This window comes from Homalodisca vitripennis, chromosome 6, assembly GCF_021130785.1.
Source record: "Homalodisca vitripennis isolate AUS2020 chromosome 6, UT_GWSS_2.1, whole genome shotgun sequence".
In the NCBI taxonomy this organism is placed as follows: domain Eukaryota; kingdom Metazoa; phylum Arthropoda; class Insecta; order Hemiptera; family Cicadellidae; genus Homalodisca; species Homalodisca vitripennis.
Genome location: NC_060212.1, coordinates 107,024,509 through 107,095,387, shown reverse-complemented (window position 1 = coordinate 107,095,387; position 70,879 = coordinate 107,024,509). Strand labels below are relative to the sequence as shown.

General features: G+C 34.6%; 1 protein-coding gene across 1 annotated transcript; it reads left to right on the top strand.

The window, feature by feature from the left end:
• Positions 1 to 40,928: 40,928 nt before the first annotated feature.
• On the top strand, positions 40,929 to 52,651 carry LOC124364689 (M-phase phosphoprotein 6). The gene is made up of 3 exons (XM_046820357.1): positions 40,929 to 41,210; positions 50,661 to 50,761; positions 52,240 to 52,651. The coding sequence occupies exons 1-3, from the start codon at positions 41,154 to 41,156 to the stop codon at positions 52,568 to 52,570; spliced, it is 489 nt and encodes a 162-aa protein (XP_046676313.1). The 5' UTR covers positions 40,929 to 41,153; the 3' UTR covers positions 52,571 to 52,651.
• The last annotated feature ends 18,228 nt before the right edge of the window (positions 52,652 to 70,879 follow it).

Below are 70,879 nucleotides of genomic sequence, written 5' to 3'. Positions count from 1 at the left end.
TCAACTAAGAATGTAAATGCTGTAAGAAAGTATAAGTAATAAAACCATACACAAAGATTTAATTAATACAATGTAATAAGAAGAATCAATAACTTCGAGCACTACTCAAATATTATTAGGGATCCGGATGTTTTTAATCACATATATACAATAACAAATGGATACAAAACAATGAAAACATGATGATACCTTCTAATTGCTACCATTTATCTTCTATACAAATGATGTGGCAACTTCATCTTTAAAATACATTCTGTAGCTAATCTTAACATACACGGAGTAACTGCACGAAACATCCGGTTTTACAGCTCGTTTTCTTTTAATTCCCTCAGAGTGCAGTTGAGCATGAACAATGACGTAGTCCTCGGAAACAAAGCAATCGTTGCAGCTATCAATAATGGAGTCGTGGGTAAAGATAAACGTGCACAATCACAATACCTTCACTGTGACTCATTCGCTTAATTTTGCACGATGCGTTTTCACTGCTAAAGAGAACTTAAAGTAAATATGACGGAAGATTTGATACAAAAGTAAATAGTAAAGACTCGTGTCATTAACTAACAACTATTGTTAAGCTATTGCACAATTATAATGCCTGTGAGTGCTAGAGCAGGAAGTTCTCCAGAAGTAAAGACACCAGCTTAGGCGCGATTTATACACCATCCTACTGGCAGACAACACCAATCTTTGGCACAATGTATACGCCACCCTACCTACAGACAACGCTGATCTTTGACACAGTGTATACACCACCCTACTGACAGACAACACCGATCTTTAGCACAGTGTATACGCCACTCTACTGACAGACAACACCGATCTTTGGCACAATGTATACGCCACCCTACCGACAGACAACGCTGATCTTTGGCACAATGTATACGCCACCCTACCAACAGACAACACCGATCTTTGGCACAATGTATACGCCACTCTACCGACAGACAACGCTGATCTTTGGCACAATGTATACGCCACCCTACCTACAGACAACGCTGATCTTTGACACAGTGTATACACCACCCTACTGACAGACAACACCGATCTTTAGCACAGTGTATACGCCACTCTACTGACAGACAACACCGATCTTTGGCACAATGTATACGCCACCCTACCGACAGACAACGCTGATCTTTGGCACAATGTATACGCCACCCTACCGACAGACAACGCTGATCTTTGGCACAATGTATACGCCACCCTACCGACAGACAACGCTGATCTTTGGCACAATGTATACGCCACCCTACCGACAGACAACGCTGATCTTTGGCACAATGTATACGCCACCCTACCGACAGACAACACCGATCTTTGGCACAATGTATACGCCACTCTACCGACAGACAACGCTGATCTTTGGCACAATGTATACGCCACCCTACCGACAGACAACGCTGATCTTTGGCACAATGTATACGCCACCCTACCGACAGACAACACCGATCTTTGGCACAATGTATACGCCACTCTACCGACAGACAACGCTGATCTTTGGCACAATGTATACGCCACCCTACCTACAGACAACGCTGATTTTGACACAGTGTATACACCACCCTACCGACAGACAACGCTGATCTTTGGCACAATGTATACGCCACCCTACCGACAGACAACGCTGATCTTTGGCACAATGTATACGCCACCCTACCGACAGACAACACCGATCTTTGGCACAATGTATACGCCACCCTACCGACAGACAACACCGATCTTTGGCACAGTGTATACACCACCCTACCGACAGACAACACCGATCTTTGGCACAGGACGAATGCCATACTATTGATACATAACACCAACTTTAGGCACGGTTGCGATGTTATTTTCGGGGCAAGCGAAAATATTCGCAACTTGCCAGATAGCCAGTCGAGCTGGGTTAGAAATTTCCAGGGTTCGAGAATTTCATACAACTATTATTTATTGTTAGGAGTCGAATCAGAGGGGCCCTGCGGAAGAAATTGATACTTCCAAAATAACGTTGGGCTTACTTCATCACGTCAACTCCAATAAAATTTTGAAGACGTAAAAAAATAAAAAAATAAATATTGCCCAGAAAAATAAAAAATTTCTTGTTCTAGGAAAGTTATTGTTCAAGCGAGTTCGATTTTCGAAAACAACTGTATTGTTTATTAATACGTCGGGTCAGTGAGGAATTACAAGTAAGCTGAGTAGTCTCCACTGATAACTTGGTCGGGAGTCGTATACAGTAATTATTGTAAGAGCCCGGGGTTGGAATAATTAATCGGTTAAATAATGATGGTTAGTAGCAGCAAAAGACAAAAATCAAAGTAAAACATAAATAGCAATGGCAAACAAAAGCAATATTCAAATAACACCAATAGCAAATATACAATCTTATAAATTACAGATTTAGCCATGCACCAATATCACAGTGCAACTACTATATACATAAAGCAAGCACTAACCATTAACAAAAAAATATTTCTACGGGATGCAAAAGCTAGATGAATTTATAATATAAAAATATACTAAGCTGTATTTATTCTGTAGGCAAGTTTATAGCTCCAAAATAAAATATCAAGTTTACTTTCTCAGGCATATAATTTTGGAAAAAAAAAATACAAAGTAATCACTTATAACACATCATGCAGAATTACCCTACCATATGTAAACTAAGATAAGGTAAATGATTTAAACCATGCAATAAGGCTACTAAGCTAAATTACTATAAATATTAGGGCTCTATGAATATCAAAGAAAAATTGAACACCACCCTATCTCCACAGTTCACCAGAAAAATAAAACTAAATAAATATTTTGGTGGAGGTTATCGGGGTGAGGGTGTCAGGACGTTCGCAAAAATAAAAAGAAAGGATTGCGAGTCCCGAAATAGATAAAGGAGAAAAATAAAGATAATCACTTACAAAAATATAAATAATTAATAAAATGAAAATTAGATTGAACTTCAATAAGAAAGAAAAAATATTTCCGAGTAGATTAGAGATTCGCCAAGAAATGTGATAATAATCAGACAACAGAATGATGGTCGAGAAAAACTTTATACCTAATATAAAAATTTACGTCGATTGAACCTAAGATTTAGTTTATGAGGACGGGGTCGGTGGGAAGAAAGTATTTATAAAAGGAAGTCGTGGGTATAGGATGCCAGTACTATCGCCGGAAAGAAAGCAGTGGTGGTAAGGCGAGTCCCGACAGTTTTAATTTTTTTTCCGGTAGGAGATAATTGGTAGGAAAGTTCGTAAAGGAAACTCGGGATGAGGTGTCAGATCGATCGCCAGGAAAAGAAATGCGAGATCTGAAAAAATTTAGAAAGGAAAATTTTAACACAGTAATTAAAATTTTAGTCGAAATGACAAAAAAAATAATCTGAGTAATTGAAATTCTAAATATAAGTTAAATTGAAGAAAAGAATAACTTTAGTAATTCAAGTTGAAAAAGTAATTAAAGTTTCAGTAAATTGAGAAAGTCAAATATATTCTATTTACATTTAATGATACCCTTAAATATCAAATAAATTATTAAGAGTATATTTAAAATCAAAACAATTATCTTATCAAAATAAATCTATAACCATCAAACATTACTAATATATTTCAGATCGATTAATTTTCATAAATGACAAATAAAATATTAAATTCTGTTTCACATAAAAAAAAATTTGGAAGAATTGTTGATGGCGGAGATAAAAACACTTTAGTAAGGAACAGGGTCGTTGTTCCTTACCTGGTGCTGGAATATCGGCGGCGGGCGTCGAGTCGTGATGTACAGTCGTTCAGCGAGCGGGTCGGGGGAAGGGTTGAAGTAGTCCGTGGTGAGCAGCGGTCGTCGGCGGTGTCGCGGTCACTGACTGTCTCTCTCTGTGTCTTCAATCGGCCGTCATTATATAGGTTTCGCGCGATCGCGGGGGTGGGGAAGCCTTCTCCTCTCGCCGTGATCGGAGGGGAAGCGGCGATATCCGTGCGGGCACGGACCTGCCAGATAGCGTCTGACTCATCGTCAGTAAAATAATCATTTCGCTCCTTTTCATGATAATTCTAAAAAACTCAAGTCGTTATTCGTAATATTAAAAAAATTGTCTGTTCTAATTTTTTAAATTTTACTAATGAATATTTTTAATTTAAAATTTAATTTTGTATGCTAAAAAAATAACATGTTACACCCCATCTGTACTTCGGGAAACAAAAAAAGACAAAAAAAAGTTAAATGTGGTACTTGCATATAGATAAACAAAAAAGGTTACAGCAGCTTAATCCCCTCTTGTATCCGTTTTTGAAAGTTTCTGAAATGAAATGAAGCAAACTAAAGACTCCCTTCGTACGAAATTAATGTTTTAATCAACAAATAAAATAAAATGATAACATATTCTGGTAAGAAAATATAACTAAAAACAAATTGCAATCTGCATAAACAAAAAAAATTATTTAACAAAACTAAAATTTACACTAAAATATATTACGGCACAGTCTTTCACAATACATATAATTACTAGAAAACAAAATCAAATACCGCTTTACTAATAAAAATAAACAAAAAATCGAACTCGAAAATATAAAATCTCTAAGGGAAGGATATTAGACACGCCGGGTATAGGGGAGTGGCAGTCTTACAAGGAATAATTTGGGATAGAAAGGTGATTTGTTGTGGGAATACTAAAGTAATTCTTGGCGCCAAAACAATACACATCGGGCAACCAAGAAATCATACAATAAAACAGATTAGTCGAAAGGAAACTATGGGCACACTACGGGGGTAACACAGGGATCTAGTGTGCCTCCCAAGGAAGAGTACGCCTTCAGATCCTTCGTATGGGCTCGGCCTACGTCTTTTCCTTGGAGATCTCGAAGTTCGAATATATTCCATCCTAATTTTTTCTATATAGGATGTATGGTCCTTCAAACTTTGGTGCCAATTTTCCTGCTATATTCTCAGGCCGCTGAGGAAAGTGTATGGCTGCGCCTCAAAACTTGTTGGCCTATTACAAAACTGTTATCTCTTCTTCTGAGATTTATAGTAATGAGCTTGGCGAGTGTGTGCTTTTTCCATGTTTAGCTTACATTTTTCCCTTAATTTTAGCATGAAGTTCATTCGAGATTCATGTATATCGATTTCGCTAGGTTTAACAGCACCTTGAGTGGCATTCTCTAATACCTGACCGTAGATACAGTTTGGAGTTTTAAGTTCTCTGCCAAAATTGAGCATGGCCGGAGTAAATTTTGTTGATTCGCTACAACATGTATTTAACGCAAATCTAAATTCATTTAAATGTTGATCCCAACTACGATGATCATTTCGCACGTACTGAGAAATCATAGTTTTTAATACGCGGTTCGTTCGCTCTGTTGGATTTACTCTGCGGACTATAAGGTGCGGTTGTTTTGTGAAAATTATTCCCCAATCACTTGTAAGTTTTTTGGAAGATTTTCGAGAGGTATTGCGTTCCGTTATCTGTCAGTACTACTTCTGGAGCACCATATCGCATCAATATAAGGTCTTCGAACTTTTCTGCCACCTTCTTAGCAGTTGCTTGATGGTAATGCTACAATTTCTACCCATTTGGTAAAGGTATCTTGGAACACTAGGATAAATCTGTTTTCCTTTACGAGATCGAGGTAAAGGTCCCATCAGATCGCTGGTTACTGTGAACCAAGGTCCTTGGGGGCGTCTGAAATGCATTTTACCCACCGGTTTACATTGTTCCACCTTGTATCTCTGGGCAAGTGTCGCAGTTTTTTTACATATTTTCGAATGTCGTTTCTCCCATCCAGGCCAAAAGTATCTGGCGCTGATTTTCTGAATCGTTTTGTTTACACCTAAATGGCCAGCTGTTGCGCTGTCATGATTTTCTCTCAGTACATCGGATTTTAGAGAATCTTGTACGCAAAGTTTCCAATTGGTTTTTGGGTCGGTACTTGATTTATCGATTTTTCGGTATAGTTTATTTCCTCGAATGGTGTAATCTGCATATTTATTCGGACTTGCAGATACCTTCCGAAGCAATTTTTCGAGTGCCAATCGGGCATAAGTTTCGCCTGAAGCTGTTTCTAGCCTTGGTTCCTTGGTTTTGAGCGATAGTTGCCTCCGAGAGTTATTCGAACTGTCGTTGGCGGTGCTACAACCAACGGTTGAACCGACTACAGGATCACAGCTTGACGTGTCGATCGGATACCGGGAGAGTGCGTCTGCTACTCGGTTCAGGACTCCCTTGCGGTATTGGACTTCGAAGTCATGTTGCTGTAGTTCCAGCATCCAGCGAGCAAGTCTTCCAGATGGTTTCTCCAAACTCATCAACCACTTTAAAGCTTGATGGTAAGTTATCGCCAATAAACTTGTACCCTTCGAGGTACGGACGAAATTTTTTGAACGGCCCATACCAGAGCTAGGCATTCTTTCTCGGTTACAGAAAATTTCTTTTCATTCTCGTGTAAAAGTCGACTCGCATATGCAATAACCTTCTCCCCGCTTGCCAATAGTTTGGGTAAGCGAAGCCCCTAAACCTTCATTGGAGGCATCCACGTGGACCGTAAAAGTTTCCTTGAAGTCAGGGCAGGCTAAGACCGGTGCGGTAGAAAGTTTTGCTTTAAGGGAATTGAATGCTCGTTCTTGAGAATCTGTCCATTCCCATCTATTCCCCTTTCTTAAGAGTTTCGTCAATGGCTTAGATATGTTTGCAAAGTTTTCGATAAATCGTCTGTACCAAGACGCAAGTCCCAAGAAACTCCGTACTTGTTTTACAGTTTTAGGTGCTGGGAAAATCTACAATTGATTTAACCTTTTCTGGATCCGTCTGGATTCCTCTCTCGTTTATTACGTGGCCAAGGTATTTCAACTCCTTTTTACAAAGTTACATTTTCCATATTTGGTAATAATCCTGCATTTCTAAGGCGTTCGAACACTTCTTTGAGAAGTTTTAAATGTTCTTCGAAAGTTCGGGATACCAGCACCAAATCGTCTAAATATGCAAAAGCGTAGGGCTCAAACTCAGGTCCTATCACTTGGTCTAGCAATCTCTGAAAGGTAGCCGGAGCAGAGTGTAAGCCAAATGGCATGACCTTGAATTGGAATAACCCTCTGCCGGGAACGGTGAAAGCCGTAATTGGTCTACTGTTAACTTCGAGAGGTACCTGCCAATAGCCATCCTTTAGGTCGATCGTGGATATATAGCAAGCATTTCTCAGTTTGTCGAGTATCGCACTTATTTGGGGGAAGGGGATATGCATCCTTCTCACTGACCGCATTAACTCGCCTTAAGTTGATGCAACACCTTACTTTTCCATTCGATTTCTTAACCAGCACTAGTGGAGAGCTCCAAGGACTAGATGATGGTTCAATGATGCCTGACTCCAGCATCTTGTCAACTTCTTTGTTAATGATCGCCTGCATTGCCGGGTTGCGATAATAATACCTCTGTTTTATGGGTGTATCAATTTTAAGGTGAATTTTATGTTCCACTAATGTCGTGCGACCAATAAAACCATCGAACAAATTCAACTGATAATCAAGGAATTCTTTCAGTTTTTTACTTTCTACTTCTGTTAGTGTCATAACGGGCATCAGTATGAATAGTCTTTGAATTATCGCATCTAGTCACTGTTTCTGCAGTACTTTCATGAGGAGTGATATCGATCAGTTTTAAAGGCGTTATAACGTCCATACCCAAAATCATCGGCGTAGTTAAGCCTGGTAGAAACAGGGCACGTACCTTAGTTCTAATATCGGCTATTTCGCAGTTAAATTCGAAGGCCTGAGATATCTGGCTATTTGTGCTATCGGCCATATTAACATTAACATTTACGTTCTTAGGCCTAACACCTAACTGTAATAGATGATTAGCTACTCTTTCCCCTATAATAGTCACCATTGATCCCCGTATCAAGCAGTGCACAAAAAGGTAGTTTCTTGAATCTTAATGGATACAAATGGTCTAGGATCGTTCGATTTAACTTCTGCACAGCTGCTTTTGTTCAATTCTTTTATTTGGTTGAGCCATTTGGGCCATTCGATTGAGGTGAATTTGTTGCCCCAGAGTCCCTGTTCGGGCGCCACTTTTGCGATGTTATTTTCGGGGCAAGCGAAAATATTCGCAACTTGCCAGATAGCCAGTCGAGCTGGGTTAGAAATTTCCAGGGTTCGAGAATTTCATACAAAACTATTATTTATTGTTAGGAGTCGAATCAGAGGGCCCTGCGGGAAGAAATTGATACTTCCAAAATAACGTTGGGCTTACTTCATCACGTCAACTCCAATACTTGATATTTTATTTACATTTAATGATACCCTTAAATATCAAATAAATTTATTAAGAGTATATTTAAAATCAAACAATTATCTTATCAAAATAAATCTATAACCATCAAACATTACTAATATATTTCAGATCGATTAATTTTCATAAATGACAAATAAAATATTAAATTCTGTTTCACATAAAAAAAAATTTGGAAGAATTGTTGATGGCGGAGATAAAACACTTTAGTAAAGGAACAGGGTCGTTGTTCCTTACCTGGTGCTGGATATCGGCGGCGGGCGTCGAGTCGTGATGTACAGTCGTTCAGCGAGCGGGGTCGGGGGAAGGGGTTGAAGTAGTCGTGGTGAGCAGCGGTCGTCGGCGGTGTCGCGGTCACTGACTGTTCTCTCTCTGTGTCTTCAATCGGCCGTCATTATATAGGTTCGCGCGATCGCGGGGGTGGGGAAGCCTTCTCCTCTCGCCGTGATCGGAGGGGAAGCGGCGATATCCGTGCGGGCACGGACCTGCCAGATAGCGTCTGACTCATCGTCAGTAAAATAATCATTTCGCTCCTTTTCATGATAATTCTAAAAACTCAAGTCGTTATTCGTAATATTAAAAAAATTGTCTGTTCTAATTTTTTAAATTTTACTAATGAATATTTTTTAATTTAAATTTAATTTTGTATGCTAAAAAAATAACATGTTACACGGTGTACACATCATTCTAATGATAAGAAGATGATTATCATTATTCATCTTCGCGTATACACTGATTATCTATAAGCTGATATTTTACTGAATGTATCTCATGACGAGGCTTTAATTTATCAGTATTTAATGTTTCGGCCTTACAATAAAGGTATGTTTTCTTTTGTATTTCCTTTTATACACTCATATATTATTAAAGAACATCACACTTAACCATTCTTCCAACAAAAACGTTGGAAGCATAACAAAATTATGCTTACTTAGTATCGGTGTAAAAGAAGAGAAGTGCTTACTTAGTGTCGGTATAAAAGAAGAGCAGTGCAAAAGTATCCCTTACTTATTCTGGTCTAATCTTCCTGTAGATATAACCCCCACGCTTACTAACTGACAAAACAAACTATAATCGACCGTTTATCCGCATTAGAAGTCATTAACAAAACCCTAATCGGTCATTTTTACCAGTAAATTGATGACATAGTACACGACCTATTATTATGATTCCCCGTTACGATGTGGTCGTTTCAAAAGTTAATGATCAAAAGCTATACATCAAAACCTGGAAAACAAATATTTTATGCCTCACAACTAAAAAAATATAAAAAAAAAAATAAAATAAAAAAAACTGGATATCGGGTTGTTAGTCGATTTATTAATATCTACCAACGTAATATATTTTGTTCTCTTTACGCTTCGTAGGGTTCCAGTTATTTTGTCGATTTTTGTTTTTACTTTTTAACATTCATGTTAAACAAAATTTTTTACGTAGCTCTTTTTGCTTCATTCCATTCAAGCGTAACACGCTTAAACAAGGTGAAATTCAAGAATTCGTTTCTATGAGCACAAGCAAACAATATGCTACAGATCCAGGTTTATTTTCGACGAAAAATACATTGTAATTCTTAACCTTACTTAAATGTGGATTATTTATATTATATACTCATATACATCATAGCACAACAAAAAGCATGAATTTTGGATCATTTTTATAGGAAAAATAATTAATGTTTTGCCCTAATGTTTTTATCTTGAGATGCCAAATATATATATATATATATATATATATATATATATATATATATATATATATACATTAAGGGAAAATTCGTATAAAAGAATATAAAGCTAGGCTAGTCTCACTGAGGTTAGCAAAAAGGACCTATTAACAGAATTCCCTAGTGTTGTGCAACATTTAGTCAGAGGTAATACTAGGTCTGGCAGTAGGATGGCGCTGTTCACATTTGCATCAGAGAGACTTCTGTTTTCTCTATTTATACATTTAGGCTACGAGACCAAATAAAAATTTAAGCCTAATGTTTTTTCAGATAGCTTACCTATTACCATAACCTATTTTTCAACTCTTAATAGCGCCTCCGAACTCCCTACTTAAAATTCCGGTGATACCTCCAATCTCCCTCCTAGTAGTTCGATTACTGGATTCGTTACCTTATCAGTGAACCCATCTCACCTAATTATTGGTGAGACGGTTAGGTTAACTTTTATAATGTTTTAGTCACGACCTTTCAAGATATCTTCTCAAAAGACGGAAAAACTGAAACTTGTTTATCACTCATTTATTAGGATTATTCTTAATTTAAAGTTTGTTATTGACGATGAAAGGTTTAAAAGGATGCCAGGATTTCGGACATTGATAACACAACGTTTCGAGAATTTAAATCTATCCTCCTCATCAGGTAGGGGAATATATTATACCTCAAACTTTGTGTTATACATTTTGTAACTATGGAAAATGTTATGCTAATAGGAGTATGTTATTATCAGGCCCATAACAAAATGCTGAATATAAGGATACTAAATTTGACAGCGTATCATATAAAATATGACTGAATGGAATGACATGTTCGTAAAAAAGTCATCCTTGACGTCATAATTATTGGTATACATACTGTAAAATATACACATTCTTAACTTAAGCTGTTTTAATTTGTAATAAAAATACCCAAATGCCTATCTTAAACTCATATAGTACGTCATGGAATAGTCAACACAATTGTTCATTGATTTCCTCTTCTTCTGGGACGTTATTCTACCACACTGTAACTATAGAATAAAAAAATAAAAAACATTTTTCAGCTAAAAATATTGCACTATCTTGACGTAGAACACATTCCCCTAGTACTGTGAGTGCGCCTGAAGTCATGCAGGATGTATGTTGACATTGACAGTGAGCACTCACTTTCACCAGCACTTCGCCATATGTGCGAGTGAAATGTCTCACGTTAGTGTCAACAGTTACGACACGAAGAAAAGCGTTTAGCGTAAGAGGCAGCCAGGCTGCACAGCCTCGAACAGTATGAGTCATATACTACATCTGAAACCCACGCAGGTCTAATATCCTTGACACTAAATTACGTATTTGAAAAAGAAATAAAATTCACAATCATGAGTCACGCAACTCCAAATGAATTTCAAGGAATATTAGAAGACAAATGTGGAACTCGCTACCACCATCATTGTAATAACAAATGACCCGGTACAGCGGGTCACCGAAGGATCCGGACAGAACGTAACGAGAAACGTTTAGCTCGGACGGACGGACAGAAGGACAGGCTGTCCTAATTCTTCTCTTGGCCAAGAAAACCCTACGTACCAAGTTTCAATTCTCTAGAACAATTCTATCATGAGTCCCACATGCGGATAGACATTAAGAAGGGCTGTCCTAATTCTTCCCTTGACCAAGAAACCCTACGTACTAATTTTCAATTCTCTAGGACAATTTCTATCATGAGTTATCTCATATACGGACAGACAGAAGGACAGACTGTCCTAATTCTTCCCTGGACCAAGAGCAAGTTCTACGTAGCAAATTGTACGTTTTTAGGACTTTTCTATCATGAGTTATTGCGCACACGTGCAGATGGACAGACAGATTGACAGACGGACTGTCCTTTAACCTTTTTAAATTTAAACCAATAAAGTTCTTCCTTATACCAAGAGGAACCTATGTTCCAAATTCCAAGTCTCTAGGACCTTTCTACCATGAGTTATTGCACAGACAGATGGACGACATGGTTTTATGTATGCCCCGTCGAGTACTAAAGAACAACCACCATGATACGAGTATACCAAAAGTGATTTGCGTAGACTGATTATTAAAATGGTTAGAAGAAGTAATGAGTGCTATTTCATCTATACGTAGGAGTAGTAACGATATCAAATTCGCTGATCTATTTATCGTAACGAAGACTGATAGGTTTGATAGCTTCCGCGTTGTAGTTATGCTGATCTCAGGAATGACTCATGATCCAATTAAAACCAATTCCGAGATACAGAACCAGAATAATTATTAGATAGGAATTACAAGAAATCAATTAATAACATGAACGAACCGATACCGGCTATCATACTGGTATGATAAAGCTACTGAATTTTTTACATGAAAATCTTTGTTCGCGGCATAACTAAAACCTCTTTACAAAATTGCCTCATTCATGCTTTGACATTTCTTGTAATTAAATGATAATTTCTTTAAAGAATAAATTAAGCAGACGATTTAATAAGAAACTCCAAGTGACTAGTTTTCTTTAATGATTGTGTTTTCCTAATTTCATCCAACTCACAGAAAAATCAAGTTCTCAAGATCAACGTTGGGTTGTAATGATATTTATCAAGATTACTGTTTGCCATTCAGCATGACACTGACGTCACAGCCCTGACATATTTGTTTTATTTTGCGTAAAAACTATTCCGACTGATTTCGGAAATATTTTGCCCATGTACATCTATTTTAGAACAGCTTTTCCAACTATCATAGGAACGAACTCAAATCAGACGTAAGATCTTTGTTTAGCAGTTTAGTTGGATATAAAATTAATCAATTTGTTTTTATTTAATTATCTACTAATACTTAAATTTCGTTTCGAGATTAGTAAAATTACTCAATAATTTGTGACATTTCCAATTGTAAATCAAAATTATGAAATTATTTTATATTATTTTTGTATAAATAAAATTTACCAACTTCTCTGCGGCTCTATACTGAGTGATTTTGAATACTGTAACTCTGCCTCTGCACTGAAATGCACCTATCGCAGTCAACGTGTTAAATCTTATTCTGCCCGCCCTCATGGATCTTATTAAACATAATAAAGAGGAGAGTCGATTCATTACAAGGTCGATGGTACTTATACAAATGTCATGGTCACAGACAGGATTTGAATCTGTGCTATTTGAACTATTTTGAACTATTTTGAATCCCTAGTCCCTCCGTCATCTAGAGCCTAATCCAGTTCTCAGAGACAAGATACTTGGAGAATGATGATCTTACTCTACAACCACGGTGTTCTCGTGTTGGCAAATATCCAATTGTCCCCAACCAATGTGGACAATACCAGTGGAATCTGGTGTGCTCACTTGGCAAGGGTACATCACTCGAGCCTCAAACGTGACAAAATTGAGTTGTGATGACGTCATCCTTCAGTCAATACTGCAGACTGTATTAAATAATCACAATACTACTTTAAACTCTGGAAGCTCAATTTTGTCCCTGGATTGTTAATAAGTATTTTTTTACAATTATCCATAGTTAGATATTAAAACTGCACAAATCATGTTACACAATGTTTAAATATCTTCACACAGCAAAACAGCAATAAAAAAGCAAAATGAATAAAATATACAGCTAATTTCTATAATAGTCCAGAAACAGAGAGGCAATTTGCATTGTATCAGCAGACAACCTGTTTTCCCTTAAACTGATAAAGAAACTTTCTTGAGGAGAAAATCGATCGTTAAACGCGCTAATTTTCGTGTAGGTAAAATGGGAGGGTATCAAAAGGATTAAAAAATATCCGATACCGTTTTCTCAGATCAGTTTTTCACAGTCTGGCACCTTTAAATCCAACTGTAAGACCCATAAATAAATGTTGAATCTGCGTCAGCTAAAAATTAGCAACTGAAATTGGTAATCAAGTTGTCTGATGATTATACAACTAATATATTTATTGAAAATACAGTATAAGAGTACTCGTTTAGTGCAAATTGGCTTCTGGACGGTAACATGATATGTGCTAGAATATTAAAAATTAAACTTAAATTTTCAGCTGGTAAAAATGTTTTATGTTACAACCAGTTGGAACCAAATATCGTTCCGCTTTTCAACACAGTCATTCCCATGAGTTCAGATCGGCAAATTTTATATCTCTTTGAAATTTCCAAGGTAACCCTAGAAAAGCACCGAAGGTCCAGAGGTCTGTACGTGTGGGCAGGAAAGTCAGGACAACCTCCAGTTCGGGGAAGGGTGATCTCAGCGCGAGTTCGCGGATAGTCCCGACACCGGGGCTAGTAGCCATTCACCAGCCGTGGGCCCCAGGAATTCCGGAGCAATGACTCAAGGCAGGCTGCGTCAACCGCAACCATAACGGAAACGCGATTAGTACGTCCTCAGTCACTAGTTGTAACAGGCCAATGACTACTGACTGCAGTCGCCTGTGGGCAGGGACACGTCTGCTACGCTCTTGACCACCACAATTGACACATGCTGCGAATTTACGCTGGGGCGTATCACAGGAGTAGGTGATTGAGGCATAATTGTGTACGTAGCTGCTTGGACCTACGTGTAATGCTTTAATAATTTAAATTACAAACACGTTTTCCTCAAAGATACGGCTATTACTACTACAGTGTCTAACGTTACTGTGAATCACCCTTTTATGGCAAAGCTGTGAGTTATCATCCAGGAAAGTCTACGCTGAAATTTGCCATTTTACGCTTAGTATATGTATGAAAACGTTTGTGTAAATCTTCGGACTTCGACGTTTCCGAGACAGTTTTACAGCATTGTCCCAAATATTAAATCCTCTTCTGTTCCAAGAAATAGGTAAAACTACAATTTTAGAGAAGGAGAAGTTCTGGAAGTCAAACCTCAACCCACTGTCTGAGTGTAAAAAGAGTACAGCGAAGTACTAAATTAAATTGAGCATTTCATACTCCGTAAGTATTGAAAACTCGAATAAATTCAAAAATATTGATTTTGTTGGATACTGTGACCTGTGAAAACGACAGATTTCCATTACACAATCTTAAACAGAACAGAAATACCAGGTTCAGTCGCACTTCCAAGGTTATGTTTTAGGGAACCTAAATTTATAATGTCATGAGGGGAGACTAAATTATCCTTGAGAAACGATCCATCACCAACTCGAGGTATGCTGGGAGGTCGAAGTAGAGGATGTCTAAAAGATTAAATATGACAACTATATTTTCACAAATCATAATAGCCAACAAGATAGAGTAACTACTTGGCTGAAGAGGTAAACGGACTGTAGGTCCACGTCATAAAACTGCCGGAAGCATTTCTTACCTACTTCTTAAGGGGTGGACAGTAGGTCCACGGTCCCGGCCTGGGACCCACTGTCCGACTCACGGGTTTCTTTTGACGAGGGGTTGATAAGGGATCGTCGTACTCACACTGCAGCACTTGAATGGATGTTTCGAGGTCTAAACTCTATATCTGCTAAATAATTTTCAGTACACTACATAAGACAGCTGCAAAAAGAATGAAACGAAATTATATACATAAAATAAAGTCAGGTTAGTTACGCCATTTCTAACTTAAGAATGTCTGTAACGATTATAGTGTCTACTGGTATATACAGTATTGTACAAACGATGGTCCAATATAAGGAATAACTAATACAAACTTACTGTAGATGTTTATGATTCATTAGGACAATGCCAACCAAATTAATCAGATAGTAATATAATGTTATATGGAATTCGTTAAGATATAATCCCTATTAGTAATCCACTTCATATGTGATAGCTTGAGTAAACAGTTGTTAATATTTGCTGCTTTAGCAGTACGCTGTGCGAATGTAGTGGAAGCATCACTGACCAAAATAAAGAATAAGTGCAGGTAGAAAAACTAATGCACGGCCAGGTCAGTTTTGAAAAGTAGGACAGTTAGTCCACAGGTATCGGCGTGGACTAACTGTCCTACCCTGCAGAAAAGTGACGTCAGCCACCCTCGTCAAACTAGGCGTGGACCTACAGTCCTACAATCGGCTGAAGATTACAGCCCTAGTCTTTTTGTCCCATTGGCTGACGTTGATTTAGCTTTTACTTATGTACCTGAGGGTTTGGTTTTGAGTGTAGCAAGAGAAAATTATGGCATATTACAAAATTATAGTTTGACTTTTCATGACCTCCCTCTTCGACCCTTCTCAAAACTAATGATGACTAATGATCGTAGATGACTATCGAGTTCTTCCTTAATGGATTGCTTCTATCGATTTTACGAAAATATTGGTTATGTAATTGACCAAATAAGACATACAATGGAAATTGGCTTTTGACTACTGGGTATATAGCCCCACATGCTTGTAAACCTAGAATCAGACGAACATAATGGAGAGGGTAGATAAGAGCATTTCATTCAATAAACATTATGTTTAAGGTCTTTGGGGACATTTCTTCGTACGGTAAGATATAGTGGACAGACGAAAATTTCAGTTTAGTATCAAAATAAGCCTTTGATTTCAGCCTTTTTTATAGATACCGTACCATCCAGGTAAAATTCCCAATGCAGTACTTCTTGTATCTAGTTTTAACAAAAATAAAGCATAAATACATTGGGAAATGTTACATTTCAACGCCTAGATTCAAAAACAACAATGCTAGAGAAACACGTTTTTATAATCTCCAATAATCTATAATGGGTCCAAGTTGACATGACGAAGTAACAAGCGACCTCTTGTTACGGCAGACAGTAACGAGCGCAGAAAGAGCAAAATTGCTCGTTTCGGTCCTGCATTTTTGTAGCGTTGGTCTACTGGCTTATGTAAAGAACAGCTCGCCAGCTATCCGTGCCCCTGCCGCAACAGTCCAAGATCTGTATCCTGTTTATTACGTAAGCTGGGCACGACAAAGTATCACAATGATGCAATCTTCAGTGTTAGTATTAGTAATCTGTAGCTTTTAAAGGGGTTCGGTCAGGGCTATCCAACGCATGTTATTTTATTAAAATTCATGCCCCTTTTATAGAAAAACTATTAAATATAGAAAGCTACAATTTTTAGAAGTTAGTCTTGGGTATTTTGTCATGGGGTTTAACGCAACGATTTCTTTTAGAATTGTATTTATAATTTTTATAATAAAATATACATGTTTTAATAGAATTTCGTAAATAATTTATTTTGCAACTAAGGCTTTATAGTTAATATTATTTTGCTTCTATTTTGCTTGAGACAAAGAGTATAGTTTCAGAATTGTATCTATTCTCTTTTTTAGAAAAAGGTACGTACGTTAATAAATATTTAGGTATCAAGCATGTTAAGTAAATCTACCTGTACACTAGTATATGAAGGACCTGCTTCTGCGTCTTATCAACGTGACATCCAAGTATTAAATATTAAATAAAAGCATTTTATAATTAATAAATATGGTGTTATCATATATCTAAAGTTATTAAGGAATACAAATATATAAAAAAGGCGCTCAAACCCTGTTACTCAAATAATCATACAAGTACTGCATTTGCAAAAAAATTCAAAAGAAAATGATGATTTTGGAATGTCAATTTTGTAAACATAACCCAAAACAATAATAACACTGATGTGGTTCTGAAGTCAGCTGAATGCAGTATGATGCACCACAGCTACCAACACACCAAAATAAAATATCCAGGATTTTACTTATTACTAACCTATTACTATAAACAAAAAATAACAAATGCATCAGTCAGAGAAGTTTACGTCAGAAGTTGGAAATTACCTTTTACCAACGTGACATTCAGGTATAATAGAATAGAATAGAAACATTAAATAAAAGCATTTTATAATTAATAGATGTGGTGTTATCAAATTAATCACAAGTAATTAAAGGAACAAAAATATATTTAAAAAAAGAAATCTGTACCCTGGCCGAACCCCTTAATGTAGAGGGTCGCAAATATAAACAAACAATCTGTTTTGGTCGTTTTGAAACCCCTTTTTAAAATATCAGAATCCTCTCAGAGCGATATACATAATGCCTCGAAACACAAAACGAGACTTAAAATGAGACTATTACTCAGATCTAAGTGAAATAAAACGGCCAAGTGATTGCGTGTTGTCGATCTCAAATTGTTTAGCGTGGTTTTTTTCTTAATAAGTCATAACTTAAACTTTGTAGGAGTATATTATTTTTGTGCGGTTGTTTCTTTCTTTCCACAACCACTTCTAGTGCTAGAAGTACAAACAATTCCAAATAGCAACATTTCACAATTAATTTTTGTTCTTAATCAAAAAATTGTTCCAAAGGCATTTTTTCAAGTTAAGATACAACAATTAAAGCCTTATAAAGGAAACAGAATTTTTTTGTACATTTGACACAAAAGATCAGTAGCACTTCGTTTCGAGATCTGCAATCTGATCTCTTCTTCAGGTATATAACTAGGTTAGTTAACACACAATTATATACTGGTTTAAAATAAACAAATAATATGTGTTAGCTTAGTTCTTTACATGAAGAAGAGATCAGGTTGCAGATCTCGAAACGTAATTATTTTTGTGTCAATTATTTTTGAACGATGGCAAATGTCCGGAAAATCCCGTTTCCTTCACAATCCTTCCATCGTCAAAACAAACTTCAAACAAAGAATTTAAGCCTTCATCCTCCACAAACATACAGGCAGCATAATCTGTGTTTTACTTAGCATTAATAAAATAAATATGTAAGTTTTAGTGAACACTTCTGTGTCAATAACGTTTCGAGTGCTCAAAATTCAATAAACACATTTTGAGCGACAATGTGCTGAAAGTTAAGTTAAAGTGTACTACAAAGAGGATTTGCACCCATATTTGTTATCATTCCCCACAGATGATGACTGATGTGGATATGTTTTAAACTTTTATTATAATTTTATTTCCGGTGTGAAGAATTAAAATATTGAGCAATAAATTTACCTGTGCATTATATTAGTATTCTAAAAACAATGAGTAAACAGCAGATTACTAATGTATATTTCCTTTTTTTAATCAAATATAACGCTAAAACGAAAACAACTTCAGTTAAGTATAATTTTGGAGCGTAATTTAAATGTTATCTGAATATCGAGTGTAGTTTCATTTCATGTTCCGCATAGTGCAACGTCTGAAATTTGACTTCTGGAATCTGAAATCCACATCCGGCTGATCAAAAAAGAAGTCCGCGACGTAAACGTTCATAATGAAGTCTTTGCATCGTTTCGACATCAGAGGCACTTAGGCTACAAAGGATTTCCGTCTGGTTTACCCTCCAGACATCCAGTGTATACAGATGAAGGAGATTCTCATTGTCTCAGCAGGTGCACAAGTGCTTCTCTTCCCTTAAGGTTTGTTATGAACATCATCGTTCCCTACTTTTTATGGATCTTGTCAGACATTCGTGGACTCCAGATCCAGATTTCATCTCATAACTGATATGCTTCCCTCCCCTTCTCTCGTTAATGCAACTGACGTTTTAAAACATAGCATAGATATGGAGCGAAGGGTTGTTTCAATACGAATATTGAGTTTAAATCCATTTCAACTACCATTTAGTGGAGTTAAACTCAATATTTACATTGAATCAACCCTTACCACCACAGAAGTATGTTATTTGTAGAAAACTTGGTTGCTCCACCATGCTTTGGGACCATGTCTAAAACATTGTAGTGCACTCAATTGTGCACCTAATGAGACAATGAGAATCTCCTTCATCTATAGACTACTACACTGGATGGATACTGCTGAGTAAACATACTGAGCTCCTTTGTGATCTAGTTGTCTCCTCTGATGTTAAAATTGTGCAAAGAGTTCGTTTCGAACATCTTCATCGCCCGTTCTTTAGATCTCTTCAGACGGACATGGACCCCAGATACCAGGAGTCAAATCTCTCTACCAGTATCCGAAATCAGACACTGCACTAAGTGGAATGTGAAATGGAGATAAACACAATACTCGGACCTACACTTACAGATAGATATGATACATGTTACGTTATTATACAACTGGAAAGGATAGAGACTCTAGATTAAAAACAAAAATCTACGAATCCAATGCAGAATTAGAAGCTCGCCTCTGCATTTTCACAGATGAAGAATACCAGCAGATCCGCAGTAAAGCGATCCCGGTGAACTTGGCGCAGTTGATGGTGTTTCAAATAGTTTAAAAAATATATACTACTCCGTGACCAGCTTTGTCGAAATAAGTACCAATCCTAGGGAAGAGTTCAGCGAGTGAATTCACTACTATTTAGTCATGTAAAAACGAAACAACTTCAGTAAAATATATTTTTGGGGACGTAACGATAATAATATCATTTCCTGAGGGCAGAAGTTTGATGCAATGTTAAATCCAACCTCACGCGCTGACCAAAGTTCAAGATTCAATGTTTGGAGACAGAAGTACGGTTATTTTTTGCAGGAATTAATCGCCTGGAAGGACTGCTAAAATTAGCTGCGAAACCTGACTGTACCGTTACTGGCTAAAAATAACCGAACTCGTTCTTCTCCAAAAGAAATGACTACTGGTCGAGCTATGTTTTGTCAGTTTGCCAATTACCGCATGCTAAGTAATTGCTGGTCATAAGAAAACTCTCGACCCACGGTCAAGGATATTTCTTCTCTTGTTCTACAACTCTAAATTAAGGCAACCTAGTTAGTCTAGTCATGAACTTTGATCGTCTGATCTTGTTTAGATGCAGCAAATAAAAAGTAGCTGAGGATGTAGCAAATTTTGAAATAACAATATATACAGACTGTGTGTTGAGAGAGTTAACTTTTCAAAATGGAAAACTCTTAATAACATTGGCGTCATGAAATTCTTGAATTGACAGCAACCACGAGAAAGTCACTTACATATTCCACGACATAATACAGTATCATGTGTAAAACTAACACAAATTTTAAATTTGATTAAATTAATTTTTCTTGTTAAATTATTAACACAGATAGTTTGTTAGCAAAAATGAATAACATATTTATATTACAACTTTGACAGTTCGCCATTTTCTACTGGAATGATACTCAGGTTTGCGGCATTGTTGAAGTGACTACTTCTTTAACAGGTTGACTGCCATGAGTATCATATATGATACTCAGCGCCCAAGGCCTGACTGCCAAGCAGATTTTCAGGTTCCATCCCGTGGGGCCACAAAATGTTTTTTCTTCAAAAGAATAATTCTACCTGTAAATACTATTTTAATATAAATAAGTGTTACCTACAATCATTTTGAATTAAAATTGTTTAAATTATCGTGAGTATCAATTTTGATACTCATGCCCTCAGCTTGTAACTTTTTGTAAGTGAAAAAATTGAGGGTAAGAAAACACAAATTTTGGGTGTTATAACTTTTAGTTGTTAGCTTTTAGTGGCTAAATAAAACAAAGAATCAGTGAAATAAAAGGAAACACAAACACAATTTGTTCTTATAAAACTTAATCACCTGTTTTTAGCTTTATATTTTTACTTTGTGAACTAAGAAAAAACGGTCTTTACAAAAGTATACATCACACACTGCACACTTTGTAAAAACTTGTTTAGCCGATCTTTGAGCTGTATTGTAGTCCATAGTAGGGTCTGGTTTCATCGTCTTTTTATCTCCTTTACCTGAAACTTCTGTCATTTTATCGCCGTGCTTTGTTCATAGCATGAGCACATCCCTCTTATCTTTCCACTTGAGTACAGTTATGTTACTTTCATTTTCAGGACTATTACCTGTCCTTTTTTAGGTTGGCCTTTACAATATCCTTCGGATTGTCTTTTCTTGCTTTGTTTAGGGTGCCTACTAAGTGCGTGCTTCTTTTACCTAGCTCTTCAGCCAATGGTACGCTGGTATACCACTTGTCGGTGTATACCGTTCTTCCAAAGTCAAGATATGGTTCTACAACCTCAAGAAAAACTTTAGCAGCTAGACTCTACTCTCTGATCTTCCTTCTCAGCATATATTTTGTATGTATGTAAAGCAATAGCTACCTTCAGAACACAGTTTAAAAATTTTTAATGCCATATTTATGGCTTTTATTTTTCAAATACTGTTTAAATATCAAGCGACCAAGGAAAGGGACCATTGATTCGTCCACACAAACTTTTTCAGTAGGTATCAAAGCTCTTTTGAAATTGTCATTCATCACTAAAAGTAATCTTTAAATTTTGTTGTCACTGTCATAGTCTAAAGAACCATTATTAGTCTTTAAACTTTAATTTAAAATGTTTAAAATATATTCATCGTCAAGTTTATTAGCCATGGTTAATCAATACACACCACAACAGTAATGAAACTTTAATTACTATTATAACCTCAAATAAACCTGACCAAACAATCTGCAGTGATACCAAAACATGTGTTATAAACAAAGCCAATACAGCAAAAAAATTAGTGGCTAATATTAAGGAATAGTATATATAATAGTTAATAATAAATATAATTAATAATATATTAAAATTACCAATAAATAACACATTTTTTTACATTTAGATACTAACATATGTTTAGACCTGTGAGTATCACATATGATACTCAAGGCCTGTGGAACTAAACAGATGAGTATCAAAATTGATACTCATGGCAGTCAAGCTTTGGGACACAATATCAGTGTGGCAGTCAACCTGTTAAGCGTAGGCCTACTATGGACGTATGTTTTGCACGGGGGGGGACTTTCGTTTCATGTCACGGACCTGTCCCGAAGCGACTGCATTTTTCTTCTTTTATGAAATCCTTTAAAAAATGAGGGTTGACTTTAAACAATTTAAAACTGCCCGCAATAGCCCATTTATAAGATAATGGAGAGGGGTGCCAAAATCCCTCAGGGGGAGGGATATGTGGCATAGTGTTTGTAATTTGGATTTTATCACACAAGGCATAACAATAACATAGACGATATTAACAAGTCTACAAAAGACACATGAATGAGCTTCAAATATTCAGAATCAAGGTAGTTTAATGAACGTAAAATATACTATAACATGTATATAGCACCAAAACATTTCCCTAAAAGTCCAAACGCATAAAATAACTTAACGCGAATAATGCAAATGCAATATTGTAATTGTAAGAGAAGATACGCTTTAATACAAAGCGATAAAAACACTATCGTAAGTTAGGGGTTCAGTCGGCAAGCATAACAGTGTAGAATAAGTGTCCCAAAAATGACGGAACATACAAAATAATTAGCCACTCAATACTTCTTCAACTAACACCTGAACATGTAGCACTAATGGTAATATTTTTTTTAGCTAAGCATAAACGTACAATGTTATTATCTAAATTTCCTTTAAAAGAACTATTGACTTTTGCGGAATGAAAGTTACAAATCCATATGGCATGTTTAAAGCTAAAAGGAAAACAGATAGAAACAATTAATTATTGTTATATTCTCTTTATTTCTATTATATGTTCAATGACTTGTTAATTGTGTAAATAACGAGTTAATTCTGGCGTTTCCTCGAAAATTTAATTCTAGCCTACAGACTGGAAAATTATTACTTCATCTATACCTTACGGTAAGTGTAAATATTTGAGATTAAAATGGAAAAATATGGAAGTCAAAACTTTTCTTTCATGACGACGTTTAGAAATAATTCTGAAACAAAAAATACAAAAGGATATTCTAAAAAATGTGAAATCATTAATAAATGCTAAAAGTTTACTCCTTGTTTCCCACTACAACATGAACTCCTTACATTCGTTAGTCCTCTTACCACACCATACCCCTCATCGAGAATTTTTCTTTAACAACTTGGTCCTCCGTATAAGAATTTTGCCTTGGACAACACACATGGAAACAAAGGCGCAGGGGGGGGGGTCAGTAAGAAAATAACCAAATAACCGAACGCTTCTGCAACAGTAATAATTTGGATGGAGTCGACACAAAACAGAGTTTTTGAGACTAATGTCAACGATTAAACGTCGTTCACACTGTCGGCGGTAGTTGAGGGCGAGCTGTATCACAGTGGGGGGGGGGGGGCGAGCATGCCAAGTGTGTCGACCTCTCCACAGTGCATGTAAATGAGTTCCGCAGCTGTACTACGCTTGCCACCTTACGCTTATCTGTCTATATACGAGTATGTGTTGTGGTCACGCGCCTCTACGCTGGAGCTCCAGAAGAGGAGTCCTGACTTTGTACGACGAGAGGGAAGGGAGGAGATTACAGCAATACAAATCATAACTGCTAAATCTTCTATTGTTGAACTTGAACACAATTTGAAAACTTGCCTTAAAAGTAACATAGGATTATTTAATCACCTCTAAATCAAAGTAGGAATGACCTAAAATTATATTTCAAACCTATAGTTCCCAACATTCCGAGGACTGTAACACGAAATTTGAAGCTTTAAATATTTGAAGTAGTTTATAAGTGTTAAAATTGTCGAAGAGGACACCCCTGAGCTTCTTTCTATCAAGCAATATTCTGACACTCGTATAAAACTAAAATCTGGTCACATAACATAGCTATGTTGAGAAGGGTTGATTCGAAATAAACTTTTAGTTTAGCTCCATTTCACCTTCCACTTACAGCAGCTTCTGCAATCTGATGCTGTCACAGACTTGACTCCTGGAATTTGGAGTATACGTCCGTCTTGAGATGTCCAAGAAAGTCGGCTGAGAAGATGTTTAAAACAAACTCTTTGCAACATTTCTATATCACACATAGTTAGACCATAAAAGAGCTCTTCGTGGTTTACCCAGCAGTCACCCATTGTAATCTAAACGTCTTTAATCTTTTCAGAAGGACGTGGTCTCCAGATTCCAGGAATCGAATCTGTGACAGTGTCACATTGCAGATGCTGCACTAATTGGAATGTGACATGGAGCTAAACTAAATCTTCGCACAAAATCTGGACAATGCAAGATGTTGGGTACGATGAAACAAATCATAACTTGCCCAATCAACTCAAAAGCTTTATTCTGTTGCACTTTTTGAATTATGGATTCGACATATCACCGTCAGTCGGCACTCAGATTGGAAGAAATCCTCGGTGTTTTCCAAGGATAAGGTACGACCGAATACCCCTTGAACAGTTTGACGGTCGTGTACCGGACGCTGGCGAGTTGTAAATGCAGAGAGATTGGTATGAGGCCCTCTAGTTATCCAATTACATCCATCAGAGCTGGGCTGTCCGCCGCTCTGCCCTCCCAGCGCTCCTAGGGCACAATCGATCGGTACAAGTTCATCGCTCATTTTCATATATGCACGTTGTATTCGCTTCCACGTTTTATAAAACGGACTTAACGAGTCGTTAAACTGTAGAAGAAAGACTGAGTGTATCTATCATGGTATCCGTAGCATTGGTTATTATTTATTGAGAGCACAATGACCATTAAAAATTAGGTAACTACATCGTAAACTTGAATTCCGGAAAGTATAGATTTACAGTTCTATATACTAAAACCAACTGTCCAGATATCTGAGAAAGTGCTCTATCGAAGAATCTGATTGAACGTCAGTGTTGAAGGGCAACCTTATTGCCTTTTAAATCAACATATCCTTGAACCAAGAGGAACTTGTATCAAGTTTCAACTCGATAGGAGCATTCTATTAAAAGTTATCGCACAGATGGAGAGACACCTACAGGATTTTAAGAAGAATCTGTTGGATCCTTAAGGACATCTCTAGGCAGGACTAGAAAATCCATGGTGGCCCGTTCCTGGGGTTGGTAACTAGGGCCAGTCAATATAATTCGATAGGTCCCGTCAATGGTAGTAGTAAGCCTGGCCATCGGATTGTGCTGTGTGCCAGTGGATCTTCTGCGTTTTACCTATTCGGTGTCCAACCAACTCATAAAACTTAAATGCTATATTAAATTTATTGCTTGACAGATTGTTCGCGGAAGGTAACATACATTTTAAAGTCTTAAGAATAAACACGCGTAAGTATATAACATGTTATTTGATGATAAATAAATATAAGTGTATTTAAATTGTAATATTGATATTGCAATTAGTTTACAAAGCAATACGTTTACAAAGTCCACATTTTGCCTGCTGGGAGAAAAGGTCAAGACACAAACAATTTACTTTTTTAACGCAAATTGGCAGATGAAAAGTGTAGCTACTTTAAAAGATTAATTCTCAGTGCATATTTTATCAGTATTAGACTCGAATAACTTTGGAAGTACAGAACCTACTTTATAACTTTATTGTCCATAATTATATAATGTTATAATACGCATTGTAAGGATTGATTGTTATCTTAGGTGTTGTTGGCTAGCATATAAAACATGTTGTATGTTATGATTTATATGTATCAATATTGTAAATAATGCTTTTATAGGGCTGTGGTGGTTTCAAATCAACAACCAGAATAAAGAAACAAATAATGTTTATGTTGCTTATCATTTTTTTCAATATTGTAAGTTTGAGAAAGTATGAAAAAAGAAGAATGGTGGGCAATTAGGAAAATCTAGGACGATAGTGAGATTTTTTTAATACACAAATAGTGCTGAAGAATAAATCCTCATGAAATTAATTTATAAATATATGTATTTTGTTAAAAAAATATAATAAACATCATTTTCTTGAATTTTATTTAATTTAAAATAAAACTTTATTAGTAATAAATTATTAAAAACACGTAACTTACTGAAGCTTTAACTCATGTATATACTTTAAATTTTCACACTATTATCTGCAAGCCCTTTTTATTTGGTGCTGATTACATAACTGCTTAAATATTCCACTTTAAACGCCTGTAATTTCACGCGGAGTGATCGAAAAATATTCCATTTTTTTGTATTCAAGGAAGTTATGTTAAAGAGGTATGAATTTAACATAAATATATTTCCAAAACCCCAAGTCGATTCCACTGCCTTTCTCCAACTCTGTACTTAGCACACATATAAGTACTACTGGTTTACTCAAGGTACTAGAAGATATATCAACCACACAATCTGAAATTCCGTTATCTCGATTTTCAAAATGATGGACTTCTATTTATATTAATAATCAGAGAATATAAAGAAGTTTTAACTGTGTGTAAAATTGAACGCATTTTATTTTAACTCTGTTCCAGCGCGATTTTTGCGTTTGTATGATGTAATTTTTAAATTATAGTAAGACATATATATACAATGTATTATTGACGCATATACATTCTAAAATCAGACGATTTAGTAATACATAAAACCAAACTTAAGACAGGGAAATTGTATCCAAAATCACGTGTATTTTCATAGTAGAATTAATTGTCTAAAAGACTTAAACTATAGAAATCCATTTACAGAGAGAGGTAATTATGTAATCCCCAAAGATTGGGCAAAGTTCTTTTTATTCGCATTTCCAAAATCAGCAATATCCTAACTAACAGAAATATAAAAACAATTCTTCGAATACCGGTGAAAAGATGTGTATCACCTTTACCTAGAATCCATGCTCATAAAATAATATTTCTAGCGAGGGTGAAGGCTTGTGTCCCAGGAATTCTGTGACACAGCCGTCCAACGCTTTCTTCAAGGAAACCGAAATTATTGAAGAAGAAAGGTTGAACTACTTCTGTATAAGGAAGTCCTTGATTTGAAATTACAAATTTGGTACCCTTTTTTAGACAAAATGTAAGAAAAATGTCTTTTAGCATGTGTCTCATCTTGCTTTGTTTAGTATACATGTGTGGTTTTTAAGGTTAGGTTACATTACGTAAAATGTGAACAGCTCATAAATTGTTTAAGTAACAGACTTGTAAATTAAACTCATAAAATATTTATCGTATTAAGATCTATCATCTACTGTAACTGATTGTAGAAAGCTAAAATATATATTTCTTTTTATAATTTAATATGTAGATGAGTGAAAAATCAAATTTTTAAATTTGGATTCATGTAAAAACAACCCCAAAAAACATATGTTTGTGCCTAATGTTTTTGGATGAGATGAAAATTAATTGAGAAAATATATGTTATAAAAAATAATTAAACTTAAATTCGGTATTCTTAGTAAGGTTTTATATTTAACTATTAGTTTATTGAGTAAGTATTTAAGTAATAACTAATTTACTTTAATTTCTTGTAATATGAAAGTATTGAATGTTCCCCAATATCTTTGTGTTTTTTGTTTCTTGAAATTTTCATCAGGATTAAAATAGCCTCCATTTTAAACCAATTTTTTAAATGTGTGTTTTTGGTCAGATGTTTATAAGATAGATAATGCAAAATAAAATGGAGTAAAATAAATCCAAATGTGTGTTATAAAGAAATTGAATCGTTTTTTATATATTTCACTTCTCTAAATAACAAAATTTCAAATTCACCATGCACATCACCATTAAAATTATATACTTTTCATCATAAAATAAGTTGTAAGCCTACATCATAAGCTGTTTTATTTTTTCTTGTCGTACTAGAAATTCAGGATTTTGTTGTGACACATAATAATCATTACGTAAAGGCATGTTTATGACAACATAACATAAATAAAGGAATAGCATATTAAAAAGTATTTGTGTACAAATGTCAGACTTTGTAAGTGTGAAAAATATAGAAATAGGGGACTCCGCTAAATTTTATAACATATATAGGTACTGTCAAGTACTGTTTTGTTTTATGTAAAACTTTTCAGTAAATTAACACTTCTAAAATATATTTGCAATTAAACGGGAAGGTGATTAAACCACCCACATTAGTTCTCCAGTTACGAGACACGAGGGGCGTTGAACTATTCAGTTCGCAAATAAAAAACAATTCGTAAATATTTCAACTGTAAATCAAAATTAATAATAACATATTCGTTCCATGCGCAAGATTTGATCAATTCCTTCGACAGCTCAATCAAATATCTTATACAAAATATATAAAAGTATTTTGTACTATTTCAATATTCTTTGGTTGAAGTTTGTTTTTCACGATGGAAGGATTCTTCCTGACCTTTACAAAAACATCACTCCAGATCTCATGAGGTCCTTCCTGAGGAACATAAAGACCTTCTTCTTCAGTTTTTTGCTATGAATCCGAGGAAGGGATCAGATTGCAGATATCGAAACGTAGTGTTACTGATTTTTTTTGTATCACTGAACGATGGCAAATTTCCGGAAACCCTGTGTTTCAGTTAAAAAATTCTCATTTTTGGGAGGGGGAGCTTCATGACAACATTATAGCTTGATAGTGACAAAGTAAGAAAATAGGTACGTTATAATATGTTAATATGTGAGGTTTACATGCCCCGCAATGATTTTAAATGTCATAAAAGTTTCATCATCATGTTTACATTGACAAACCGATAACAAGTTGCCATTTTAACTACCTTCTCGTGTAAGTTATTTTTACTTTAGAATTCAAGTACGGGTAATTTAATTACTTCTAAGCCTTGTTCCTTTCCATTCTATTTGTAAAATCACTAAACCTTCTAGCTACCTTTCATTGCAATTAATACACAATATTCTTTCATCTTTGGCGGTGTGGGGTGAACGTGCACCGATCTTTTATATGCATCAGTTTTAAGGATGCTGTTATCAACACGAGTAAGATAAAATTTTATAATAACAAACAAAGAGAGCATCAATGGCGTTTATTTTGTTTATGGTTTATCTACACATTACTGATGTATTCATTTCTATGTTGTTTCGTGGCGAAAATCAAATAGAAAAATGGTTATTTTTCATTCAAATAAAACCAGCTAGTTGTAATTACAACTGGTGTGAATAAATCCATAATAATTATACCACGTGGCTGACTGAAACGCCTGTCCATAAAACGACCTAGAGTTGTGCTTCATAAGAACCTTAAACCAGTTTTCTCACTTTTTGTTTGCAATTTCGCAAGATATTCCACTTTAAGCGGTTATTTGTTTGAATTTTGTTTTTGACGATGGAAGGATTGTGAAGGAAAGAGGATTTTCCGGACATTTACCATCGTTCAGTGATAAAAGAATTCAGCAACACTACGTTTCGAGATCTGTTATCTGATCTCTTCTTCAGGTAAATAACTAACCTAACACAATTACAAACTAGGTTAAAATAAACAAATCATACCAGAGCGTTGTGATACGCGTAAGTCAGGAATCACAACAACCACCATGTTGTGTGTCAACTTTACTAACTTGAAAATATGCACTTAATAAATAACTTAACACAACCTAATTATTAATACTGAACTGAAAAATACAGGTTACAATAGGTCTGCATTTTTACTTTAGAATTCAATTACTGGTAATTTATGATTTGTTAATTTTAACCTAGTTTGTAATTGTGTGTTAGGTTAGTTATTTACCTGAAGAAGAGATCAGATTGCAGATCTCGAAACATAGGGTTACTGATTTTTTAAGCGTTTCGTATATATATTCATCTAAATCACACGTAATTTTGCGCCAGTATTTAATAAAATACTATAACTGTTACTACGAGATGAAGAACGTGAGTTTACATTTTGTGTCAACAGTTTTGATTCTGCTTAAGACTGATGAGTCATTATGAATCACATCTGTTCCTCAGAAACGCCATTGACATAACAAATTACCTGTCAAATAACGGAACCATTTGATCAGTATTGGAACTTCACAAAATCATCTATCAACGTTGGCAATTAAAATAATTCGCTAAAAACGGGCAACTCGATATTGTCTTTTTCTGCTGAATAGCTATAGTTTTGTAGATGTAGATAACTGTGTGATACAAAGTTTTTAGTAGGCCTTTTTTTATTTCAGAATTAAGGCCCTTTAATATTACTTCCATAAGGACAGGAATAATAGAAAAGGGGTTTCGATTGTTCCACTAAGAATTATAACAATAAAGTACTTGAATATTTTATTTTAGTATTATTATTAGTACGTTAATATTTTTTTTATTAAATTTGTAACCAGACCCAAGGAACATTTGTAGAAGAAAAGAATATGAATTTTATTTATTTGTATGCCTTACGAAAATGACTTTCAAATGCTATGATTTATAAATAAGAAATTGCAGTTCTGTATTGAACTGTTACTTAGGGCAATTTTATTTTTTCAATATCCTAAATAAGTTATATAATATATATTTCGTATATATATATATATATATATATATATATATATATATTATACGTATTTTCATATAGGTATAAAATTCACATCTTGGGCGTCATCCGTTTTTTATCAAAGATTAACCAAAACACCTTTCGCTGATTGTACAAATTTATGGGCAATCAGGATAGAATGTAGGCAGTGAACGCTACAGTAGCCACTACTTCTCTGGCCCTTGCATGTATGTCGTTAACACATTCGCTACGGCAATGAATAGTGACGAGTTACAGTCGAGATAACGGCTAGGCGGCGCCCTCCTCAGTAAAACTGTCAACCTGATGTTTGACCATACATGATGCGGGCAACCAATGGTTTTGAGGGTAAAATGATTGGTTCCTTTTTTGTTAAATACATACTACAAATCGGTGTATTTTATATCTGTCATATTTTATACTTACCGCACATAAGACTTAGTGTCATCATTAGATCAACTAAAGGTCAACTTTAAAACTGAGATTTAATTCGAAAGACATTAAGTACAGGCTACTATTGTCCCTTAAGTACGACACGAGTACTTTACCTTCCTTATCTACTTCACTATTCCTCGACGCACAAACAAATACAGCATTACTGTTCTCTCCTAATGTAACTAAAGTAGTTACAATGTAAACACATGTTCTGTCTGAGTACATTCCAGACGTGTAGTAATAACAATGTTAAAACTACACACCCAACGAGTCTACTTATCACTACGACTTAGTTAAGCGACGAAGAAATTTTCAGTTAAAAAGATGTTTGAAATTGGTTATTCGCGAATGTTTGAAATTTTCTACAAACACAAATATTTTGTTATCGGTGGACGAGCCTTACCTGACATGGACACGTCCTCGTTGTTGAAGACCAACCAGAGGGAGAAAAAGTGGTCGACGGCGAGTTTGGCCGTGAGTTCTCCATCGATACCGGTGGTGTTAGGGAGTTGGGTGACGGCCGAGGAGAGTGGCAGGATGAGCGAGGCACAACAAACACACGCTAAGAGGACAGCCATGACCTGTCGGCTGGGCAGCGGTCGGGGGACTGGCGAGCGGCTAGCTGGCGACGCTAGCGCAGCGTGGATCGATGTAGCCGGGTTCGCTCCCACACCACCTGACTCACTGGGTTGATTGATTGATTCCGAGTTGACAGGTCGAGTGATGCAGGGCAGTCATGGAATCCCGAGCGCGTCCACACTCCACACTCGCTATTTGTGCCGCGTGCCCTCCTAGCGAGCGGTCCGCGCCTGCCTAGCTCACTCTCCGAGCTGGTGCTGGAGCTACAGGATCTGTCTTTGGTGTTAGAAGTACTTAGGAACTTCCATGGAGAATTTAGAGTTAAAATGGTCTAAAGTCAACATGGCGCGGTCAATAACACTATGGCAAATGTCCGGAAAAATCCTGTTATACGTTACAGGTTTAATCCTTACTGAAAGCAAGATAGAAGAACAAGCTATCTATCTTCAAATTTAAATTGATGAACTAGACGATAAAGAAATATTGTATCTGCGGAAGTAGATAAATAATTCTCTCAACAGGGTAACAATTCATATGAGCCCTAGAGTGATGAATATCTACTTTTAAATAATAAACTATCTTCTGTGCAATATTTTAAATATATCAAATTGATACAAGATGGCAAACTTATTCCTCAGAAGTATGGTGGTTTGCGCTATCTAACGAGAAGTACATGAACATAACATGAGCAATTAAATTTGTGTTAAAATTAAACGTTTAGTTTTATTTATTACATTTTATACAAGATTCTGAAATGTTTGGACTCGCCAAATTCAAAAACTTTGTCAGCGGGTCCACTAAGTTAATTTTAGATCGCATGCATTGAATATTGTTGTGGTTTGTGGGAGGCACTTATTTTCTCTACTATGTAAAACTAATAATAATAATATCAAAATTAACAATTAGTTGAAAAACATAAATTTTAAAACGATTCAACAAAATAACAAAAACTAAATTCTAACAATAATAAATATGCCGTAGAAAAAGATATCGAAAATCGACAGTCAGTACGTGCTTGGCAGCTTTGTAAATACACGTTAATAGTGATTTACAAAATTACGTTAAGAGATCCGTAGCCTATTTAACATAATTCTAAAATTGTATTGTATTCTTCAAAATAGTACATTTGTAGCTATATTGTATACAAATTTGGTCTTAACAGGATCATAAATATTCCAGGTTATTAATCTTTAAAGTTATGCCACACCGTCACATTTTTCATTGTTATTATGCACTGCCGTTGTTGTAGCTTTACTAGTTAGTTAGTTGCCTACATTTGGTGCCTACTACCATTTTTGCTCAAGCCGTTATAAATACTTGAACATACACTGTGTAGATATGATGAATATCCCAACAAATTAAACAACTATTATACCTTTTGAATGAAATTTATCAATAGTGTACGGTACCACTTTAAAAAAACTAAATAGAGAGTTACCACTCGATATCAATCTCACCAACATTTCCCAACTATTTAAACAAAATAATTACCACAAATAACGTGAATTTAGAGAGAAAAGAACTGACAGAGATTTGACAGCATCTCAAGTTCACCATACTATAACTAACTTCGGGAAGGAAGTTAAGTTAGCTTTTGGTATATTCTTTGACCTGAAAATTACTGTAACAGATTTATACTTAAATAATCTAAATACTAAATCTAAACAATTTAATTATATAAAAACAGAGCTCTGGAATGGATAAATATAGACAAGAAGGAAACTGTTGGTACAATTAGAAAATATTTAGAAACCATTATAAACATTGTAGTCTACTCGTAAAAACTAGACCACCGTCGAAGTACACAAAGGAAACCCTCAAGGACAGTAATCAGCCCTCGATTTTCGTGGTTTATAGTAATTTCGTTTTTAGTTTCCTTACACAGGATTACATTATGTTTACTATTGACATCACAATACGTTTTAAACTACGTACAACGAAATAGATCCAGTTTTGTTTACTTGTACACCCATCGAGATTTCAACATATAGAAAAATTCAAATCTAACAATAAATTTTAAAAAAAGTTTCCATTGTATTCATTACCAGAAAATAAGTCAAGAATTGGAACAACCGAAAGTATAGTCATTGTAGTATAATTATGTTATAGTTACATACAAATCTTAAGTATAATAAATAGACGGAAAATCACAGAAAAAGGCCTGGAAAAGATATTCGGCCGGGCCCTGTAATGTATCGTCAGTCGACACGACCCCTTCAAATAGACGTGTGGGGCCCGGGCCCCCTGAGGTAAAATATTGTCCGAAACCCCCGATTGTAGGACTGTAGGTCCACGCCTAGTTTGACGAAAACACCGGTCTGAGTACAGGCCTGCCATCATATCCGCAGCTCTACCATTTTAATTGGTTGTCTTAAAAATTACCACTAGTGAAATTGGTAACAGTTTTTTAATGTTACAAAATTATTCCTGACACCCAGGTAAAATTAGCTAATATATTGGGAGGAAATGGTCAACACATAATAACCCATTGTCATCTCATGTTATCTTAACAGAATTGTAACATGCGCGCAAATATATTGTTTTAAACAAAAGCCTGACAGATTTATTCTAAGGTAAAGTAGTGAATACACAATAAATGCCAACAACTCTTGTAAGATTAACTCAGATCAAATTTATGCTCAGATCAAAGTATCAAATAACAACCATATATAATTTCCCCCCTATACTCCCTATGTTCTCGGGATCGCGAGAAAGGCAGTACAACTCTCTACTGTCAAAAGATCTCGAGATAACGTGAAGAAATGTTAGATATTGTATAATTAGTATTCAACGAAATTCATATTATGTGTCCCGTTAACTAGTGTAAAATATTTGCAATGCGTTCTGACATTCTATTAATGCATGACTTTAAATCTCTCAAATAGAGGCGAACCCAAATTCTCATCCTCTCATTTCCCAACCTGAATGATCTACTCTCCAATTCTGGCGCAGGGAGTATTTGCGCACATTGTAATGGTGCGCTTCAACCCTCAACCTGAAGAAAGACGACCTTGTACTTGTGCAGCAGATCACATTTCCCCTCTCTAGCCCAATTCATCAAGGTCATCCCTGGTATTGACAGTGGTGCGCTTGGTGTCCTACGTGGTGACTCCTGGTGGAACCCTTGCCAGACCTGCAGAAAATGTGTTTCCACTTCCTCTCAACTAAGCTTCTCCATGACCCACCCACCCCCTTCGTTTAAGTGTTGTTTTAAGTAGTTCTTAAGTATTTTGGTTGGGTTTTATTGAAATCCTGCGTGAATTCAAGGGGACCTGTGTATAATATTTGCAATATGTATAGATAGGTCCGAGAGGTCCTCGGAGAGAGGGCTGGTGCCCTTCAGCCGTCACCAAATCACCAGCGCCTATCATACGCGGGACACCATGAGAGGGTCTCCTGGGTAAAAACTTGGCAGTACGGACCCATGCGGAACCAACCTAGGGACGACTTTGGATCCAGCCCGAATTTGAAAAAATTGTCAAATTTCAAATGAAATTATTGAAATAAATCATACAATTAAAAATTTTAAATTAAAAACCTCAAAATAATTCACTAGAACGCCCAGGTTGCGACCAACGAGGTTGATGAATTGACGCTCATGTGTGAGGAGCTTAAACCTGTTGTGTTGGTTGTCTCGATGCATAGAGTCAAGCCCAAAGCAATCATTATCTTAAAAATTCAACATTTTGAATTCGCTACGAATCAACGACCGAGTCATTAAAAATTGGCAACAGTTTCGACTTGGATTTTGAGGTCGTATGTATCAAAGTCATGTCAGACTATTTTAGGAGAATAACTGACATTAGACTGTATACATCCACAAATGGCTGTTTTCCTACATGCATTTATCGTCTCTCCCGCAATGCCAGTGACTGTTATAGTGACAAGAGGGAGGTGTCGTAAGTGGCCTGTTTTTCAATGTACATCGGTCGACCCCTGGATGTCCTGAACGAGCTAGAGGTGCTGCCCCCTTGAGCCAGGTACAAATCTACAACAACATCGGTGAATTGGCACAATTTTACCTTTCTCCCCCTCACTAGTCTCTAAATCATTCATAAGAAAACTGAGCGGAAATGTTTGAATAGTTATTGATAATTGCAATCTCTCCTCTCATTTTCTCAGCTTGCAGATATCTTGTTCTGGACAAATTCATTAATCAATGAATTCCATTGAAGGTTGAATTACAGTTTGCGTGTGTTTGTTTATGTCGCATTGCCTCGCTTAATTGAATTAGCTCACTGGAACCAATTTGTAGTTTTATTGTGAAATTGTAATCATTGTCAATTAACTCTTGTTTTTAATTTTATTGTATTAATTACTTATTGTTCATTGTTTGTCAAATGTAGCAATTTATCTGTTCTAAAGCGATTTAGTTTAATTGATTATTTATCTATACTGCTCACAATAGATATGTTTAAGTACGGGGACTAATTTATACTTCGTATCTAGAGGATTAGTTTATATTATTCTCTATTAGTTCATTAAACTAGTATTATGTTGAAATATTTTTTACTCTCAGACGTATGTTTCCTCCCAAAAGATGTAAAATAATTTATTGTTCTGTATTTATTACAAATTAAATAGGCTAAATGTTTAAATTTCTCTGTTCAAATTAAACCACGTACAGAAAATTATTTAAGTCAGCTGTACTATTTTAAACCAAATAGTCAATACAATTTTGTATTCTTTACTAGTAAATATTGAAACCTATTTAATTAGTGGTTAATAATCTAATTTGCCAATCATTTACTACAGTCTATCTAACAGTTCAAATTGTAACAGTTATTTTTACTGGTACTAAAACCCACCACTGAGGCTAACTGTTTCGCTGTTCTACTACGAAATAATTATGCTGAACTCAAACTTAAAATATTTTGTCTCTTTTATATCTACTATATAGTCTATGTGAATTGATTGGAATTGTTCCTCATTCATGAATTATAATGTAATCATTGTGATAGATACCGGCTCGTATTGCTTACGGGCTAAACTTGTTATTAAAATAATTGTTATTAAAAGTTGTTGCTAAACTTGTTTACTTTTGTGTTACTATATTGTGTTCTATTATTTTAAAAGCCGTTCAACATGCCTCGTGAACTACTGTTCGAATCCTACCGTAAGTCGACTGACTCCATTAAAGCCCGCCTTAACAAAATCAGTGAATTTGTCTCGAAAATCGAAGCATCTCTTTCCGTTTTTAATCAAGTTCAACTTATTACAATTAAGACTCACAGTGCCGAAATCTCAAAGAGGGTTACTGACTTTAGGGCTATGTTTGTGCGTCTTTTGAAATCGGATGAAATTAGTGCTAACTCAAGACATAGATCAAACAAATGATCTGTATATCCAAATATCTAGTGTGATTGAAGTACTTACAAAGTTTATTGTTCAATAAAGTAAGTAATGCGTCTATTGCCTTTACACTCATAGGTTTACGAGCTCCCAGTTACCTTCTCCTCGAATGTCAAGCTCCCTAAATTATATTTAAAACACTGACGGATCCCCACTAAGGTTGGTCTCGTTTATAAAATTATTTTACTCTACTGTCCACCGGTATTCCAGTTTGTCTCACTGCCCCTTAATAGCGTAGAACTTAATGCGTAAACGCTATCACAACTCTAGAAGACTCACTACTCTAGATATAAACTACGTACTAGACTCCATAGTAGGCCTATGTTAGATGGAGCTATCAAGCCAACGTGTGCTTTTGTTAACTAGTTTTATGATCATACCGAAGCTCTTAAAGCCCTGCTTTGCGTTATCCCTGTAAATAGCTCTCTCGTGACCGCACATATGTTACTAAACCTTGACCACAGGTTGATCAAAACACTTGAACACTCTCGGCCCACACCAACTGAAGGTGATGAGGTTTATAATCTCCCATCTGTTAAGGAAATTATACAGTTCCTGAACACTGAATGTACACGTGTTGATGATGCCAATCTTCACTCAACGTCTCATGAAAACCAACTACAATTCTAGGCTTAAACCACTCTGTCCCGCAAAGTCCATATCTTCCCTAAAGATGTGACAATGCCCGCCACTTCCACCGCGTAGGTACATTTGTTCTGTATTCAGGAAACATACAACTAGCAAACATCACAATATAATAAAGATCTAGAGACATTGTATTTCATGCCTGGCTACACGCATTCTACCATAATGAAAATGTAAGGCCTCTTGTGTCATATGTCAAAGAAGACACCACACTTTACTCCACCTAAAGACATTCAAAGTCAAAGGTCTCCCTCTCAGGCTTTAAGGCCTGAGCACTACTGTTTCGGCATTAATACCTGTATGCCACATGTTCATGATATCCATCTAGGTGTCGTGGTTATGGGTACTGCTCCCTGTCTACACCCTGTGCAGCCTGTCTCTCAAGTCTCTATCCCTCTACTCTCAATCAATACGGTTGGCCACAACTCTTCTCTCCAGCATTCCCCCTCTCTGAAATAAAGAATCAACTGCTGAAGAATTACTTTGTATTTCTTCAACTCTACTCACTATAGACTAGACAATATAGGACACTATGTCGTCCACCTCCACTTTAAGCCCGAAAATCTCTCTCTTAGAACTTCTAAAGCTCTTGCTCAGCACAGGCTCCAGTCTCTTGAAGGCAACTTCAAATTAATTTGACTCTTAAACTCCCTATCTCAACTTCATGCCTGAGTACCTTGCCCACATGGTTGAGTGTCCTGATCCTGACTGGTCGTCTCCTTACTATGTTCTACCCCATCATAACGTATTATAGAAGCATCCCTAAACTCCGCACACCGTCTCCACTGGGAACTCTCCTTGTATTTGCAATTCAAGCTTCACAGCCGTACATGGCGGTCCCGAGGCCCAGTAAATGGCTGAGAGCTCAGTGGGTCGGGGCAACTCTATACTATCACGGTTGGCGGTAAGTACACGGTCAGGGTTTTTATGCCAGTTGCAATGCAAGAACAGCTAAAACCTCTCTCTACGTGATGTCCTGATAACAGGACCAAAGCTTCAAGATAGCATTTGTGATATTATTAGTTTAGCTACTACAATGTGTCTAACTCATGACACATACATTTTCCATCCCATAAAGGTGCACGCGAATGATTAACGCTTTCACTCATATTTTGGCATTCAGATCCCTCTCAACCCCTCTCTGTCTACTAGCTCACTTCTATGACATATGGTCTGAACAGTTCTCAATATCTTGCCATCAAAACCTTGATGCAATTAGCCCAAGATGAAGGTGAACGTATTCCTCACGCAGTCGAGGTCTTCACACATCAAAGTTATGTGGATGACATCATCATCATCATCATTGGTGCTAACAATGTCGAAGAATAAATATAGATCCAAGACGAACTTACCCTACTTCTGAAGCTAGGAGGCTTCGAAATTAAGAAATTAGTTTCCAACTCTCCTGAACTTCTAAAAGGACTTCCTGAAGATTACTGTAAGACTCCCGTCTTTTCATAACAATCAGATGATTCCCAAATCCCTATATAAGGCCTACATTGGTCTCTCAAAGTAACTCGTTTACTTACAACAAAGACTTCAGATTCCCACCAAATGTAAAGTGCTTAGCGTTATAGCCAAGATCTATGATCCTTGCGGCTTTCTCTCTTCCTGCATAATGAGCACTAAATGTTTTATGCAGTTTCTTTAGACTTCTGGGAGTAATTGGGACGATCTTCTAGAGAGAAGATAGAAGTAGAGACTGAACTTGCGCAAAAGTGTAACTCTTTTGTGTCAGAGCTTAAAACTGTGACTGATTTATCTATACCTCGTCCTCTACAGATAAATGACACAATAAATTGTGAAATATGTGGGTTACCTGACTCGTCCAAAACTGGTTACCTGGCCGTAGTATACTCGAGGTGCACAGACCGTGAACGTGAAGTGCGCATAAGACAACATACGCCAAAAACTCATGTTGTCCCTCTTAAGCGATTTACACTACTAAGACTGAAATTGTGGGCTACGCACCTCTTAGCCCAACTGGTTAGCTATTGCGCTGAACAATTAGGTAAACATTTTTCATTAACTCCATGTCCCTGTGACGTGACTCTAGTATAACCCTTTCTTGATTATAAAGTCCCCCTACCACCACAAGACTTATTCAGCAAACCGTATGGCGCAAACACAGGAACTTGTTCCCACACAGTGTTGGCGTTACATCGCTAGTGCACAAACCCCTGCTGATTGTGCTTCTCGCAGTATTCTTCTGCATCTGGTGGATCATCCCAATCTGGTGGACTAGACCAGAGAGACTACAGCTGCAGTCACCGGGGTGGCCTCACTTGAAGTTCACTCTCACTGACCGCTTCTCCCATTGATTGAACTCATCGCGTAGTCCCTGTCTGCCGTCCGTAGCGTCCCTCGACGACCTAAGTGCCTACGACCTACGTGCCTACGACCTACGTGATTCTGCCCAGAATCTCGTCTAGGAAGGACCGTGAACAATAAGTCAATAAACCCTTTGTTTTCTCTATGGCTGTAGTAGTACCATCCATGGTCCCGATGCCCTTTTGTACTAGTTTGCAAACTAGCGGAACTCTCCTAAATGCGGTTCTGAATCTTGCCTAGTGTACTTTCGGTCAATCCGAAACTTGTGACTTCCATATGCACCAATCGCCCCCCCCCCTCTTCTATGCCAGTCTCTGTTGTTAGAGATGAGAGAGAGTTGTAATTCCGTTGCGCAGGTCAACTTCTGGAAGCCTTGAACGAGCTAGAGGTGCTGTCCCCGTGAACCAGGCACAAAGCTACAAAAACGTCTGTGAGTTGGCATTATTTTATCTATCACTAGTCTTTAAATCATACATAGGAAACCGAGTGGAAATGTTTGAATTGTGTTTGATAATTGTAATGTCTCCTACATACGATACCACAATTTTATAATAAAATAGTCAATTACTAAGAAACAGGGTATACACTAGATAGTATGATACAGTATACACTACGTGTTTTTAAAGGATTTGTTTTGTATTGAGTTATTATTGGCTTTGAGTATGTATCACCAAACTATGGGTGAAACTGCTATTAAGTATACACACAGCTTTCTCCATGGCGTAAAAAAAAACAAAACAGCACATCGGCAAGCAATCAAACAAACACACACTTGCTAGTTTGTGTTTGTTCTGTGTTTGGGGAATCCGGAATCTTAGGTTACATTTTTAATGTAGTTGTGAATTAGAACTATAGTGCAATAACAGTTCAGTTACTTGGCTGTGTAGTGTTTCTCTTACATTTGACAATTTAAATAATAGCCTACTTGTCAAAACTTATTTTGCGAGGTATAAGGTATTTAAAAAATATAGAACCATGGCTTATAGAGATTCTGGTAAAACGAAACTCTCCAAAGGTATTCTTGAAATGAAGGTTAGTATTTACAATTGTTGAGTAAAGGTATTCTTGAAATGAAGGTTAGTATTTACAATTGTTGAGTATACTAAGGGGACTTTATAAAACTTGTGGTCAAGTTTTTCATGGCATAGCCTATTTAATTTCCAATTCAAGATATTGATTTCTTGTCAAATTCGGGATAGTCACAGCACTTTAATTCGAAAAATCAAATGGGCCTTGTATATTATAGTTCCTACATTTTAAATTATTTCAAGGAGGAAACGGTAATTAGCCTATTTACTTTAGCCACTTCACACTTTTTAGCCAATTTTAACAAGAAAATACATGTATAGGATACTAGGAAAATAGATAAAAAAAGGTAGGGAGTATAAATAATTTCAGAAATTACAATGGAAACGCCCCTTGGCCTTCGATGTTTGAACTTGTAATTTAAAAAATTTAGGTTATATCTTGAATAGTCCAACAATCTAGGGGAATCGGGGTTTCTGGGTGGGGGGGATAACAAGCTAAATTTGAGCTCAGATCATGTGACAAAGGCTAAACCGAAATCCCTCTGGCCAGCAGTGTGGCAAATAATAAAAACATTCTCGAGTAGTAACTTAATTTGAGCTCAGATCACGTAAGTGCCCCTTTCCGCTCAGGCAGAAAACAACCGATCATTCCCAGTAAGAAAAAGTATTGGTATTGCCTGAGGATATTACCAAAGTACCAGCCGTTTAATAAAGTCTACCCTTTCAAGGTGGTAAGGAGCTAACTGTTGAATAGTTATATACAGGACGGCCTATTATAACACACAGACACACACCTATACACAATTTCCAGAACGCTAGCATTTTTTGAGTTGTGAATAGTGAATTGGTAGTGAATGTAATATAATACTATCACATTCACAGACCTTGCTATTTTCATATTTATAGTCACAATGTTACTGAATAAATTATATATGCCTACCAAGGTTTGATTCTCTGGTTTGCAACAGTCGTATATCTGATGTTACATAATTTATTTACTAGTGGAAAACTGCCCTTTAACAAAACTAATAAACAAAAACCTTTATTCCTAAACTAATTCCTTATTAATTTTATAAATGGATGATTAACAACTTACAACAAATACAAAACAAATTCTATAGAGTCTACTTAACGGGAATTCTAATACAGAATTTAGATAAACAAAACCTACTTTTATTTTAATGATTACCATTCGTAATGGCAATGTTCGGGACTATTTGTACACATTCTAGCGCCTTGTGAATTGCGTTGCCAACATCCCAAAAGACATCACAGAGTTAGACGTATGCATGTAAATAGAATTTTACGTAATAGGGTTAATCCATTCGAAGTGGTCCAATAAAAGTTAAATTGGTTGCTTGACTATTTTTAAATATTTTCATTTTTTTATGTTTTTACCACAGTCATTAGAGGTTCAAAAACTATTTATATATCACCGTTTATGCATGGCGGCCGTTTTCGTTTACAAGAATCTTGAGATTTTTGACTTTGTAGACATTAGCGTTAAATTGATTATCACTGGATTGGATTATGCTACAGCTTCCAAACCAACACCATTCTTTTCAGAAAGATCTCTTCTACAATACTTGTTATCTTCTTCATAGCTCTAAAAGCAAATTTTAACTCCCAAAAATCGTCCCTAAAGTTAGGTATTGAAAAATGACAAATTTCACTATTTAGAAGCTTAAAAAACAAAGAAGGGATGATTTATCATAGTTCAAACGTTTTGTTCAGTTAGATAGCATAGCTTACTAATATAAAATAGAGTTTTAGCCTTAAAACATGTTTCCTTAATTTTTTGAAAGTTTAAAGCTCTATATTTCTGGTGAGACATGATATAAAAATCTGATTTTTGCACAGCATGTACATATATATAGTGCTAAAGTAGTGTATAAATTTGAACTTTGATATTTGACTCTGAGCAAAGTTATGAATTTTCAAAAGTTAAGAAAAAAATGTATTTTTGCCAATGTTAATATTATGCAAATTACTTAAATATGAAGGTGGTATTGGAAAGTACTTAAAGTTAGGATGGAATGTAGTGTTAAATTGTTTATTAATATAGACAGAAGGTCTCAAAACAAAGAAAAATCAGAGATACATAGGCCTTTGAAAAAAAGTCTATACCAGATCTGAAACCGTTACACATAACTGATGTAATTACATACCTCATTCTAACTCTTATAATTGTTTAGAAGTACACTTATTTCTTCGGATAGCTTTTGAGAAATAGAATACGATCTTCCAATAGCTGTGGTAAGTTCAAGCACTGAAAGTTTTCTCAGCACGTTCTTTAGTAGGATCCAAACCGTATCACTGGTTGATTTTTTAAATGATGTCCGTGGTCCAGCTGGTTCATAAAACTTCACAAATACATCATTGTTTTCCAAACTTACTTTTTAAACATCTGCAAGCCACCACTGTTCATCATAAACAACGAAGAATTTATTCTTACTGTAAATGAAGCAATTTTATGATCAACATAATAGCTGTTTCTGAAGTAACATAGCGCCTTACTGTTCTGAAATGCTATGAAATCCCTGTGTACCTTTTATTGGCAGACAGTTGTCAAATCTGGTTTGAAGTCTTTCGATATGTAATATTATTTCTTCTTTCTTAACAAGGAAATGTGTTATTCCTTTAATATTATCCTTTCAAAATGTGTACATATCCTTGACTGTAAGGATTTAGTTTTGAGGTAACACATTTAAATTTGCTTTGCTCATTTCCCGTTTTGTAGTACCTCCTACTCCATCACATGCATTTTTGCCATGGCAGGAGGCAAAAAAATGCCACTCAGCTTCAAATCCAAAATCTATTTTGTGGTAGCACAGGTTTAAAAAATTCTTCTTATTTTTATACTGACTGCCACTACCATCAGAAAAATAGATGAGCTTTTCCACAGTAGGCTTTTTTCTTTTATAAATTTTGTCACATGATTAAGAAATGCATGGACAACTGCAGTGTTGTGCTCCAAGTAGTCACTAAGGATGCAGATGGAACAACTACATACCTGACCTTTTTTTCATTTTTATAATATAACACAAACGGATGCACAGTTGCTTGGTCGTTGACCCAGTGGTATCCTTGAATTTCATCCTGTACCGTAAAAGTAAAATTTTCTGCAAAGTCAGCTAAGACTATGCATTCATTTTCAGAAAGCCTTTTTTTTCTTTCATAAATTGACTTTGAATTTTGGAGATGTAGTGGTGACTTTTTAAGGTTCATTAACTTTTCTCCTAATGATTCAAAGAACTCCTCCTGAGACTTTACTATTGTAACCATTTCCACCTGCCCCCGTTGTGACCCACTGCTTGAATGTCACATTGTCTGGTATTTCTTCTTCAGATTCCTGGAGTATTTGAAGAAGAACCTCTTTAGCAGAGCAACTTGCACAAGTAGACATCATGCAGTCATAATCATTTGTATTACAGACTAAAAAATCAAGTAGGTCCTTATAGTTAACATTAAATTTTGCACCAGCTATAATAAGCTTCACATTTTGGTGGTAAAGCCAAACACATACAGAATGTGTCCAGAAGAACCAGCAATTACACACCATTTTGGGCGCAGTTCATAAAATTTGGACCTGCCAATGTTGCAGTCTGGATAAGCATTTTTGAAAGCCACATACAGCTCATTTAGATTTGACAGCACTAGACTTTTCTGTTTAATTAGTTTAGTGCCATTTATAACTACTTATATACAATCTTTCTTACCTGGGCACATTCTACTATTTTCATCACTCTCATAAAACTGTTTCACTTTTTCAATAGTTTCTTCGCTTATACCTGCTCCTTTCTTTTTCCCTAAAACTGGAAGAATACCTTGTTCTCTTACTAAACTTCTGGTAAGTTGAATTAAATGGTCCGAAACTTTGAATTGACTAGCAATTTTTTTGTCTCGACCTAGAGTCAGGTACAGTTGGAGGAATTTAGCTATGCTCGTGCAGCCCTAATACTACCCTTTTAAAAAACAAACGCTATCTGTAAAGCGGGTTGCGTTACGTGCTAGCCGCTGAGATGAAGGCGCAACAATCTCTAACGACTTTAAACTGACGATCTCGATTTGCCGATTAGTATTCACACATACGTTATTTTCAAAAACACGTTAAACAACACTATAACAACTGAAAAACAAGGATAAGTCCTATTGTTGCTATTATTTGGTATTCTCTTATTATTTAATTTACAATCACTTCAATAATATTTAGTTAATTAAAATGCTAGAATATAATTTTCTAATAACAAATGTTCTTTAATCCCACTCAAATTGTCCTCCTCTTCTGGGTCACTGTCACTGCTGTCTGTATCCGAACCAACTGATATAATAAGGGATTGTATAATATTGCCAATCTGGGGTTCTGCGGCTGCATAGTCCCTTTCGCTTTTCTCCAAGTGCTTGCACTTTACTGACCACTCTTCTGCACCCATACTTGATATCTTGTCTTCGCATAGAGCTTTAGCTTGAAACATAGTGAAAAGTGTATTTCTCATAACTTTTGACTTCGGCCCAAATTAACTCAATGGGATTGAGGTTTGGGTGGTAAGGCGGAAGTCGTAACACTTTTCCTTTATCCACTTCATAAATATGTCCCAATTCATGTTGTCGTGGTAGTCTCCACTGTGGTTGTTTGCTTTCCAACAGGTAAAAGCATTGGGCACGATCCCTTTCTCTCCACCTCGTGTAACCCTTCATTTGAGCTATCCGACCAAGTTTGGTTAGATATGTGAGGCGATAGTGTAAAAGATTCGTCTAAACATTATGGGGCGTTCTTGATCCCTGTAATTTTTTAACTCTCTCAAGTACATTATCCTTTTCTCTCGGATTTCTGGCTTTTCATTTAATAATTTCCTATTGTTTGCCGTCCTTCTCCAAGTAAATCCCAGGTCCTTTAATACCCACCTCAAACTTTTCTCACAACCCTGGAAATTAATTTTGTCCCTTAGCACCTCCCTCAATAGTTTTGCAGTCGATATTCGATGTTCTTCAATATGGAACAGACTGATTTTAGCGAGTGTGATGAGTTATTTGGGCCAATACGGTTCCTGAAAGGAGGGGTTTTACCCATGAGGAAATGTTTTCGGGACGCAGCGCATAATGCTACCCCGCCACCCTTCCCACCTATCACCACACACTCAAGGTCACGCGCACAGCTAAAGTCCTCGAACTGTATTAAACTTAGTATTTTTACTTGTTCTTCTTCAGCAGCTAATAAACATTTAGTTTTCAGTTTTTCAATCAAATCACGGTACTTTGGGATTATACTGACCACACCAGTATGAAGAACACAAAAATATAAATTTATAGAAACAAACATGATAGAACGAAAAAAAACAACTCTTTAATTACAAAATTACAAACTTACAAGCATCTCCAGGTATTGTGATCGGTATTGTTGTCGCTGTTATCTTATCTTTCTCGAGAATCCCGATTACGGCAGGCCGCGTGGCATCACGTGATTTGCACGGTACATTGCCTTTCCATTACAATTCAATTTATATTTCTGATCAGGCCCACGGCAGGCCGCGCGGCATCACATGATTTGCACGGTACATTGCCTTTCCATTACAATTCAATTTATATTTCTGATCAGACCCTCTAGAATTTGATATTTTACTGATAGGTACTATCTCGAGGGATGTTTTTCTTTCGTTAACATCAGCCCGCGCTGATGGCCGGAGGTACTCGCATTTTGGGTGGCGGAGTGTGATCAAGAATAAAAACAAGTTTTGGGTGTTTTTTCAATAAAGAGTTTAGTTTTAGTTTGGTAATGTTTGTTTTTATTTAATTTTTGTGTTTGGAGAAATGTAGAGGTAAAACACGGAAGTACAACAAAGCGACGCACCAGCTGAACGGGCGGCGAGACTTTGCAATCACGTTATCTACTAGACCGCTCGACTTTGACACCTGTCTGAGGATGGGGAAGGGTTTGCGATAAGACAATTCCTGTTTTATATTGACGAAATATTGTTCTATGCTAATCTAGTAATCAGTAGAAGCAAAATGTCAAATAACGATTCATGTCTGGGTGTGGTCGGTATAATCCCAAAGTACCCAAATCACAATACTCGGCATTTGATACTTCTGACCCTTCATTTTTTTATGAACTGGCAGTGTCAGGATGTGTTGATGCGAAACATGTTTCCAAATTTTTTCTTATCTTCTCTGATATTTTTTAACCTTCCTTCAATAGCTGCTTGACTATTTTCCACTACTCAGTTTTCTTATTTTAGAAGCAGGAGATACATCTAAATTTTAAAAAGCATAATCTAATTTTTGTATAGTTTCTTTATTAGGAATATAGGCATCAGCCAAGCCTTCATAAGTATCTGATGATTCTGGATTTGAAACAGTAGTTAATTTTGAAAAACAGTTCGGGCACAAAGATTTCCCAGTGATTATTTTAAATTTTGTGTCAGAATCATTTGGGTTTAACAGGGATAAGTGGTCAAGTTTAATTTCTCTTAGGCCCTTAGAAATAGGCTTTTTATGAATTTTTAATGGATCACAGCTGTATTTTCCAAAAATATGGTTGTATTTTAATATGTATTTCTTTTCATGGTGCTCACACATTCTTGAAATTGAAGAACTTACTCTAAATTTAAACAAATTTTGAACACTTTCTTCAAACTCATTTAAATGTTTCAGGGTTTTAGAAACTGGACCATAAAATGATTTGTTACAATCTTCACTTAATAATTTTCCAATAGAGCATTGTTCATCCATTTTTAGAATTAAAAAATGTATGTAAAAGTTTAGATAGGAAATGTTTACAACATTACTTTAAATTTCAAATTCACAGCTAAATTTTAAACCTTAAATCAATAAACAAAATATTTGCACTCTTAAAAGTAAAAAACTTAAAAGTATCTTAACCCACACAACCACATATTATGAAGTATCTGGACTGACTGAGCAAATATGTCTGGTATTAGAGAGGGCAGTTCATAATCAAGTACAGACTTGTCCACTGAACTCCTGCGCAGACTTGTCCGCTCAGCAGACTTGTCTACAAGGCTCTTAAGTAGACTTGTCTACTGATCTGACTCACTGATGAGGATCACATAGATTTTGTTCTGTATTCTTATTGATGTTATTTTTATTATTATAATAATAATTGTATTATTATAACTACTTTCGGTTTATTCCTTCATAAACCATTTTTCATTAATTTCATTTCAATTTAAAACTATGTCTAAAGAACTAGAACAAAAGCTAAAAAGTTTTTTATTTTTATATATAAATTGTAGTCATATTTAAACACATATAAGTACATATGCATTGAGAGTAAACTTGTAATTCATCAAACATAGGCCAATACCACCTTCATATTTAAGTAATTCGCATAATTAGGGGATTGGCGATGGCCGAGCTAAGACGTTGGACTTTTAGTCTTGAGTTAAAGATAGCGCAGGTTCGAATCCTATTTGTGACCGTTGCACTTTTTATCAGTACCATCTACCTTGTACTGTATCAACTCTCCCCCTTATTGTGTTTGGTAAGATCCACGCACAGGCTAGTGGCCCATGAGGACGGGCACAATAAGGCATAAAATATATATATATATATATATATATATATATATATATATATATATATATATATATATATTAACATTGGCAAAAATCTGTTTTTTCTTAACTTTTGAAAATTCATAACTTTGCTCAGTCAAGTACCAAAGTTCAAATGTATGTACATGCTGTGAAACAATCAGATTTTTATATCATGTCCCACCAGAGATGTAGAGCTTTAAACTTTCAAAAAATTATAAAAAAATTAAGGAAACATGTTTTAAGGCTAAAACTCTATTTTATGTTAGTAAGCTATGCTATCTAACTGAGAAAAAAGTTTGAACTGTGCTAAATCATCCCTTCTTTGTTTGTTAAGCTTCCAAAAGTGAAATTTGCCAATTGTCAATACCTAACTTTGGGGACGATTTTGGAGTTAAAATTTGCTTTTAGAGCTATGAAGAAGATAACAAGTATTGTAGAAGAGATCTTTCTGAAAAGAATTGTGTTTGGTTTGAAAGCTCTAGCATAATCCAATCCAGTGATAATCAATTTAACGCTAATGTCTACAAAGCCAAAAATCTTGTAAACGAAAATGGCCGCCATGCATAAATAGTATAAGATAAAATTAATTAAAAATCATTTTTTTAACCTCTTATGAATATGGTAAAAACATATAAAAAATTGAAAATATTTAAAAATAGTCAAAGCAACCCTCATTGGACCACTTCATATGGATCGACCCAATATAATTCAGTTCAAAATTTCAGTCACATAAAACTTAGTGTTAATGAGAAACTACATTTTCTTTGTTCAGGAGTTATATTTCAAGAGTTGTCAAACAAAGTGTAATACTCTTTATTTTTTTAAAATACAGTGTGTTTTAAATTGATTTATCATGAGTTCCAGAACGTCATTTATTGTTTGTTACGAAATTGATTTTTTCATTTGTTTTTGTTTTATTTGCATCCCTATAGAACCATATAGTTATTTAAAACTAATTTTAAACCAAACCATAGTTGGTAGTGTAATTTTTGAGGCAGAATAATTGGCAAATAAGACATTATTATCAACCATCTTATTTCTGACAGCGCGCCATTTTGCCCACCCCCTCCCTACTCCTGAAGGTCAAGCAAGGAAAGCTCAAAAGCGGTGTTATGTATGCTACAACACAACCACCCGTGAAAAGAAGAGGAAGGATACCACATTTCACTGCCCAGACTGCAATGTAGCATTGTGTATTTACCCTTGTTTTGAGGAATTTCACACCAAAAAAATTTGTAAATCACAAAAAAATGTAAACATTCCAACTTTTGTACATTTTAATTTGTAATCAATTTTTTTTTAAATACGTTTAATGTGTTTTTTTTTATTCCTGGGTTGTATTTTCATGTTTCAGCTGTTACTCCTTATTTAACAGAACCTAGTGACGTTCCAAGACGTCATTACTCCTCAAAGGGTTAATCCAGATTAACCAAATGTCTGTATTGACCAGACCTTGTTGATGAGACTCTATTTTACTTATAAATAAAAACACAAAATTATAATGTAAGCATCATCTTTAAGAATCAAAACCCTTGGATAAATTAGTATTAAATTTTATTATAGCCTATTTTTAAAAAGTAATCAATGTTTTCATCTTTATAAAAAGACTCTCTGATTGACAGGCAAAAACTAATGTGACCATCACCAAGTTTTTCTGGTTCAAACCGCATTGAAAAATTCTCAACAACACAGATCAGATCTTGAAATATTTTTGTCTCACAAAGTATTTAATATTTATTTTTTTTTTTTTAACTGAATAATTTTCAGTTAACAAATTTATGTGTAAGCCTAAGAATTAAGAAAATCTAATTCATGGTGTACCTATAGAGTATTCATTTACTCTTCGAATTTTAGAGATTTGTAATTTTAAATTATTAATTGCAATATTATTATTCCAGTTTATGAAAAAAAGTAAAGACCAAGCTCTGAAGGAGATACAGGATGAAGAAGGAAGGATGCTCTTTGAGGACCAATTAACTGAGGGGATGAAAGCTGGAATGTAAGTATTTATTTCATCGAGAGCCTACTTTGAACCCTTTAGGTTGAAGTGAACTAATAGCAATATGCTCAGATCTTATAATGTTTATAAATTATATGAATTGCTAACTACAAATATTTAGGCTCATACTAGATGAAAACTGTAAATTAGTACATAGTGATACAATAACAGAAGGCTTCATCAAGACTTTCATATTTCAAGTAGTTACTATACTCAGTACATATTTTATATTTTTATATTTTGCACATATTTAATCACATAATTTGCATTTGGAAACTTGATTCATAGCAACACAAGTAATTAAACATCAAAATATACTTTAATTGTGAAAAATATGATTAATCTACACCACGAACATAGTGAAGGAACTTTTCTTCAAAGAGGATATTTTAACGGTTTGGCTTATACTACAAGTATATTGTGGAGATGCTATTTCATTTGTGAGAGGAATTTTGCAACATACATATATCCTGCAGAAGATTAACATACACATAATAAAAAAATCATCCAACTGTTTAGAATATTTTAACAGAAATCATATTATACCCTGGCATAATATTCTTCACAAAATTCTCGTGAACTACCTTATAGCAGTAATGTAAAAAGTGTGTAAAACATTATATTTGATAACTGGCTTCTAGATATGCCTTTTTATTCACTGGATGAGTTTTTCAATGTGTCTAACATAAATGATCAGCACTTGTAAATCATATTCTGTTTAAGTTTTAAAATTATAAACGCTTCACTCTTTAGTTTATTTTAAAATAATATTTATGTAAATAATGCAGTAATGTTTATATGATGTACTAAAAGTATGAATCATGTTTGGGAATTAATTACATAAATCAATTATAATCTTAATGTAGATTTTCTTTAAGAAAAATAATAATGTCAAGTATGTTTATTCGACACTATCAAAGTATGTTAAAGACTATTTTAAATGTTATATCTTAAAGTATGTTTTTTTTTTGTTATTAACTCTTATTCTAATTTAATAATCTCAAGAACTTTTTATTTGGTCTCAACTAGCTTTATTATCGACTTTTTTAATAACTCGTAAGAGTTCATACTACAAATAAAGATTATTTATTAGTGATACAATGCTCCATCCTTATATTCAGTAAAATTTCTACAACTATTTAATCTTACTCTTATGCCGTTTTTGCTTGTGTATTTTTTTACTTTATATATTTTGATTGTTTATTGGACTTTTAAATTGGCCTTATGAAATTTTTGAAAATAAATAACATCCAAAAACGTTTTAGTTTCTTCGTGTAAAGTGGAGGCTATGTACTCTTTGAATATATAAATGGTGAAGTACAAATAGTTTTAATTTTTTTAAATAATTTCATTTTTTTAATTTTTTTATGGGGCTCCCATTGAAAAGGCCATCAGTACAGCCGGCTCCTAAGGTTTCATTATTAAATTCCATTGTGTTACAACTACAATATGGCACAATAAACTATGTTATTTTTCAGAAGCAACTACATATTGGAACCAAGTTTTATTCCCTGTGAAGGGTTAATTGATGGGCGACTATCTTTCCGAGGAATGAATCCTGAAATAGAACGCTTAATGGAATTAGAAGAAATTGCTAAAAGACCACCAGTGAACACGTCCATGAGTGCAGATATCAGTGATGTTGAGATGGTTCAGTACAGACAGTCATTAGTAGAAACTGTCGCAAGCAAATACAAAAGTAAGAAAAGTCGTAAAAGCAATGAAAAAAAGAATTCAGATGACGTACACTCAAACCAGGATAAGCCTCCAAAAAAAAAGTACAAGTTTATAAAGCCAAAAGACGAATAAAGTGTTTTAATTGTGAGGATTATTGTACTGTTAATATTGATTTTATCTGTATATAACAAATTACATTTAATTATATTTTTATAATGTGTTCTTTACTGTTTCCTGCAAGTTCCTGGTTGCTCATAATCATGCAATGGTGTATTATTTGCACATTTGGTAAATGAAAATATCTCTGAAGAAACTTTACATTATATTCAAATAACATATTTCAGAAAAGAAAGAAAATGCAGAAGTAGTAATATTCAAACAGTTCAATGTAGTATTATTAAAATGTTTTTATTACTTAACTTCCTTTATTGTTTGTGAAATTCATGTTTTGTAGTCAATTTAACTCTAGAACTGGCAAGGTGTTTTTGGTGTCTGCATGGTATACAGGGTGTTCACAAAAGGGTGTCACAAACTTCTGTGGATGATTGTATTCATTATTTCGAACAAAAAATGACATATAGACATAGGTTGAGAAATTTTTCGTTTAGCTGCTAGCTGCTATTTTGTATCTTTTACAAAACAATTATCACTACAACTAGTTAAGCTAAAGAAAGCAAATTTAACACATAGGTTTGGATAGATAACAGAAAAGTAAAATAAATTGTGTTATTTTCTTTAATATTTAAAAACTGGCGTCTGTTGAAAATGTTTAAATAAGTGAAATAACAAAAAAATATAGTTATAAAAAATTTACTAGACACCAACCATTTAAACTTTTTTTTTTGTAGTAGTGTACTTTGTTTTGAGTTATAAAGCTTGTGAATATAAATAAGTTACCTTTATAATGTGCATTCATGCAATGCTAAATTACCAACTATAAGCTTCAAATTGTTTGACAAAGTTTTTTTTTTTTTTTTAAGGATAGGCCGATCTCCTTTTAAGCCTTATTCTGTCCGTCCTCATGGGCCACAGGCCTGTGCGAGGATCTTATCAAACAGAATAAAGGGGAGAGTCGATACAGTACGAGGTTGATTGTACTGATAAAAAGTGCAACGGTCACAGACAGGATTTGAACCTGCGCTATCTCTAACTCAGACCCCAAGTCCAACGACTTAGACCGCTCGGCCATCGGCACTCCATCGGCATATTAAATGATGCCAAATCTGTAAATTATTTTTTAGGATTTAAAATAATTAGCTTAGATTAAATTTAAATACAATACTTTTTTATTGCAATACTGCAAAATTTCCATGTATTAAAATATATGCAAGTATATTATTCAAGTATATTGGTAACATAAAACCCTTTGTCAAATGTCAACTGACACATCAGTTCTCATGTTGCAACAAGATTAGCCTTGAACTCTTCCATCTGCAACTGCTTAGTAAAACTCAAAGAAGACAGTTTAAAAGAATCAAGAATCTTAATTTTGTCGTTGACATAATACATATTATGTATTGACAAAGTCATATTACAGCTTGAATTAGCTACAGTCAATTTTTTTTCAATAATTTATGGCATAAAAAATTATAAATATTTGAATATATCATTAGCTAACAGGCATGGGTTTTAAGTTTTACTAGGTTATCTATATATATAAAAAATGAATGTTTGTATGTTTGTTCTTTATGGAATCGTGAACTATTGGACCGATCATGATGAAAATTTGTACGTATATGTATTTTTCCACGGAGAAGGTTTATAAGCTATGCCCATCCCTTTCCCGATTCAGGATTCCGCCCCACTGGTTACAGAAATACCCATAAGAAATGCATTGCAGCAAACATATGTTAACGTCTTTTCAAATTTTTAATCAGCTGTTCTTTGTAAACATATATTACACTTATAGTTTTAAAGCATAGAGTAAGCTTAAGAGAAACGACAAATTTTGTTTAAACTGTTTTTGCAATCACTGTTAAACATAGACTTTACTATCCAGATAATACAATTCAAATTTGACGTAAAAATTCACCTTTAACTGCAATATTTATTTAATATAAACCATGCTCATGCTTGATCAGAAGAGTAATGCAGATATCATAATTACTATCTTACGTTGGCTACAAATATAAAGAATGTTATAAAATCAACCTTAGTTGTTTTTTTTTTGACAGAAGTATGGTTCTCAAAACTCCGTGTGTACATATTCTCTCGATCGAGACAACAAAGCAAGCTCAATCGTGGCATCGGAGATATAACTAATTTAATCTAAAATTTATTATAGTAAAAAAAAAAAATTTACTAAGTAATATAAGGACTTCGGTTCTTAAGATTTGCGTGCGAAGCCGTGGGTAACAGCTAGATAGAGGCAGGAATATGGTACATACCTTCATAATACGCCCAAGAGGCTCACGATGGAACGACTATCAATTATCTCAGCAATGTTTAGAATGTGATAGAAAAAGAATAAGTGAATATAGTGTACTGTTTTCAACGGGAAATTGCGTGCGAAGCCGCGGGCAACTTTTGCAAAAAATTATTGAAATGCGCAGCAAAGCGCGCCGGGCCCGCTAGTAATAAATAAATATTGCACATAAAAATAACATACATAAGAATAAATTATCACAGACAAAATAATTATTATGAAAGACAAAATAGCATAAAAACACTGAAGTTAAATAACAAAAAACTGCACATAAAAGTTTAAATATAACATATACAACAATATTGCACCAGCTCAGAAATTTAAATGTATCACAAGTATCAATATAGGCATATAGCTATCTAAAAAATATCTATTTGTTTCAAAAGCAAAAATTCTTGAACTGAATAGACTGGGTTATTCAACAGCCATTCATACAATTTTGTTTAATAAAAACTTTTGATTGTTTAAGTAATTGCTAATTTTAATATATTTATTAATTTTATTATAGATTTTGAAAGACATTTCTACGTGGCTATTGAGTGTTTTTCCTAGCCTGGAATGCGTCCTTGAAATATTACTACTATTTCTGGTGTGATAAGAATGCACATCATTTTGAAAAGATAAAAGTTCATAAATATACAAATTAATTATTGTTGGAATTTTTAATAATTGAAACAGCGGCCTGCAGTGGGCATCATCTACTGCATTTGCGAGAATACGAATAACCTTTTTTTGAATAATTAAAATCTCTTTTGTTCTACTGCAACCACCCCAGAAAATTAAGCCATATCTATAGATACTTTGAAAGATTGCAAAATAAACCATTTTTAAATATCTCATATCAACAAGGGCTTTAAGATGTCTAATCACATAGACAACTCTAGATAGCCTAATTGACACATGATCTACATGGGAATTCCATTGAAGTTTGCTATCTAAATGCATCCCAAGAAACTTGACACACGCATCTTTGGGTTGTAAATTTTGGTCAAAAGGCCTCAAAATAAAGACTAAGTGTTGGGTTTTATCAGAATTCAACTTGAAATGATTGCTTTTAAACCAGATTTCCCCCTCATTTACAGCACTGTTTATTAGATGGGAAAGTTCACCCATCATGCCAGCGGCTGCAAAAAAGGTGGTGTCATCCGCATATAAAATTGATTTAACTGGATATGAAATATTTGATGGTAAGTCATTTATTGAAATCAAAAAAGTAAGGGTCCAAGCACAGAACCTTGAGGTACTCCATGCTCCACCCTCACCCTGTTTGACCAATCTCCATTAATACAAACAAGCTGTTCTCTATTGGTTAAATATGATTCAAAAAATTGTAGGGCAGATCCTTTAATACCGTAAATTCTAATTTTAACAACAATTCCTGGTGATCGACACAGTCAAAAGCCTTGCTCAGGTCACAAAAGGCGGCCAGAGCAAAAGCCTCAATCACATTTCGCACCAAGTCATCTATGGCATTTAGGGTTGACTTGCCACTACGGAAACCATACTGTGATGTGCAAAGCAGATTATTATGTTCTAAGAATTCATTAACTTGATCAAAGATAAGAAGTTCAAGCAACTTAGATATAGCAGGTACAATTGAGACTGGCCTATAGCTTTCCGGCTGGTTTTTTTTTGGACCCTTTTTGTAAATTGGGCAGACTCGAGAAATTTTCAGTCCAGCAGGGAAAACACCATTGGCTAAACATATGTTGAATACAAAAGTCAATTGAAGTACTATGGATGGAACTATTTTGCTTTAATAAATTATTTGACATATTGTAAAAATTTCAACTATTTGAATTTTTTAATCTTTTAACTGCTTTTAAAACATCTTCTTGAGTAATATTAATTTCCAAGAGAACTGAGACTGAGCAGAGTAACACATTTAATTTTTGACATATAACAGTGGGGTGTGTTATATTAGGATTAGTGGCACTATTGCCATAGTTTTTTAACTGAGTTTATGCAGAAGTCATTAAAAATTCTTGGTGGGTGAGATTTCAAATCTTACTATTGCTAGTATGACCTTGAGTGTCTTTTTTTTATTAAATCCTAAGCTGCCTTACACTTATTTTTTACTACCTTCTATTTTTTCTCTGTAATAAGCCTGCTTGGCTTCAGACATAGCTTTTCTGTACTTTAGTTTAGAATTGGCAAGCTGTTGTTTCAAATTGGACGAAGGTGTCTCTTTCAGAATTTGACTCAAAGCAATCAAATTTATTTTTCATTTTACATGTTCCATTCTTTTGTATACCAGGGCTGTTTTTGATTTTACTGGGCCAGAATCTAATTTTAATAAGATTGCAATAAAATGTATTGCTGAGGTAATTTTAAAGAAAAATTTTGAAAATAAATCAGTGGTGTTGAAATTATTGCTGAATACTAGGTCCCAATCAGTACAGAGAAGCATTTCTGCCACACAACCCAAATTTCCTCACAGGTAATACCATTTTTAAAGAAGCCAAAAGACCTCTCCTGTATGTTGTTTGCTTCAGATAACAATAAACTTAATAAGCAAATTAAATAGTTGGGCATCATGATCAGAAAAAGGAAAGGAGATAACTTCACAGATCACCCTTTCAGTAGCTGGAAGTCTATTACAAAAAATATTATCCAGACAATTTTGATTTCTGGTTGGTAAATAATTCATACAGTGATAATTATGTTGTCTTAATAAATTCAAAAAATGTTATTAACACTATTTTTGGTACATTTGGTTAATGTCAAATTCTCCGTTAAGGTCTCCTCCCACCACAACCGTGGAGTTGTGCCACTTGGAAAGAAATAATAGTAAACGCTCTAACTGTTTCTAAAAAAAAACCGTGAGGTTGCCATCGGGTGACCTATATACAGAGACAACAATTAAGTTAAATTTATCTATGAATATCCCGGAAACTTCAAAATGCATTTCCGTCACATAGGAAACCTAAATCTAGCTCTTTGGTGTTAGAAGTTAGATCATTCCTCACAATATTAGAGAACCACCTCTTTTAAATTTTGAACGACAAAAGGAACTTATCAGAGAGTAGCCTATAGGATTTTAAAAACTAACCTCGTCATATTGTAGCCAATGCTCTGAGATGCAAAACAACAGGACACTTTTAGGCCAAGTAAAAAACCCTCCAATATAACAGATTTATCCTTGAGGCCTTGGACATTTAAAAAACATTAAGTTCATACTGTTGTCATCTTCTTGACTCCTTGGAACATCATCCGGAGACTGCGGTCTTAGCCTTCGGTTTGGGTTGAGTTCTTGCGAGTTGTCTTCCATGGGTAAAAAATGTTCGTTTGATGAAGTCCCGTGATGACTGCTTCTTTTTCGAAGAACTCCCTTGAATTTCTTAAGCAAGCAGCCACTAGGCCATATGTCAGCGTTGAGCACTTTGTCCAGGTCCAACAGAGTGGCTTACAGTGGCATACGAGAATTTAAGTCAAGGCTGAGATCTGCAGAATCTCAGAGCGGACAGCAGTGGTACAAGAGTGTTTAACTTAAGGCCAAGGCATGTTATAACAGTGTTTAATGATCTGCAGGATCTCAGAGTAGTTTGTAGTGGCATACGAGAACTTAAGTCAAAGCTGAGGCATGCTATGACAGGGTGTTATGATCTAAAGAATCTCAGAGTAACATACCGGTATACAAAGTCAAAGTTGAGTTATGCTATGTCAGGGTTTCATAATTTGCAGAATCTCAGAGTAACATACCGGTATACAAGTCAAAGTTGAGTTATGCTATGTCAGGGTTTCATAATTTGCAGAATCTCAGAGTAACATACCGGTATACAAGTCAAAGTTGAGGTATGCTATGTCAGGGTATCATGATCTAAAGAATATCAGAGCGGACAGCAGTTGTACAAGAGTATTGAAGTTAAGGCCAACGCATGCTATAACAGTTTTTAATGATCTGAAGCAACTCATAAAGAACTTTTTGTTGTGTATGGACCCAAGATAATGAATGAAGGCATTATTTAGGAATGATTTTCGTTCTTTATAAAAATGACTGAACAAAAGTTCATGACGAAGAAATAAATAGCAGGTTATATCTGGTCATTTAATAGATTACAAAACATAATGAATTACATCAGCTCTGGACTTTCTTATGCGCTATGACCAATAAGGAGAATCTTTTAAACAGAAATATGATCCGGGGTGAAACTTGAGTCAAGAGTGTGAATCCTGATACTAAAGAACTGATAAGACAAGGCGTTACACTCCATTGCCACACAAATTAATCAAATCACGGCAAGATTTTTTCTACCAGAAAGCTTATGGGAACAACATTTTGGGATTTAAAAGGAGTACTGCAGGTGGAATTTGGTATTTAATACACAATTGTAAACTACAATACTATAAAATCTACATCGAGCGACTCAAAACAAACCCCACTGTCTGCACCACAATGTCTCTTAATGTGATATTTTTAGGCACCCATCTTATAGCCCAGATTTGGCTCTATGTGCTTTGAGGATAATGAGAAATCAAAAATGCAGTGAATGTATGGCTCAGGGTACAGGTGGGTGATGTTTTAACAGAAGGAATTTTAAAGTGCATAGTTGCATATTCATGGAAAGTATATTGAAAACTAAAGGAAAGTCTTAGTTTTAGAATGTATAATCTACTTTTGAGGGTTTTATACAAAAAAGAAAAAAGGTTACTTTCCAAACAGTTCTCATAATAAAACCAACTCAGTTATTGGTGGTTTTTATTCTGAAAGTGATCATGAAATGTTTAGTTATAGTGTAATTACTTTATAGTTGTACATTTATGAATAAAATTTTCTTGTTTTGAGCATTTCTATTTATTTCACCAATATGTACTAAAGTGAACAATGAAAAGACTTGAGGTCAGATAGTACAACCATTTCTTCATTATACTAGGAATGAACTCACAAAATACTACGTTTATGTTGATTTAACTGTCATAAGAATCTTGAAATCAGGTATTACAACTATTTCTTAATTATTGTGAAGGGATATACATACCAAACTTCGTTTCTGTTGGACTAAGGCAGTGCTTCTCAAACTTTTCATATCAAGATTTGAATAGTATTAAATACCTTTTATTTCTGTAATACCTTCCGTGACAATATCCTATCCCCTCTCATACTTAATCTCCATCCCCACCCCATCAGCTTTCCTCAATAGTTTATTTAAGACAAACAATAAAGTATTGTGACCTTATAATTCACATTGGTATCAAATTTTCCTTATGCATATTATTGTAAAACATCATAAATATCTCAAGTAAAAAATTTTTTAAACTAGATACTATGCACTGTTACTTGTTCTTTTTTAAACTTTATTATTAGACCTGGAGTGAACAGCTCAAAACCTCCTAGAAAGGGAGTTTCCAAGTGACAACCAATGAGAACTATTGTAGAATAAAATACACAAATGGTCAGATCACATGTCCTTACAAATATTTAGCTTTTCAGTTGCGTTTTTATGTAGTTGATTGCGCCAACCATGATCTTAAGTACATCGTTCAGTTCCTTACTGAGATGGGCAGTGGCCAATGCTCCTCTATGGATCATGTACCGAGTCCAAATCGGACTGGTCTCTTTTACCCTAATGAGAGCTCGAAGCTTCTTTTTTCAATCTCCCATTTAACTGCCACCTTCACATATTCCAAACACTTTTGCCACATATAACGAAGAGCAATGATGGGAAGAGTTGATTCAACACTAATTTTCAGTTCAGCTCCATTCCACCTTCCACCTTAGTACAGCGTCTGAAGTCATGACGTTGTGACACATTTGACTCCTGGAATCAACATCCATCTGAAGAGAAAAAAACAGTCTGTAACAAAGAAGCTCAAAACGAACTCTCTACATCTTTTCAACATCAGAGACACCTAACTATAAAAACATTTAATCTACATGAAGTGTTCATCAATCATTGTATCATCAATGACACATGCCACTCGATGTCATGGAGATTCATAATGTTAGAATTACCTGTAGTGGATTCCTTAATTTGTTTACAGACTAAAATATCTTCAACATAGATGTTGTTATTAATAATTCTGACATAGCATGTGAAACGGATATCTTTTACTGCCAGTAGCCTTGTCGAATTGTAGTACACTCCTTGCCCTTTAGAGATAACTTCTGATAGCTAATGTTCTTTGTTTTCTATCTGACTGTACTATTTGACAAGGGTTTAATTTGTGCTTAATAGCACATCTGGGTGGAAAGACATATTCTGTTGTCAAGGCAACAATTTTTTAAGAAATAGTGTTGTATGTTCCTGATTCTCTTAGCAGAACACTCTTTGTGCGATTACATAGCAATCTCTTTTGATTATACTTAATTTTGATTAATTTAAAAGTAATTATGGAACATAGATCTATTAATAGCAATAAATAATTCAATATGACATAAACCTAGTTTAGCATGACAGCAATAATAAATTTTTTTTCACATGTTATTTTGTTAATCACTCACTCAACCGTGAGGCCATTGGCAGGATTTCACAGCGCACATGTTGAGGACTGGCTTAACCCTTTGCACTCCCCGTCCGCATGACAGTACTTGTGATTTGCACTCCTCTGGCCACCTCTTATGGCCCAAGGTCATATCCTCTACAACTCTGAATATTTTGTTGTGAGCCGTGTCGTTGCACTCCTCTGTCCATATGTAGTGGCCGATGCTAAAATGCTCCTAAACTCCTCTGGCCACCTCTTATGGACAGTGACATTTAACTATATTACATTTTTTGTAAATAATTCTGTTATATATATAATGTTCTGCCATATCTTGGCTGATTCTAAACTATATAATCAACAAGATTGTACAATTTTTTGGGGGAAATGTTATTTATCTGTTTCTTGGAATACAAAATAAAATAACCCTTTCTATTGATGACTAGAATATAGATGAATAAAATATTTTTTAAATAGTTTTATTAATTTTTATGCCACTTATTTAATGTAAAACAGCAGTAATAAATATGAAATAATATTTTTGAAGTCTGTTTTGTAAGATGATTGCCCGCTGAAACTCAGCTGGCAATTATCAGCTGGGTGACTCATGACTATTTAAACAAACCCAAACAATTACCTTCCAGTGAGCTAACGTTGTTGTGACAACCAATGAGATTCTTGTTTTTGCTTGTATGTTATTTTCGTTCAGATATTTTGTCACAGTTTGATGACGTAGTTCTAAATAATTTAAGGTTTCCATGTTTTCTTCTGTGGGTCGTCCCCCCTTGGTTGGCATGTCATGGTAATAGCAAGGAAAAATAGTTTACATAGCCATATGACACTGTGCAAAGTTTATAGATGTTATCTGCTATGGTTTGTAAATTATTAAGCCGTACCCAGACTTTTCAAACACCTATATATATATTAAAATTTGCCTTAGAATTAACTACTTATATCTGTGGATTTGCTTGTAGTAATTTTGCTTTTTACCTTTAAAGAAATATATCTAAGACTTTGATTTTTAAATCCATGCAAAATATATTAAATAATCAATAAGAGAAATGTGAAAGCAACGCTTTAGCATAAAACGATCATTTAAAATTGTCCTTTTAAAATGCCCCTTTAAAATCACCTGTTGTTGTGATTGTGAATAACATGTCAGAGTGGAACAGACATCTGGCACCATCTATATTCAGTGTAGTAGAGAACATGACCTTGGGCCATAAGAAGTGGACTGAGGAGTGTACGGACACAGCTGCTCCGAGAATTCACAGAGTGCAACAGGTAAAGCACCATGTCCACCTCTTAGGGACTGAGGAGTGCAAAGGGTTAAGGGTTGATAAGTCATATAGATGAAGATTGAAAGGAACAAAATGCTAATTGCTGTAGCAAAATCTGTTATTTTAAAAAAATTTGAGTATATTTCAAAATTATTTGTTGATAGTTGTGTTTTATTTTTCATTTACTGAAAATGTTGATAGTGTTCCTCCACTGCCATTTTAAGTGTCCAACAAAAACTACTGGTAAGGTTATATTTTCTTTGAAGTATGATATTCTCAAATAGTTTATTTTCCACTATTAATATAGCCTTTGAGCAACTACAATACTATTCCTTACACCTTGCTTTACTTGCTGCTTTATCTATAATTCAACATAATAATATTACTTCATTTCACTCCAGGGTCCTAATATTTTACCGAAGGTTTTGCTATTTACAATCATAGTGAAGGGAGGCAGTGGTGATCTTGAGATTTGCTAAGAACAGCAAATTAATTATATTGGAGTTGATCCCTCATCTAATATGTATTACAGCTTAATTTTCACACTAACTTTTTGTATTTTCAACTGCTTTATCATGACTTATTTTTTTAAAATCTTGATATACGTTTATTTTGTTTCACAATATTATTAAGTGATATTTTGTTATGACAAATTAAAATGCATTTAAAAGCAAACTATATATACATCATTATAAAAATATGACACTGGGAAATTGAAGGAAAAAGGAAACTCCATTAAAAACCCACTTTTGAGTTGTTAAGATTTCTTTATTTTATAAACTAAAGTCAATAGTTTAACAAAAAATAAAGCGTTGATCAAGAGTTTCTTAAATACATTCTAGATACATCAATTGTGTGTCAAACACAGCCTACTTTTCGAGCTATCTTCAGGCTCATGTTTCACATTTCATTTTCTCGTGAATGATGCAATATATACACACAAGTTTTTATACAAGCTTTTACAATTAATTATACTTATATATATACTTTTGCCCACGTAAATGGTAATTCAGGTTTCCCAAACAATTGACAAAATTACGAGTAGCTAATTCAGCACTCAAGCAACAGTGTTTATGTAAAATAAATTGCTTTAAGAAACAGTTAAAATCTAATTTCGTTTGTTGTTGTATTGGAATTTGCTTCTTTAATATTGTGCTGTAAAATTCATTTTTAAATAAAATTGTACCTAATTAATGCAAATTCCTTGACAGCACAATCTTGTTTTCTCGGAAAATTTCTAATAGTACTTGGTATACAAAGTATCTATGTAAGTTGAGAATTGAGCTTACAATCTACAAGCCAATTATCAGGAGAGAAAATACAAAATTGTGTATGGGTGTTTATTCACTAAATAGTTTTGTAATATTTTGATACTAAAACCTGATTTTTAAAACCTATTTAAAAAATGCAAGTTTCTAGACTGTTTCGCCTTAGTAGGTAAATAGACTTTGTATAGCAGCAAAGACATTTTCAGTTGTTCAAGCATATTTGCAAACCACTGTGTGCTTCACTTGTAAACAATCTATTTGATTTTATATATTTATGTTCTATATATTACTATATTTGTAGTAAAACTGATTAAATGAAACATTTGTTTTGCTTCTTTCTACTTTTCATACAGCAAAGGCGCAGAAAACAAATAAAGCGCAAACAAATGTTTTAACAATAAAACAAAATATAGCCGTTCTGGCCCAGAAAGTTTACAAAAAAGTTATGCTTTTTTTAACTTTTCATAAAGGTTACAAGTATATCAAAAATAAGGTGTTCACAAAAGTTAACTTTGGCTTTCAATAAATGAGAGCTAAGGGAAATAAGCCAATTTTAGCACATTGCTCTAAGGGTTAATTGTTTACTAAAATGGGAATTATTGTTCTCCAATTGGTGAACAAGTTATCCGTCTCTCATGAAAACTAACATTTTTCTGAACACAAGCAATTTCTATTTCACAAAATTTTACACAACCCAAAATAATATCTAGATCTCAAAAGGTTATTCCAAATAGACTAATGTATTTAGTTTCAAACTAAAATAATTCATTTTACTGTGAGAAATTTACATACAAAGTGGATAATGCAGTACTTGTTGAATTTTGAATATACTTATCCACAATATGTACTTGGTGAATATTTACTGAAATAGATACTTACTCACTGAAACCATCTTTAAAACATTGTTACCTGAAAGAGTGCACCAAGGCAAAACTTTAGAAACATCTAGAAACCATAAAATCTTTCTGAAAGCAAATATTTAGCTACCAGTCTTATTTTTGGCAGTTTCAAAACAGACTAAGAAGATTTTGACAACAACAAAAGTAAAGCTTTTGAGTAACAAATTACTCTTAATGAATAACCTTTTACATAGTGTTGTGACATCAATATTAGCGAATAAATAACGACTAGGCATGAGAAGCTTCCTTACTACCACTAATCATGCACAGTTGAATGATCCCTAAAGCATCAGTAATGCAATTCGGGCTAATTCAAATTTGGATACAAATCAATGTTCACCAATTCTCTCAACTTACAAAGATTAATTAATAATTAAATTAAAAATAAACGATAACATCAGTTAAGTTTGTGAATTTTTCGATACCAATCTCAGTACAACCTATGAATGATTTTATGTCGAAATAAGTCCAAACCAATGAGGGTCTTTATCACAGATGGGAAGATGATCCAAATGCTTATCTAAGCCTTCCCAATATTCGTCAATATACCAATGGTTTCATAATATTTTCAAAAGATCAACATTTTTCTTTTCGAAAATAAACAATTTATACAGACAAACTGACAACAACTAATAATCAACTTAGAAATGTAGGACATCAGTATGTCGGAACATAATCTATGAACAACAATTCATGTTCTCTGTCAAAAGTATACACATTTAAAGTTCCTGCCACCAACATAAATAGATGGGTTAAGTCATAAGCACTTAAATTTATCTTATTTAGAATAAAAATCACAAAAACAAAAACTTTCATCGGTTTGATTGTACAAACAAATTACAAAGTAGGAAGCTTAAAGCCAACATTTTGTTTACCTTAAAAGGGTGGCCACTCATCCAGGAATGAGCCGCAAATCTCGTAAAACCGGGAAAAAATCTAAATATTTTTTCTCCCACAGAACTTATAAAAGGAAATTTGAATCTGAGGCTGACATATCGGTCAGTAGAGTAATTTAGACCAAAGTACTTCAGCAATAACTAAAATTGTAGCCTCCGAAGAAGAAGGTAGCCTCAATTCCAGTCAGAAGAAGGTTGAGGTTATATATAAAGGACTGTTCTTTTGTATGGTTGTGTTAATGAGATGATGTGGTTATTTCAAATCGAATACAGAAAATGTCATTTATATAAAATGCATGTACAAATAAAAAAGCATCAACATGTTCTGTGGCCTTAACCCCACAGTTAATGGTTGTGTTATTATACCATTATTGGAGTTGAAAACAAATACCAATACTTCTGCATCATTTTAATTAAAGTTTTTTCTCACAAATACAATAATCACATTTTGTTACCAGAGTCCTATGGTTACCTAACAAAGTTACTCCTAGAATGATATTGTGAGAACAATTCAATATATTGTTTCGGATGCATAATCCTGCAACTGGCTTTAAACGATTATTGGTGCATTAACTACTTTTAAAATCACACTAATCTATTTTCAATGGATTAACTATGTTGTAATAATATCCCTCACAACAAGTTTATTTTTAAATTTGTTTGAAATAAAACATATGTAAATTTAAAGATAAAGATCCAAGGTTTCACATTATGCCATAAAACATTCCATAAGTACATTGTATTTTTTATTACAACATTTGAAACTTGGACGTTCACATTTCTGATTGCGATTTGTTCTCGTAATTACTGTACGAGAAATTAATACAAATTTGGAGTGGTCACCCTATTAAGAGATTGTGACCTCATTTTTAAGAGATCACTTTTTAAGATAATTACAATTTCTTAATGAAAGTAAAACTCACCGGGAGAAAAGTAACTAATTAAAAAATATTAAAACTTACACTACCTAGAATACTTTTATAAATCACTACAATTTTTTTCATAATTCACTAGCTTAACTGTTAGTAGAATATAGTTTGGCTTTGCGATAAAAACTATAATAACAATTAAACCTAATAAAACAAAACAATAAAATAATTTATCATTAGAAAAAAATTTATACTTTATGATTATGTACTATAGTAAAGCTTACACATTTGCTTTGATAGCATGGTTAAAGCTGAACTGATACAAACACAAACAGTGATAAGTTATTTTTAATCAAGAACAAAACAAAAACAAATTTAACTAACTGTACACGTACTTACAAAGTAATAGGAAAAGTAGAAAATAATGTCTTTATGTTTACAAATAACTTCAGTCTTACTGTATTCACATTTACTTTCAACAAACTCACTTTATCAGTCCAGTCCCTTTGAAAATGAATATTTATGCTTTATAATTATGCAACATTAAAATTAAGTAGTGATGGCATAGTCTAAAATAAACATTTTAATATTATATAATATAGTGAATGATTTATATTTTAAGTCCACGACCAATTACATGTAACTAATTCACTTTGTAATGTACTTATAAACTACTTTTTGAAATCAATCAAAGATATATTTGTACTAAAAGTATTATGTAAAAACGTTTATAACCGAACATGAGTTTTAATTGCTCAAGCTTGGTTTTATCTAATTTGTTTGTAATTTACAGCAATAGAAGTCATATTCAGCAAATAAATTATTAACATTTTTATTTAGTAAATCAATTCACACTAAAAATTCCACAGACTTTGAAATAGATAGAAGATAAGTGAACACTAAATATTTTGTGTTTTAAAACGTCTGGACTGTAATTATTGATCTGATGTGATAATTTGTAAGAGAAAGTCAGATATCCTGCCCTCAGTAAGTTCTGACATATTTACATATTTACAATGTCACTAATACACGAGTCAACCTTTGTTGTTCAGCGCTGCGTGGCGACTGGACTGCTTTATATTCCTATGTGGGAGGGTGAGATTTTCTTCTGATACGCAGTCGAGATCATCGTAGCACGAGCTATTAACAGAACACAAAATTACATTACCTTCCTTTCAGAAGGCAACTTTTTTTTCCAGTACAAGGAAAACAGAACATTGTTGATTATCCAACAAACAGAAGAGATATTAAAACTATTGACAATTACTGGACACAGAAAAATACAGCATGAGATACGGATTAGGTTTTATAAAATGCCAACTCATAGAAAAATAAAAGTTGGTTTTGCCTATTCTGCTTCTCTCCTGAATATACTTATTTTTTTAAACAGAAGTCTTGTTCCAATATCTGTTTTATCAGAGCCTGTTTCTGTGATAAAAATGAGTGGGCTTGTCTCTTTTTACAGTGCCTTAATAGTGTTTTTCATTTAGCAGAACTTAATTTTTGTATAATATACAATAATACACCTTTTAACACTGTTTTTAAGATTTTATTGTGTACAATGTACATTTCGAATTCAATGAATTCATCTTCAGGTACTTGTACGTTAGGGTGAAACTCATTTTACCAATTAAACATTTATTAATTAAGGTGTAGTGCTGCTGATTCTATTTTTCTTAGCAGGTCATTCATTATCAGACAAAGTAACATCTATGAGCGATTTAAAACACCAGAACTACTAAAACATTAGTAATGACAATAAACTTTGACTCATACCATCAAATGCCTGTACAAAATCTAGAGGAGCTTAAGCAACTGAGACCGTGCTTAAAACTGTGCAAAAGCTGGTATATTACCTATGTTATGGAACATATGAAATGAGGCTAAGTATTCTCAATAATAACATGATGCTCATGAGACAATTTTCTGACAAAGCTTGTATTTTCAATAATGCATCTGGCAAGAAAATTAAAAGTGACAGGAAAAGTCTTATTATGTTGGCGGATGTAAGAATGGACAAAAACTTTCCAACAATTATATTTTGTTAGGCCGCATTATGAATAAGGTTTGTGACATGTATTTACTATGATCTTTTCTAAAGTTAGTCACAAATATTAATGCTGACTAACAGCTAATTCTAATTTAAGCCTACCCTTGTGATCAACAATAACAAAAACTTTTATGTACAGCCAAGCAAATCAGCTTTGATCCAAAACTTGTCTTATCCCATTGGGATGTGAGAAAGATGTTGCCTGTGTAAGGGAGGGAAATGACATGAAGCAAAGGGGTCCAAATTTGACTTAACACTTCGTACTATGGGCCTATACTATACATGACTCAGTGTGGCTCCCTGGGGCTTTATTCAAATTAACCTGTTGACGAGTGCAGCAAAACATACCCAAAATGAGTGCGCACCACCATTTGCCGTTTGGTCCCGTATGAGGCACGGCATTTTCCGTTGCAGACTAATGACTGTCAATTCGTTCTCACTGACTTACTGTGACGTCTAGCGGAGATTTTTGGAAACTTTTCAGTTGTTCCTAATAGTGTCTCTGTACAGCGTTGCTAGTCCTGTATCGTGGTGGCACCTGGTGATAATTTAAAAAACTATTTTACGGAGGCGGGGACACAAGACCCGCTACGCCTCCAAGGTCGCCATTTTTATAAGGCCACTCCCCCAGAATAACCCAAAGAAGCGAAAACTACTCAGGCAGTGCTATGTGTGCATGCAAACACACTACTCGAACTGGACAAAGAAGAGAAGAAACCAGCTATGAATGTTCAACATGTGGTCGCCCTTTGTATATATCCTTGTTTTGAGCAGTATCACATATTAGCAAAGTTTTAAAACGAGGATATTGCTTTTAACAATCTACGATGTATTTTTATATACATTTAAACTATAATAAACAAGTTTATTAACATTTAAAAGTTTTTTTTTGTTTTACTCCCTAACAGTCTGTCACTGGTCAATGAGTCACTCAGTACGGACCGTCATAGGGGCACGGCAAATGATTGGATTTGTATCCAAAAGCTTTGGATTGGCAATCTTGAAAAGCTTTGATATGAATTATGCAGTAAAATTTCCCAACAAGAGTATTCCAAGGGTCTTGTATCAGCAATAGATAATTTCTTAACTAGTTTAAAAAAATATCAAGATGAGATGGAAATCCAAAAGAATAATAAACTCTTTTCAAAACAAATTTTCAAGTGGCCATGATGACATCCCAATGACAATCATAAAAACTGTGAATAAACAACTGAGCAAAGTATTAGTACATTTAATAAATTCATCATTTATTTGTGGTATTTTTCCTGATCAATTCAAAATTGCAAAAGTTTATCCCAATCTACAAAAAAAATGACCCCTTGGATATTAAAAAATTATCGACCAGTATCACTGTTTGCCATCACTATCAAAAATTTATGAAAAAGTAGTTTATATAGCAGACTTATGCAATTTTTTAGAGAATAATGATATTCTGGAGACTATTCAACATGGCTTCAGAAAACAAAAATCAACAATCACAGCAGTGGTAAGCTTTATTGAATCAATTATAGAGGCAATAGACAGAGGAGAAAAAGTAATAGGAATTTTTATGGACCTGTCTAAAGCATTTGACAGTGTGAATCATTCACTGCTATTGCTGAAGCTGCAAGAGTTGGGTATAAAAAACAATGCATTAAGTTGGTTTGAATCATATCTTTCTAATAGAAAACAATTTGTTCAAATTAAACCACATTACTGAAAAAAAATTATGTAGTTAAATTTCAATCCAACCTTGAATCAATAAATGTAGGGGTAACCGCAAGGCTCCCATTTTAGGACCTCTCCTTTTTTTGTGTTATTTAAATAACATAGCAAAATGTTAAATTTTGAGCCTTATTCAGGACTTTGTCTCCTCTATGCTGACGACTCTAACTTGAAAGTTTCAGGGAAGACAGTAGAAGAGATAGAGTTACTGACCTCAATCGAATTGGCCTGTATTGAACAATTTTTTCAAAACCACAATTTAACTCTAAATTCTGATAAAACCAAGCTTGTAAATTTTAAAAACAAAACAATCCAATCAAATTTTAGATTTTAAATATTGAAATTAATGACAGTGTAATTGAAAGGGTTGATCAGATAAAATTTCTAGGATTATTGGTTGATAGTAATTTGTCATGGGATGAACATACTAAATTGGTTTTAAACAAAATAAATTCAGGCCTATTTGCAATTCGAAAGATGTTAAATTTGTGTAGTTTCGAAACTTTTAAATTGATTTATTATTCTCATATCCAGTCTCACATAGCCTATGGCATTTGTGTATATGGAACAACAAAAATGGAAAACCTCACGGAAATATTGAAAGTCCAAAAAAGAGCAGTCAGAGTCATG

Coding starts and splice junctions, on each gene's coding strand:
- LOC124364689 (XM_046820357.1), top strand. CDS start 41,154: ATGGCTTATAGAGATTCTGGTAAAACGAAACTCTCCAAAGGTATTCTT. Junction 41,211..50,660: donor AAGGTATTCTTGAAATGAAG/GTTAGTATTTAC, acceptor TTATTATTCCAG/TTTATGAAAAAAAGTAAAGA. Junction 50,762..52,239: donor GAGGGGATGAAAGCTGGAAT/GTAAGTATTTAT, acceptor GTTATTTTTCAG/AAGCAACTACATATTGGAAC.